This window comes from Micromys minutus, assembly GCF_963924665.1.
Source record: "Micromys minutus genome assembly, chromosome: X".
Taxonomy (NCBI): domain Eukaryota; kingdom Metazoa; phylum Chordata; class Mammalia; order Rodentia; family Muridae; genus Micromys; species Micromys minutus.
Genome location: NC_137970.1, coordinates 81,659,468 through 81,731,556, shown reverse-complemented (window position 1 = coordinate 81,731,556; position 72,089 = coordinate 81,659,468). Strand labels below are relative to the sequence as shown.

The 72,089-nt window shown below is 41.8% G+C and overlaps 1 protein-coding gene and 1 pseudogene across 2 annotated transcripts; one reads left to right on the top strand and one right to left on the bottom strand.

Moving 5' to 3' along the window:
- Nucleotides 1–21,861: 21,861 nt before the first annotated feature.
- Nucleotides 21,862–22,643, top strand: LOC308415064 (14-3-3 protein zeta/delta-like; annotated as a pseudogene). The gene has a single exon. The product of its transcript is annotated as a 14-3-3 protein zeta/delta-like (transcript).
- Nucleotides 22,644–29,288: 6,645 nt separating this feature from the next.
- On the bottom strand, nucleotides 29,289–29,754 carry LOC308415925 (high mobility group protein HMG-I/HMG-Y-like). Its single transcript, XM_080910944.1, has one exon. The coding sequence runs from the start codon at nucleotides 29,723–29,725 to the stop codon at nucleotides 29,429–29,431; it is 297 nt and encodes a 98-aa protein (XP_080767070.1). The 5' UTR covers nucleotides 29,726–29,754; the 3' UTR covers nucleotides 29,289–29,428.
- Between the last annotated feature and the right edge of the window lie 42,335 nt (nucleotides 29,755–72,089).

The window sequence follows — 72,089 nt, the reverse complement described above, 5'->3', positions numbered from 1 at the left end:
CACATTGACTGTAATCCTCACGACAACAGATATGTATGTACCTTGTAATACATAGGTCTCCGGCTCTGTTTCTCAATGGAAAAGTGGCCAGGCTTAAGAGGAAGATTTAAATCTGTCATCCCATACTCTGCTTCCTTCCTGTTTTCCCTGTTAGTATGTGATTCTCTTGAGCAGTGTGTGTGTATGTGTGTGTGTGTTTATATATGTGTGTGTGTGTGCCTGTCTGTGTTTATATATGTGTGTGTCTGGCTGGCTGTGTGTTCATGTGTGTGTGTGTGTGTGTGTGTGTGTGTGTTTGTTTACCTGTCTGCCTCTGTGTCAGTAAAAGGGAGACAACGATGAAGAAAGATGAAACATCTATTCCATTGTGAGACAAACTACCAGAGTTGCCTGACTTTAGGGCATGCTCTAGTAGTTCTGGTTTGAAGCACAAATTTGAGTAAGAGCTTGATTCTTTCTCTTTTTCTTATACTTCCTCAAACTCTATGGCAGTTTTGTTAGGATAGGCAAGTGCAAGAAATAAAGATGGAGTGGTGTCCAATGACTTAAGGCTTCTGCTGGGTTGATTTTCTGTTTACTGAGAGCTGTCTGCTTCTGTTAGCAGCAGAGCAAGCTATCATTAATTAGAGCTTGACTTTACTGATGACTTGCTCATCAGTGCCCAATGCTCCTAGATGGTGTGATCATATGCACAATATACAAGCTGGGAATCCCCTTCTCTGTCTAGGATTCCAAACAAGTTTTACTTTGGGTACCGATCCTAGGTAGTTAGCTGCTGTCTTAAGGGAATTTGTATGCATGATCACTGAGGCCCATCATGGATTGGCAAGGAGGGAAGGTACGCATGAAAGTATCAATTATCATCTAAGCCTGGGGAATCTGAAAGGGACAGCTCAAAAATGCAGAGCATGTGCTGAATCTGCTAAGGGCTGGCTGCTTAGGGACATTCTTTCAGACATCTGAGGGAATGAAGTAATTCACCAGGAAGGTTGCCCAGTGAAGTTCTTTATTGTGACATCTAGAACCCATTCCTGCCCTGTGTTCATAGTAGGGTTGGCTGTATTGCTTTTCATCCATCTTTCTAGGCCAGCTCCCATCTGCTGGGTGCTACACGAAGACTGATGGGGCCCAGCAAAAATGAATGAAGGAGTGCCCTAGCAACATTTTTCTTCTTCTGGTCTACTGGGACTGAATGGTAAACAAATTAATACCCAAACCCTGGGCTGAAAATATGGCTCAGTAGAGTCTCAACACTCATCTTGGTCAGATAATAGCCACCTGTCATTCCAGCTGCAGGAAATTTGATGCCCTCTTCTGGCCTCTATCGGCACTGAATGCAATTGGTATAAACACATAGATTGTATGTGTAACCGGTATATACATAAAATAAAAAAAAAACCCAAAACCCAAAAATACCTAAACAATTTTATACATTAGAGTACATGCTGTGAGAACACATTAGGAAAAAATTGTAGGAGCAAAAAAAAAAAAAAAAAAAATGACATGAGCTGTAACCAATAGAGTTCAAGTTGAGGCCTTGGAGAGGGAGCTTGGGAGTTCCATTGGATTTGCCCTATGAACTAGGCTTCTGTACAAAAACTAAATAATAATGTACAGAGAGAAACTGTTTTGTTAAAGGTCTTAATGACTGTGGTCTAAGGGTTATCAACATATTCATCATCACAGCTGAAGAAGATGATATAGTTGTCAAATGGTTTGGAGTGACCAGTGTGCCTGGTTGTAAGCCAGAAGCTGAACCACAGTGGCATCAGTATGGTCTAGTTTTTCCCATAGTGAGCCATGCTGTTGAGATGAGACTGTCTATTCCAGTTTCATATTGTACCAAATCATGTTTTCCAACCAACCAGAGCCTGTTTGCTTCCCTTTAGTTTTTTTTAAAGTATTTATTTATTTCCAATGGGTAATACATACAAATGACAAAGAAGATTCCAGAGTATGAATTAAAAACTAAACTTTCCTTCTGGATACTATAATTTCTGATTCTGTGCATTGCCAGGTGTATGTACATGTTTATGTACATTTTGTCAAGTTGTCTTCCATAGAGATGTTCTAACGTACAAACCTAACATCAGAGTACGTTACCAACATTTTAATATTCAAGTTGATGTGTGAAAAGTAAGGTTGTTGAGTCTGAGTATAGCTCAGTGAGAGGGTATGACACCTTGTGTTAAAAGAAAGGAAAAAGAAAGAAATCACATCTCGAGATCTCATTGGGATGTGTTTAACTTTTTTTATAATGAGCAAAATTAACCACTTTCACGTATATTTAAGATTCCTTTAAGTTTCCCTTTTTGAGATCTGTTTCTTCAATCCTACCCCCTTTTCTTCTTGCCTTGGTGTTTGGTAGATCCCCTGAACCTTATTGTTACTTAGTAGCTCTTTAAACATGAAAGAATAAATGTCTTTGTTGTTTTGGTTGGCTTTTTGAGATGGGATTTAATATAGTCCAAGTTGGCCTTGAATTCAATATGCAGTTGAGGACAATAGCATCCCTTTTGACTCGCTTGCCTAGACCTAGGGAGGATTGAGATTAGAGATGTGTTCAGTTTTCATACAGTATTGGGGATTGACTGTATGTGCTTCATGTATGCTATGTGAACACTCCACCAATAGAGATATGTCTCCAACATAAGAAACTAGCTGTTTTGTGATATAATTACCCTAACATAAATATTTCTCCTAACTGAAAGGTCTTGCAGTTCAATTATGGAGCTTTGGGTGACTTATTTTCATTTCTCATCTGGCACATACAAACACTGGTTCTAAGGATCCTTTCCTGCCTCTGTATTACTAGGGACGTATTTTGCTTGCCCACCCCTTGTACTCTGAATTCTATTTTGCTGTTCCCTGCTGCAATATAATGTGGTAAATGATTGTGTTCCTTTTCCAAGTCAGCGAGTCTTCTAGAATCTGATTAAAACTAAGATTCAATGACTGAAAATGGATTCACATGTAACATACCTACAGGTTTTCATCTACTTTTAAGAGGTTCATAGTCCATCTGAAGAGTAATAGGGTTTTGTGGGAGCTTAATGACTTGTAGTGTGTGTGTGTGTGTGTGTGTTGTGCACCTCAAGAATTGAAAGCAAGATTTCATATATATTAAGCTATTTCTCTAATGCTAAGAGTACAGTGTCTTGAAGTATAGCCTAAGGACAACCTCTGGGGATTTTGTTTAAGATACAGATTTCCTAAACTGAAGGAGACGTTGCAAACAGACAGAACTATGGGCATGTGCTTAAACACAGTCAGGTAATCTGAAGACATACTAAAGCAATTCCCACAATTTAGGGATATTTGTGGGTCCATGTTAAAAGTCCAATTTTTCATATGTTTTGTTTAAAAGTTTTGGGCTCAAAGCCAGGGCATCTCACACGCTAGGTAAGATGAGCACTAGTGAGTTTACATTCCTAGCCCATAGCATATGTGAATTCTGACAGGAACATTTAAAGATGAAAAGTTCCAGAGCTTAAGCAGTGAAGCTATAAACATGGAATGTTTAATGAGGAAAATGATGATTTTCACAGACTTCAAATTATACCATGTGGTTAGTTAGTCCATTTTAACATCACTTATATATGTGTGTGTGTGTGTGTGTGTGTGTGTGTGAAAGAGAGAGAGAGAGTGAGAGAGAGAGATAGAGATAGATGATCACACATCTTTACTTTTTTCTATATGTAAACCAGTCAACTTTTCCGTTTCTTCTCTTTTCTTTCCTCCCTCCTTTTTTATTAAAATATAAGCAAAGCACATCTTAGCTTGAAGAGAAGTGTCTTTGAATAGCAAAGTGGTTCATTTATTAGAGCCCCGAATCCCACATGAATAGGCAGCTGATAAAAGTGATTTGACTGGCATTGAATTTTTTTTTTATACTGGAGTGTGCTGCAGGGAAACTGTCATTTGCTTGTCAAGATCTCCTCCCTTGCTTTCTGGGGGCCATAGGTTCATTCTTTCAGGTTGGTAACAACTTCAACTCTTATAGGCAGCTTCCCCCAGGAGACCCACTGGCCTTTGGATGATCAATGTCTGCTTGCTCTTCTCACGAAATACACAGTGTTCTCTGGCTACTCTATTAGAGAAGAGCCTCTTCATTGTGAGTGTCTACGAAGACACAAATACCGATACAATTTGCTAAGAATGTCAGAGACCTGTGAAATTCCTGAGGCCTACTCATGAGCCTACTGGGTTAGAGTTTACCAAATTAGCCATAGATGGAGGAACGTCTGAATGACTGTGCTAGAAATTCAAGTGTTTTGGTGTCTAAATTAGGGTTACAATTGCTGAGATGAAATGCCCTGACCATTGCAACTCGAGGAAGTCAGTACAGGAACTCAAGCAGGGTAGGATCCTAGAGAAAGGAGCTGATATAGAGGCTTCTTCGTGGCTCACTCAGCCTTCTTCCTTATAGAATACAGGACCACCAGCCCAGGGATGGCACCACCCATACATGTGAGGGTTAATTTATCAGTTTGACTACATCTGGAACCACCGAGAAGACAATACTATGAGGTAGTTTCTAAATTAGGTTAACTAAATTGGAAAGAAATTACCCCAAAATGTGGACAGCACAGTCAGTCCATGGGCTGGGATCTCTGGCTGAATTCAAATTAGAAGACCAAAAACTATTTTTTTTCTTCAATTGTTTTGCCAGATAATTTTATTGTAGAAAAGAGAAAAGTGACTGCTACACTGTTAGGGTGTAATTAACCCTTGCACATACCCACAGTGTCATACACTCTCCTGAAATTGCTGGACAAGTGCTCTCTTGAAAAGGATTCCAGTGGGAACTGCAGGATCTTTCAGCAGACCTTCTACACACCTTTAAGAGTTGAGGTCAGTGTTGTTTGTTTTCTTGTCAGGCGCCAGTTCATCGTCTCGTGATCATGATCATGAAGAATGACGAGGAAAAACAGCATAGGAAGGGCTAGCAGACAAACTTCATTGGGAAGTGACAGCACCCTGTTGCAAAAAGGGAACTTGAAAATGAGTTGCCAAATAACATCCTGTATCTGAGATTTTCCTTCTTAAGATCCTGGCAACAGGCCATTTTGGTTCTAGCCATATGTAAATTAGGCATTGTGCTGGTATGAATCTGGTTGGTTAATTTGAATGTGCTCAGGAGTTCTGATTGGTTGATGAGTTACGTAAGAGTGTGCAGCCTCATGGAAGCCCACCGGCAGAAAACAAGGTTCACCAACCATTCCAAGGGGAAGAGCTAGGGTGTAAAAACCAAAGGTTGTTGGTTAGTTGCTGTTTTGATGAGCCAGTCTTTTTGGATTGCAATTTACAAGATGAACTGATGGGCGGGTTTTATGATAAAACCTCGGTGCTCTCAGAGTAAGTAGTCCTGCTAGGACATGGCAGTCATTCTTGAAGTTTTGGGGGGTTCTGTAACCCCGACTAATAGGGAATATTGTCTCTGATTCCTAGCAGTAAGACAATGATTTGTTTCATTCCAGATCAGACATGGCTCATGCGAGAAGGTCAAGGAGACCCCGGAGGTGAGAGTAGTTAATAGTCCTGCAAGAAAGCTGTTTACTGGATTGTCTTTCAGCACGGAGCCTTCCTGAGCCCTCTAAAAAATTGAAACTTAGGCTTATGAACTGACAGCGGACAGCCTGCTGCGGCTCAGCAGGAAAAAGAGGCTCAGGTGAACCAAAGCCTGGTGAAAAATAGGCCATCTGGCCATGGAAGTCTGCCTAGGTTTTGGCAAGCTTGTGAGTATTTGAGATTTAAAAAAAAAAAAAACAAAAAAAAAACAAAAAAAAAAACACCCTTTTTCTCAGCTCTGTCCTGCAGCCAGTTTCCAAGTTTCCTCAAAGCTCAGTTAGACAGTTAGAGGCCACCCTCTGGGGAGGCGCCTGACTCTGCCGTCCAGGTGCTCTCCATTATGCTGCTTTTCACAAAGAGCTGGCAAGCCATTCCTTCTGCAAGGATGTGCAGCGGAGAGGGGGGAGGAGTTGGGGGGGGAGGCGTAGGGATGAATAGCTTCCTATGTGCACACAGATGACTAGAGGCCCCACCCGAGATCCGCTGCTGAAGCCTTTTGGCAGGAGGTACATGCTACAGTTTGATTCATGGAACTGAAGCAGGAAAGAAAAACAGAAAATTCGAGGATGTGAGAAAGGACAGAGAACATTTTCCCAGGGTCTGCTGAAGGCTCTTGGCAGCTGAGACAATACGAATTCCAGCATAATTAACAACATTTGCTGCAGAAGAGTTACTACTCCTTTGATAGATAGCTATTGTACGTTAAAAGTACTAATGAATGTATAGGAGCCTCATTCCTTTCCCCATAGGGAACCTCAAAGAAAACTTAACTTGGTTTACAGTAAAGATGTGGCATCCCACCTTCCTAGATCTCTTTGGGTTAGGCTTTTATCTTACCAATTGTGATCCTGTCGAGCCCCAGCCCCAAGCATCTAATGATAAGATTGTAACTTCAAACCCTACTGAAACCCTATATATGACTATTGTAAGAGTGATCTGACTCTCCTTTGGAGGTTTGTCGAACTTAATGACACTCATCTTTGAGACGTGCCCTCCCATGCTCACCTACGTTCACTCTTCTGCCCCCCCCTTCTCCTCAGCTTCATGCTTAAGCCTATATTAAAATATCTTCAATAAATCTCCAACTCTGCTTTGTAAACTGGCTATTCCTGAAATTAATTTCAAAATGAATTTTGGTGCAGAAGCCAGAATTCCTGCTTTGGTCTGTGTTGAAGTCCCTACAACTCTTGTGGAATTCTTCAAGCTGCTGAAGGTGACAAGAGGGAGCTGAAAGAATGACCAAAATACCCTTGGAGGGAACCACCTTTGATAAGGGGTCTGCTTTGCTCCTCAAGATGGCTCACCTGTCAGTTCTCCAAGGAGCCACTGGGCTGCACACAGCTAAATAAAAACACATAGAAATCTTCCCATAAGGTACTTCTTTTTTTTTTTTTTTTTTTTTTTTTTTTTTTTTTTTTTTTTTTGAGATAGGATTTCATTCTATACCCCTGGTCAACCTCAAACTCAAAGCAATTCTCCTGCCTCAGCCTTCCAAGTGCTGGGATTATATGTACAAGTTCTCTTTAAAACTGTAGCAGTACACATTTCTCTCTTGGCGTGGTTTGAGGCTGAATTCAGTCCATTTTGGCCTTCTGTTTCTCTGGCCATTGCTGGAGTAAAGAAAACAACAACAACAACAACACCGTTTTCCTAGGCAAACTGCCTTACTGAGTCATTTCAAGAGAAGCAGTAGGTTGAAGGATGAAAAGCAGTTAAGGATTTGTGAAGGGTGGCTGGCTTATAACCCAATTAGAATTTCAAAGGCAGAAGCCTAGAGCCTAAATTAATTTAGAACGGCAGCTTATCTTGCCAACACTCACCTCGGAATTTATAGTGTCTCTTTCTATCTCAAATTACATGAGGGTATTCTAAATCAGGGAAAGCTTCTGAATGATCTTTGCTATGGGCTGCTGATGCCTGATAACAAAAGGACCTCCCACCACCCAGTTTGGGCATTGATCTCTTCCATGACAGGTCTTCACTCACAGCCACTTGCCTCCGTGAGCAAACCTCACTGTGGGAGTTAGTGCATTGTGCACCCCGACCCCCAGCCCCCTATTCTGGAGATGGGCTGTGTCCTTGCATTTCCTCCTTCTCTGGGCACAATGAAAACACTACTCTGTAAAATTATTTTTCCGTCTTAGTTAGGGTTTTGCTGCTGTGAACAGACACCACGACCAAGGCAACTCTTACATGGACATTTAATTGGGGCTGGCTTTACAGATTTAGAGGTTCAGTCCATTATCATCAAGGTGGGAGCATGGTGGTGTTTAGGTAGGCATGGTGCAGGCAGATCTGAGAGTTCTACATCTGAAATCTGCTAGTAGAATACTGACTTCCAGGCAGCTAGGGCTAGGGTATTAAAGCCAAGATCCACAGTGACACACCTATTCCAACAGGGCCACATCCACTCCAACAGGGTCACACCCTTCCTAATGGTGCCACTCCCTGGACCGAGCATATACTAACCATCACACTCCCCTTGGCCATTATGATCTCTTACTAGCATACCCTCATTCCATGAACTTGCTTCTCTGTCTTCCAGTGCGTGCGTGTGTGTGCGTGTGTGTGTGTGTGTGTGTGTGTGTGTGTGTGTGTGTGTGTGTGTGTGTGTTTGAGGCAGATTTTCAGATTGACCTTAAACTTTCTCAGTACCCAAGGATGGTTTTGATTCTCTTACTTGTACCTTCCGAGTTCTGCGCTTCTAGGCATGTACCACCATGTCCACTTTATGTGGTTCTGAGGCTCTCAGCCAAGGCTTTGTGCATGCTAAACAAGGACTCTAGTTACTGAATCAAACCACAAGCCCATTTGTATGTACATACACATACATATTTGCCTACTTTTAAAGATAGGTTCCATGCAATCCAGGGTGACCTGGAAGTTTTAAGGTTGCCTAATGTTGACCTCAAGTACAGGATCCTACTTTGCTTAACAGAATCCTGGGATTACTGGCCGGTGCCATCTTTTTTCTTCTGTAAAGTGATTTTTCTATTAAATTTTTTTCATACAATATATCTTACTGTGTTTTCCCTCCTCTAATTCCTTCCATATCCTCTCCTGCTAATCCAGCTTACCTTCATGTTCTTTACACACACACACACACACACACACACACATGCACACACTGAGACAAACAAAAAATCAAAACAATCAAAAAACAACACCAACAAAAAACCCAGTAAGACACAAAATAAAAATAAAAATAAATGAAAACTAAAACCATGCCACCAGAACAAAAAAATATATATATAAAACAAACAAAAAGCACCATGGAATCATTTTGTGTTAGTCAGCTACTCCTAAGAATGGAGCCTGGCTTGGAGGAAGGCTGATATACCTTGTCACACTCACTGGGAAATATTGATTTCACCTTTCCCAGAAGGTATAAACTATGCAAGAGGAACTTAAACAGAATCAGCATATAATGGGGGAGAGGGGGAGACAATCAACTAGACAACTAGACATCTAATGTCACCAAGCAAACCCTCTAGTGCCAGAAAAAGTTTATATCTTTTGGGTACTTGGCCAAAGGGGTTCCATAGACACCATCCTCAAACATTACAGGCTTCTTTCAAGGCTGTTACTTTTCACTATGTGATGGTAAGGCCCTATTGCTGAATATTTTTAAAATGCATGAATCGTGTTACCCCAGTTCTTTTCAAGCCTTCCAATAGTTTCTTGTCATTCTTGTGATAAATTCACATAATCCCCAGTGTCTGTATAAGATACCACACTGCATGAACTGGGTTGCACGTCAACTCAGTTGCTTCTCTAGGGTTTGGGGGTCTTGTCTCTCTCCTCTGGCCATATTGGCAACTTTTGAGTTTCTGAACTCAAAAACCCAATCCCTTCCACCAGGAAACTTTTACTCCATATTTTATTTTTCATTTGGGGGTGGGGGAGGGTGGTTCAAGACTGAGTTTCTCTGGGTAGCCCTGTCTGGAATTTGCTTTGTAAATTAACCTGTCAGGTTTTTATTCTCTCCTTCTCCTTCTTCTGTGGCTATGCCAAGGGAGAAAAAAACCTTTCTGTCTATTTTATTGATTTCTAGGTCTCTCAAATAGGGTCCTGCACATAACAATCATGATTGGCAGTGCAACAGCTCACAGTGGTCCCTGACATCTTTTATGTATATAGTGATCAAAAGTCTTTTGAGTATGGACCACTCTGACTCACTTTTTAAGTATTTATTTATTTATATATTTATTTGGAGGCAGGATTTCTCTGTGTAGCCCTGGCTGTCCTGGAACTCACTCTGTAGACCAGGCTGGCCCTGAATTCGGAGATGCATCTGCCTCTGCCTCCTGGTATGCTGGGGATAAAAGGCCTGTGCCACCACTGCCTGACTTTTTTTTTCTTGTAGCATTTTTATACATATTTAGTTTTGGTTAATTGTCCTCCTGTATTTCTCTGCCCTCTCTCCTCACTGAACCTTTCTGCCCCCAGTATTTCCTCTTCTCCTTTCATGAGTGTTTTATTGCCTTCTCCATTCCTCCCTTAAAGCATCATTTCTCTTCTCTGCTGAGCCCCTTTCAAATTTCATGATGTCTACCCATCATCCTCAACCTCTGTTGTCACTAGTTTTTCTGATAATCCAACTAACTAGGATACAATAGACTCTCACAGTCATCTTCACTTGTGTTTCAATTGTCTAAGTATGATGAGCATTTAAAAGAATATTGGCTACCTGTGTTTCTTCTTTTGAGATTTGCCTGCTCAGTACATTGAGCCCTGTGTTGATTGGCAGGTTCACTTGTTTGGTGTTTATTATTTGTAGTTATTTATATAGTCTTGGTACTGATTCGTTGTCAGAAATATAGCTGGAAAAAACATTCTGCCATTCAGTAGGCTGTCTATTCTCTCTGTTGACAGTTTCCTTTGAGGCTCATGAGCCCTTTCACATCATGCAATCTTATTTGCCTAACTCACTTTCAATGAATTTATTTCTTTTCAGAAATATAAATATTGTGCTGGACATGGTGGTGCGTATCTTTAATCTCAGCACACAGGAGGCAGAAAAAGGTAAAAGAAAATCTCTGTAAGTTCAAGGCCAACCTGGTTTGTAGAGCAAGTTCTAGGCTAGCCAGGGCTGCACGGTGAGACTCTATTTTCAACAGCCAAATAGATAATTAAATAAATTAAATATCTAAAGTATATTTTTAAATGATCTTCTGTTCACTTGTTCATTTTTTGCTACTTTGATCGTGACTTCCTTCCAGGGTCTTTTGTTTGCTTGTTTGTTTTGAGATAGGGTGTTTCCATGCAGCTTTGGCTGTCCAGGAACTCACTATCTTAACCAGTTTAGCCTTGAACTCAGAGATCCTTCAACTTCTACCCCTCAAGTGCTAAATTTACAGACCATCAGTCACAGCCCTAGGTTCAAATAATCATCATTTACCCTACATATTTGCCAACACCTAATATTATACATATTTAAATTATACGCAGGTGCTTTTAAAAGCTTCATAGATATTTGCTCACAGAATTAAGAGTTTCACCGTGACAGTGTTACACATATCTGGTCTCATTTGCCTCTTACTCCTTGACACTCTTAGGCTGAGCTTGCTGCTTTCTTTCCTCCCCTGAACAGTGTCCCTTCTGCTTTCATTGGAATTTGCTTTTGGCAAAAGAAAGAAGAAGAATATGACAGGTGTCACTTTAAGGCTGTGGCATCCACATTCAGTATCCTGAGTTTGCTGCTTTGCTCTGGGGGCAGACAACTGCACTGCTATGCCATGAGATGCCCAGTGTAAAGAAACTTCTGTCAGAGAGGCTCTAAGGCCAGCCAGGGGCCATGTGAGCGAGCATAGGGTGGACTGCAAGAACAACTGGCTCTTACTCTAGCATTGAGATGTCACTCTGGCCTGTAACTCCATTCTATCCTTATGGGTGATTCTCAGATGGGCGTAACCAACTGAACTACACTCAGCTTCCTGAGCCACAAATCCTCTGAGATAATAAAGACTGGCTATTCACTAAAACTGATTCACAGACATAAAAAAGTCTGAGGGATGATGGAGCTGTTATTGATCTCAATATCCATGTGACTTCCCCATTCTCTGTGGTCCTGCCACCTTGTCTCTTGGCCTCATCCTTATTGTCATCTGGAATTCCTCCACCTCTGAGATTACACCATGAGACATCTTATCTATGGCCACATCCTCCTAACCTTCTTGTTCACTTAGTTATTAAGAAGTGGCATCGTGCCTGGCGTGGTAATGTATGCTTTTAATCCCCACACTCAGGGAAGCAGAGACAGGTGGGTCTCTGTAAGTTGAAAGCCAGCCTGGTCTACAGAGTGAGTTCTAGGACAGCCAGGACTGTTACACAGAGAAACACTGTCTCAAAAAAGAGGCAAACAAACAAAAATCTAAACCAAAAACCAAATCAAAGCACAAGACAACAAGAAGTGACATCATTACTAATGCTTTAGAAAGGAAACAATCCAGAGACATTTGGGGCACAATACAGAGCCTGGAAAACCTGAGGGCAGTTTGAGTTCTGATGCTGCAATGCTCTTTCAGCATTGTTCTGAGTTGGACCACCTATCTTGGTCAGTAGAAGTGGGCTCCTAGGAGAGTGCTGAAATGCTGTAGGCAGATCCTGCACATCTGAGGACATCTTAGGAAGACTTGGCAGTCCAGTTGATGATACCCTGTGATGCCATGCTTAGAAAATGGGGAAATAAATAATAATAATTGTTTAGGACAGCACATGGCAGTGCTCACCCTGCCTCAGTCTACTGGCCTTTTGATTACACTCCTTTCTTTCCCTACTCGGTACCACTGCTCAGGACTCCAACTATATTTACATTTCTTCCAATCCTTGCATCTTTGTTTTCCTATATTACCTGCCCAGGCAAAAACTCAAAACCATCAGTGTCTTCAAGTACCTGTCTTTATATGTATACCTTGGCTGCTGAACATAGAAAGAGTAAAATAACTAACATTGTTTTCATTAGTTCGTGGTCTATAAATCTGAAAATACTTCCCTCCACAGTATTTCCTCACTCAGTAGTTCAGTAATTTCAAAACAACATATTGTTTGAAGCATTCGAGAAAGTCACTATTAGAAAATATTTTATGGAATTTCTTGCAAACTAATGTTCCAGCAGGCAAAATTTATTAATAATACCTTCCAAATAATTATCAAATTCATTTGCTTTTTAATTTTTTTTTACATTTTATTTTGGGGGAGGTGCAATGCTCCACGATGAAGAGAATTAGAAGACAACTTGTGAGATTCATTTCCCTCCTACCATGTGGTTCCCAGGAATGAAACTCAGATAGTCAGGCTGGATTGTAAGTGCCCTTATCCACAATGCAATCTTGATGATACCCTATTACTCTCATTTCTTACTACTTCCCCATTTTAATTCATAATCTTTGTATTTTTGAGCCCACACAATTGTCTTCTACTTGGTCTCCTAGATTCTAGGTTTTATTTATTTATTTATTTATTTATTTATTTATTTATTTATTGCTTCTACAGGAATGAAATAGTTTCCTCTGTCTCTAGGGACCTTGCTTTGACCAAGAATAATTTTCTTTTTCCAGTAATTCTAACACCATGCCTAATTCTCATGCTCTAGTATGGTCATACCATAAGCCATGGTCATATCATACCCTCAATAAGAAATTGTTTCATTCTCCAAACTAGAAAAATACCCTGTGCTATATATTTTTTTCATAGCATACAAAGATTTCCCTTTTATAGCACTATGGTGATTTGTATGGGAATGGCCCCCATAGGCTCTTATATTTAAATGCATGGTCATTAGGAAGTGGTGCTGCTTCAGAGGGATTAGGAGGTGTGGCCTGGTTGGAGTAGGTGCAGCCTTGTTGGAGGAAGTGTCACTGGGGGTAGGCTTTAGGGTTTCAAATGTTCTGATACAGGCCTGCCTAGTCTCTCTATTCCTGTTGCACCCTGGGGAACTGAATGTAGAACTCTCAAGCTACTACTTCTCCAGCAGCGTGTCTGCCTTCACACCCTGCTTCCTGCCAGGATGACAATGGACTAAACCTTTGAAACTGTACATAAGCTCTAATTAAATGTTTTCTTTTATAAGGATTGCTGTGGTCATGGTGTCTCTCCATAGCAACAGGACACTAAAACAAGCATCTTTGCCATAATACTTTGTATTAGTTACCTCTTGCTGTGTAACAAATACCTTAAGACTAGGTGACTTAAAAATAGAAAAAAAAACCATTTATTATTCATTTCTGTTGGTGAAATGTCTTAGCTGGGTACTTCTTTTTTATTTCAAATAAATCTACTTTAAAGATGCACGTTTACAATTTAAGTATGTGCATGTATCTGTGTAGAGTTTTGTGAATGTTGAGTCAAGGTGTCCCTGGAGGCTAGAGGCATGGGATCCCCCTGGATCTGGACTTAGTAGTGTTTGTGTGCCTTAAGACACAACTGAATTTGTGTCTTCTGGGAGAACAGTATGTGTTCTTATCTGCTAAGCTAGCTTTCCAGACCCTATGAATTGCTTTTAAAACATGTATTTATATAGTATTTGCTACATGTGACTGTGTATGTGCATGTGTATGACTGTGTGCACACACGTGCACACAGAGCTATATCCCAAGCCCATTTCATGCATTTTATTTCATATCCAATGCAGTCTTAATGGGTCTCCAGTAATTGCAGCACGGCTTCCAGCCATCTACTTGGAGGGAGGTGGACAAACCCCAGGAATGCAGCCCTGACCTTTACTGTCTGAAGCTGTTGTTGGTACTGTTGGCAGTGACTTCCTTAAAGGATCAGTTCAGTGATGTATTTTTGAATACTGTTGTTGGCTTCCTTGCCTCAAATTTTGTTCTTTACCCATCTCAATTATTCTGCAAAGTACCTGAATAAATCCATTATCATCTTAAATTAATTACAGTTAGTCTCTTGCAGCTGAGAACCTTGACTAATACAGAGAGCTACAATTATCTGCTCAAAGTCACTAAAGCAGCAAATCGTGAAAATTTGCTTTAAATGTGTTTCTGTCTAATTCCAGGGCTGAGATTCATCATCCTTCCCCTCCTTTTTACCTGTGGAAGACTTTCCTTCTTATCGAGTGTGGAATCCCACCCCTCCTCCCCTGCCACAGCACTGTATCCTCGATTCATGCTAACAGGTCAAAGAAGAATCATAGAGTTGCTCATTTGAAAAATCAATTTTCGATTCTTGGGGTGGAGATAGGCATCCCCAGGAGTGAAGCCAGAGCTTCACCTAGAAGCTTTTCGTGGTGAGCTATCACACTACCTTAACAACTGTCGAGGTGAGAAACAGCACCATTAGAAAGGGCTACAAAGTAGAGATGTCATTCATTGGGAAAATCAGAAAAAGCTCAGGAAGGTGGTACTAGGCCAGACTATGATAAACTACAGGAAACTGTTTTTTTTTTTTTTTTTTTTTTTTTTTTTTTAAGATAAATGGCAAACTGTAGAAGAAGAGCAGGGTAGAGGTTTGCAAATGCCATGAGACCTTGTTGACACTTGCAACATGTGACATTCTTCTTTCCAGTTGCAGAAAACTTATAAAAAGCGTTACTTAACAATGCATATGTTGGATGCTTAATAAGATTAAGGAATTTATGTCAGTGTCTTCTGTGGGATGAACTTTCCGTTTTTGTTGTTTTATTTTTGTCTTTTGATTTTTGAGACAGAGTTTCTCTGTGTAGCCCTGCCTGTCCCAGACCTTGCCCTTTAGACCAGATTAGCTTTGACCCGAACTCAGAGATGCGCCTGCCTCCAGGGTGCCGAGGTTAAAGGTGCGTGCCACTATGCCAAGCTTGCTCCCCTTTAAATAAATGGAACAAGGGTTTTCTTTGTCTTGGTTTTGTTTTCCTTAAAAATAAAGTCTTGCTATATAATCCAGACCGGCCTTGAATTTGCCATCTTCCTGCCTCAGACTCTGGAGTGCTGAGATTGCAAGCGTGCACCACCATACTGGAACGATCTGTTTTGTTTAAAATGGCTTTTATCTTATAGGCACATGGTGAAATGCTAAGATAAGTAATGTAATGATAGAGGAAAGGTCTGTAGATGCAGCACTGGAGATTACACACACACATAAAGCTTCAAGTTGGATGATGGGTAAATGGTGAGGAGCTTACTATATTTTAATTTCTGAAAATATTTCATGAAAAACACAACAAAAAGGAGGAGGAAGAGGCATTATATAGCCTAGAATCGTGGTTCTTAACCTCCCCAATGCTGTGACCCATGCTGTGGTGACCCATCAACAATAAAATTATCTTTGCTGCTATTTTGTAACTAATTTTGTTACCGTTGTAATCTCAATGTAAATGCCTGTGTTTCCCAATGGTCTTAGGTGATGCCTGTGGAAGAGTCATTTGGTGCCTTCCCCAAATGTGCCCCAATTCAGTTTGTGAATTGCTGGCCCAGACAATTAGAATTGGATTCTAGAACATCATGCCCTGAGTTCATAATCTGTCTCTGTTTTTACTAACATTGCATCTCAGGCAAGTGCACAACCATCTTGTGATACTGCAACACCATCATCTGGCCTTAAAGATGATAGAGGAGTGAGGAAAAGACAGGAGGGATGTGTGGAACTACACCTAGAAATGGCATACAACATGTCTGTTCATATCCTGTTGGCTAGGAGATACCATTCACACTTAGGCATTCTATAAAGGAGAATGGAGACTGTGCTTGGGAAGCGGAAATGGATGTGATGAGCTTATAATACATTTTGTGGAAGTAACTTCACTTCTCTGTTCTCCAGTCTGCCCCTTTGTAGCTCTGGGTTAATAATGAGCATATTTCCCTGGGTTACTGTATTATTAAATGAGTGAAATTGAATGAAACATTCCCCAGGACAGACACGCCACATTTAAAAAGTACATGTCTTCCTCCTCCCTCATTCCCTCCCTCTCTCTTGGCAAGGTTTTACTATATAGAGCAGGCTTGAACTCATGATCCTCTACTTCAGCCTCTTGACTGTTGGGATTACATGTGTGTACTGGAACACCTGGCTAATTACTGTTATCTATGTATTAATTCTATGTAGATATGGATTTTGATACATGAAAGAAGTTAGGGACCATATAGGATTGGTGATGTAGTATGTTTAAAGGTTCATTATTTTTCATACATATTTATGTGTATGCCAACCTGTGCATGTATGTACATGCTTGTGAAGGAGGCCCTGGAGGCCAGAGAAAGCATCAGCTCCCTTAGAGCTGAAGTTGCAGGAAGTTGTAAAGTGCCTGAGGTGGTGCTGGAAACCTAACCCCGGTCCTATTCCAGAGCAGCAAGTGTACTTAACTGCCAAGCCATTCTTCCAGCCCTGAGGCAGTGCATTTAGCAAAAGGCGAGCCACCAGAATAAACAGCAAAAGGGACAAGCATGGTCAGTACAGAAGACTGTGAGTATGGATGATGGGAAGAATATAGGGTAGACATGTCCAGAGTAGTGAGTTCGAGACTCATTGATCATAGGGGGCCTCTAAGAAATAAACTGATCTCCAATATTTCTTATTTTTATCCCTTATATTTAAAGCCCATAATTTTCAGCTGAAAATGACTGCTAAAATAAACCTTTATGCTTTTAACCTTTTTTTAGAGCTGTGAGTGGCTATGTAGGTATATTCTGGCCAACAAAATATTATTTATATGTTCTTGTGATACTTATGGAGCAGCCTTCAAAAGAACAACGAAAGATATTACTTACTATCCTTCCTACTGGCTGGAGCTGGAACAACCACTTAGACTTGTGATGTACTATTGATCCATGTGGGGAAGCTAGGTGTTTAGAAGTGCACAGTGAGGGGATACGGTCATTCGGTCCTTCCAAATTCCAGAGTCTGAGGAGTTAACACACTATCCCTGGACTCCCTATGGCTACATTAGTGTGGAATCAATATTTATCTTGTTTAAGCCACTGACATCCTGACTGTTTGGTTACTGGCAGCTGAACACTCATTAGAACGGATCTAGGAGACAACTAAAGCAGCAGGTGGGACTGAAAGTCTGAACTCAAAACAGTGCAGGTGAAGCTGATCTCAAGGATGGAAGACATACCCTGATGCTCAAGTGACAGCTGCTTTCAGAGACACCTGCACATGGAAGAACCTGACCTTTCTTTCCTCAAACACATCCCCTCTTACTTCTCTGACTCTCCATGGATACATGGATACCCTTGTATGTGTGTGTGTGTCTGTGCACTCGAGTGTGTGTGTGTATTAGTGTTTTGCCTGTATGTCTATGCACCATGTGTGTGTAGTTCCTGAGGAGGCCAGAAGAGGGCGTGGGATATCTTAGAACTGGAGTTACAGACAGTTTTTCGATGCCATGTAAGTACAAGGAATTAACTCCAAGTCTTTTGGAAGAGCAACCATCTCTCTAGCCCTCTATGGACATATTAACAGCATTTTCTTTCTTTTTTTAAATTAATTTTATTCGTGTACTTATTCACTTTACAACCCACTTTCTGTCCTCTCCCAGTCACCCCTTCCCACAATCTTTTCACCATCCCCCTTCCCCTTCTCTTCTGATCCTGTGAGCCCCTGGTTAACACTCCATCCTGGCACATCAAGTCTTTGTGAGGTTAGGTACTTCCTCTCCCGCTGAAGCCAGACAAGACAGCCCAGCTAGAAGAACATATCCCATGTATATGTTCTTGGGATAGCTCCTGTTCCAGTTGCTTAGGACCCACATGAAGAACAAGCTGCACATCGGCTACATACGAAAGAAGCACATTCTTTCATGTACTTCTAGCCCAGCTTTCTTACAAAGCTCATTGCCCCTTCCATCCTTCAGTACCACAAGAACACTAGGCTCATGTGCAGCTGTGTTCTGAATGTCTCTGTTGTCTGTGGCAGAGTGTGAAGTAGAGAGAGGATTGGTGTATATCTACTTTGCCTCTCTCTTTATTGCTTCAGTTACCAAACGTATCATTTATACATACTCACAAGCATGCTAACATCAATAGATTTCCAGCATCTGAATTGAACTGGACTGATAACAAATTTCCCCAAATCACTACAGCACACAGTGAGTGATTATGCTGGACAGATTCTATGATGACACTTTATAATCCTTATTTGATGCTTGGCTGTTGGCTAACTTAGACGCTTGCTTCTAAGCAGGAAAGCACAGCTAAGATGATGGGAAGTCATCTGTGTAACTATGTTGCATAAGATTTTAAAAGGATTTATTTTTTATATTTATGTAGGTATCCATACATCTCTCTGTTAATACATTTATGTGTGCGTGGAGCCTAGGAGAGGTTATTGGTTACCTGGCTGCTGTAGTTTCAGGCAGCTTATGCCATGATGTGGGTACTGGGAGCTGAATTCTTCTGTAAGAGCAGCAAGTGATTTTTTAAAAAAAATAATTTGTTTAGGACTGGAGAGATGGCTCAGAGGTTAAGAGCACTGACTGTTCTGACTGTTCTTCCACAGGTCATGAGTTCAATTCCCAGCAACCACATGGTGGCTCACAACCATCTGAAATGGGATCTGATGCCCTCTTCTGGTGTCTGAAGACAGCTACAGTGCACTCGCATTGCATTTTCCTTTAGTACGGTTATTCGTGCTATGATGCTGTCAGTCGTTCTCATTGGCTTTTTAATATTTTTTTGGGAGAGGGTCTTACTATGTAGCTCTGCCTGGCCTGGAACTCACTACTCAGTTCAGGCTCTTCTCAATTCCATTCATCAGACTGCCTTTGCCTCCCAGCTGCTGACATTAAACACATGAGGAATACACATGAGCTTTGTGTATTAATGGGGTTCTAGTTTATATAACCATATATGCATGTAGCATACACCAATAAAATCCTGAAAATGGCCTTTAAATTTTACTGTTGGCTATAAAGTTCTCTTCTTTGGAAACATTTTATTATGATAATTTTTCTTTTTAAATTACACGTGTGTGTGTGTGTGTGTGTGTGTATGTGTGTGAGAGAGAGAGAGTGAGAGAGAGAGAGAGAGAGAGAGAGAGAGAGAGAGAGAGAGAGCATTTATATGTGTGATATAGGAGTATGTCATGGTGCCAGTGTGTATGTCAGAGGTCACCTTGTGGGAGTTGATTCCCTCCTTCTAACATGTAGATTCCAGGAATCAAACTCATGTCCTCAGACTTGGCAACCTTCACCCAGTGATCAATCTTTTTTTTTTTTAAAGACAGGGTTTCTCTGTGTAGCTGTTGCTGTTCTTAAGAAACATGTTCTGGAGACCAGGTTGTCCTGGAACTTACAGAGATCTGCTTGCCTCTGCCTACAGAGTGCTGGGATTAAAGGTGTGCACCACCATAGCCTGCCAGTGAGCCATTTTTTATCAGCCTTGGGTATGTTAAATTTTTCTATTTATTTTTAATAAGTGTGCCAATGTTGTAGTAGTCATTTTATCTCAATCAAGGAGGGAATATTTGATATTAAATACTTACTAGTGAAAAACAAGATCCCAGGATTTTTATGACATAAGCCATGTTTTCCACAAACATCCATATGATAAACATTGGTTATTCATCTGCTATGGACTAGTTACTAGGAATTATAAGGAAGGCTGGGCATGAAGTTTTCTCTCTACAAACTCTGAAAAGTACAGACACAGATAAATAAATCAACACTAGTAATGGCCTCTGATGACATTCTTAATGAAAATGTATAGAGAGAAAATTGATGGAAGTGAATAAATTCCCTGTACACGTAAGAAAAAATTTGACAGGGTTTCACTACATAGCTCTGCGTGACCTAGAACTTGCTGTGTAGACCACATTAATCTCAAACTCACAAAGCTCCTTCCCTGCTTCTGCCTCACAAAAGAACAAAGAAAGATATTACTTACTACCCTTCCTACCGGGTGAAATGCTGACCCAGTGGCTGGAGCTGGAACAACCATTTGGAATTGTGATGTACCACTGATCCATGTGGGTGTTTAGAAGTGCACAGTGAGGGGATACGGTCATTCTGAATTCCAGAGTGCTGGGATTAAAGATGTGTACCACCCATACCCAGGTAGTAAGAGAAAATTGACCTAGAAGGTAACTGTGGAGATGATCCTTGAAGCCTAAGATTTTTTTTTGTACATGAGAAAAACAGTAGTACATTCTATGTAGAAATAGCATAATATCATACATGTACAAGAAGGTATTTTCTTTAAATAGAACTTACTATGATTTTAAAATTGATTTCAAGTGGTTTTCTTATGTTCTCTTCCAAAGTTTCAGGGATACTTCAAATGATCAAACACACATTACGGTGTAAAGTAGATAGTAAGTACATTTTCTATCCTTCAGATGAGTATGTGTGATCTGAAAAGCAAAACTCTGTAATTTTAAGGATGCTAGAATAAGGGTTTAAATTTGGATTTATCTGACAAAAATCAGGCCATCATATGTTCTGCAAGATATTAGTCTACAGGTGCTACGGAGAAAGAGTTATTCTCACAAACATTGACAATTTGAGAATGAAATAAGGGTGTCTGAAGATATCTTAATGGATTTGCTGGCATGTTTGGAAGCTGTGTCATAGGAATCCAGTCATTCCAGAATGTTTGCACCTTTCAGCTGTAAGTAACAGGAATGACGATTTAGGCAGGAAAATGTATTGAGGGGATTATTTTGGAGGATCCTGGAGGATTTCATGGAACGAAAGGGAAAGTGAAACAAAGCTTTGTGTCTTAGTGCATGTTCTGTAGCTGCAGTAAAAGGCTGGGTACTTCATAAAGAACTGAAGTACAGGTGATGGCGGCACACACCTTTAGTCCCAGCTCTCAGGCATCAGGTACAGATGGATCCTTGAGTTTGAGGCCAATAGACTGATCTCACTATTTTGTTCCATTCTAAATCCACCCCTTCTTGGAGTGAGATGTTTAGTAACCCACCTAACATCATAGTCTAATTCAGCCTTTTCAGCTATTATTGGAAGTCAGTCACTTAACATAGGCCTGAACACTGGGAGTGACTAATTTTATGTGTAACAGAAATCATTTGGGGAGACTAACGATCATGTTAAGCACATGACGTTTACTGTTTCATCTCACAACAACCTAATGAAACACCCATTTCCATTTCACAGATGACGGAAGAAGACTGGAATATTGTTTCTCTTCCTAAAATCCCATGTTGAAATTGAGTTCCCACTGGGAAAGATGAAGAGGCTGAACCTTTAAGAGACTAGAACTTGGTGTCTGCGGAGCGGCTGTAGCCTGTGAGCAGCCAGATCAGGGACAGTCTCTCAGTCTCGCCGCCACAGCCGCCGCCCAGAGAATGCCGAGCCGGGTCGGTGTGCCGCCGCCCACTCCGGACACAGAATATCCAGTTATGGATCAAAATGAGCTAGTGCAGAAGGCCAAGGTGGCCGAGCAGGCAGAGCGGTACGATGACATGAAGTCTGTCACTGAGCAAGGAGCCGAGCTGTCTAATAAGGAGAGGAACCTTCTCTCCGTTGCTTACAAAAACGTTGTAGGAGCCCGTAGGTCATCTTGGAGGGTCGTCTCAAGTATTGAGCAGAAGACGGAAGGTGCTGAGAAAAAGCAGCAGATGGCTGAGAGTGCAGAGAGACGACCGAGACTGAGCTGAGGGACATCTGCAATGAGGTTTTGTCTGTTTTGGAAAAGTTCTTGATCCCCAATGCTTCGAAACCTGAAAGCAATCTTCTATTGGAAAATGAAGGGTGACTACTACCGTTACCTGGCTGAGGCTGCTGCTGGTGGACCAGTCGCAGCAAGCGAACCGAGAAGCATTTGAAAGCAGCAAAAAGGAGATGCAGCTGACACACCCTGTCAGACTGGGTCTGGCCCTCAAGTTCTCTGTGTTCTACTACGAGATCCTGAACTCTCCAGAGAAAGCCTGGTCTCATACAAAAAAAACCAGCTTTCGATGAAGCCTCTGCTGAACTTGATACATTAAGTGAAGAGTGGTACAAAGACAGCACGCTAACAATGCAGTTACTGAGAGAAAACCTGGCATTGTGGACATCGGATACCCAAGGAGACGAAGCAGAAGCAGGAGAAGGAGGGGAAATTAACCCGCATTCCATCCTTTGTCTGCCTCATTCTAAAATTTACACAGACCATTTGTCATCCATGCTGTCCCACAGATAGATTTTTTGTTTCTGATTTATGACAGGCTTATGTTCCTTCTATTTGAATTTCTATATTCCCCATGTGGTTTTTATGTTTTAATATTAGGAGAGTAGAGCCAGTTGATTTTAGGGAGTTACTTGTTTTCATCTTGAGGTGGCCAGTACCGGATGTGGAATTTTTACACGACTTACACGTTTGGCATAGTACTTTTGGTACATTGTGGCTTCAGAAGGGCCAGTGTTAAAACTGCTTTCATGTCTAAACAAAGAGAACTGCTTACATATTGGCATGTGCTGGCGGGAAATAAAGGGGATAATGGGTTCCAGTCCCAAGTGCAGTCTGTGTGGGTACTGTAAGGCTTGGAGCACTTGTGAGGCTGGGACACAAACATCCTACGGATGCACACTAGGATCGTGTGTCTGTGTGCACACCCATGACCACTGGGACACAAACATCCTGTGGATGCACACTAGGATCGTGTGTCTGCGTGCACACCATTGACCACAGCTCCAGAATTCTCTCCAGACCAAGTTGTGACCCAATTTCATTATTTGTAAAGTTCACATTTCATTATTTGTAAAGTTACCTGCTCTTTGCTTTCATTATTTCTGCTACACATTTTATTTGTATTTAAATGTTTTAGGCGATCTAAGAACAAATGTTAACAATGAAGATGCAGCGAAACGAGTTGCCTGGTGTCCCGGCTCCATGTGTATCGAGCACAACGGGAAACAAAATCCCGTGTATTTAACTTTCTTTACACAGTTTTTTGTTCTGTTTTGTTTTGCTTTTGTGATTGTTTTCCTTTTGACACCTGTCTAACATGCATGTACTGTAAATATAGTTAACAGGGGAATAACTCGAGATGATGGCTAGCTTTGTTTTAATATCTTATGAAATTTTCATGAACAATCCAAGCATAATTGTTAAGAACATATGTATTAAAGTTCATGTAAATGGAATAAAAGTTTTATGAATGGAAAAAAGAGACTAGAACTTTGTTCATGTAAATGGATTAATTAATTCCTGTGACTAATCTGTTATTGGGTTCTCTTAAGAGTAAGTTTGCTATAGCCACAAGTTCATTTAGGTCTTTGACTATGTGGCACCCTGACATGCTAACAGAGCCTTCCAGCAAGAAGGTCATGAGCACAATCATCACCTTTGACATGGATTAAATCCTTGCATCAAAATAAACTTCTTTAGAACTGTTTCATTCTGTAGTATTGTTATCTGTAACAGAAGATCTACTAGGACAAAGAGATTAAGGTACATATTTGGGAGCTCAGAACTCAGGCAAAGTGTTCTCTAATCTTGGACTCTTGACTACTTCACACGGCATTCTAAGACAAAGAACATTTTGAACCAAACAGCTACTCCACTTGCTTGACTGAGCAGGCAGGTTCAGGAAACATATGAATGATAAATTTAAGGATGAGGGGCTACTGGCCTTCCAGATTCTGACATCCAGGCAAGTGTCTTAAGCTGGAAAAGTAGCTTGCTTGAGGTCACAGAGCTAAGGTATGGGGCTAGGATCCCTTCATCATCCCTGCTTTTTGAATACCACCTCTGATTCTCAACCAATCAGGTGACCAATATCTGTGCTCCACTATACCCCATTTATAGGTGGTCTGGTACTCATAAGTGTTCAACTCTCTCCTTTCAGTCCAGTCTCTTGGCTGTAATTGTGTGAGATCTACCTTTTTATCCCAGATGTGCCTGTTTATTTGTGAAAGTCAAGGGCAGTCCCAGGATATTTTCCAGAGCAGGAAGCATACCGTTTCCCATCTACGCTGATTTTCCTCTTGTCATTGATCTCCCCACTAGAGAAAAACCAGAAGCTTCCCAACCCTGGTCAGTAGAAAATAAATAGGAACTCAAGTTTAGAGGACAATATTCCCTTCAATTCTCACCATGCCTTGAGTTTATCTTAGGGTTTGAAAGCACATTCCAATTTCAGGAATGGGAGAAGGGGAGTTTAAAAAGAAAATATTTGGTCTAGTCTTTATATTTGCCACTGATGCATGATATTTGAACCTTGCCCAAGAAACTAGCACTGTTAGCAGTGAGCTTTCACGGTGAGTTCTGTGTTCTGAGATGTAGACTATGAATGGGGTTTTGTAAGTTCAAGAATCTTCAGAAGATGTATAAACATGGGTGTGTGTATTGACATAGGAAGAGTGGTCGAAGATCTGATCAGGTAGTTAATGAAAGCCATGTTCTTAAAGAAAAATTACAAATCATTGCCATATAAGCCCTAAGATGAATGGATAATTGTGCCATTTCAGGAACACAGTGAATAGCATGGATTTTCCAAGTCCTTAAAAGCCAACTGGAGGTTGGGAGGGTGGTTCAGACAGTAAAATACTTGTGGGCCAGAAAAATAAGAAACCCTGAGTTCTACCACTAGTTTTTATGGGGGAAACTAAACTCATCAGCCTGTGCCTGCCATCCCAGCACTGGGCAAGCACAGACAAGGGCTCCCTGAGGATTGCTGGCCAGGCAGTGTTGCTAAATTATTGAGCTCCAGCTTCACTGAACCAGGCTTTTCTCAAAAAGCAAGTTGAGCAAGGTGGTGGTGGCTCATACCTTTAATTCCAGCACTTAGGAGGTAGAAGCAGACACATCTCCAAGTTCAAGGCCAGCCTGGTCTACAGACTGAGTTCCAGGACAGCCAAACCTACACAGAGAAAACGTGTCTTGAGAAAAAAGAAAGAAAGAAAGAAAGAAAGAAAGAAGGGAAGTGATTGTAAAAGAGATCCAATATTGATCTCTGTTCTCCAGACGCATGTACGCACATGCTCACAGATTCCCTTTCCACAAACCCACATGAAACATGAAATTCATGAATAAAACCACAGAAAGTTGGCATGGAAGACAAAGGCTATGGCCTGAAGGAGAAATAAGAGAGGTATCAGCATCTGAGGCAGCTAAGATGTCAGGAGGTTTAAAAGAAGTCTGGAATTCAATCAAATCCAGGAACACAGAAATAACTCAAGCAAAGGAGCTGATCTGGGTGCTCAGCAGACATGTGAGTGGCTGACAGCAGACGCTTTCCTGAAGAAGAACTCTGTTTAGCTGTGATGCTTAATATTCCTTTGCAAGGCTATTTAGCAATCAACGTGAAAGGGAGGGAACAGCTGCTGCTTCCCAAATACTATCAGCAAGACAGAAAGTGGGAGAGGCGTGAATAATGGACGCAATCAAACAAGGTTTCCAGGGTTATGATTTTCAAGTCCAATGTCCTTGATAATCTACCTCTGTGTGTACTAGTTCATGTTGGTATTTACACATGTTGCACAAGCATCCAAGTACACAAATGCACAGGGCTAGAAGAAACCAGGGAAAGACTTTGGAGAAGGAATCATCAGGAGGAAGGAAAAAAATGAGAGATAGAGACCCAGTGGTAGGAGAAAATAGAGGAAGAAAAGGGAGATGATGGAGAAGGGTCAAGGGTTAAGCATCCTACCATATCTTACCACCTATATGAAGTAGGTAACTCATTTGTTTTGTTGGATATGTTTGTTTCTTTGAGACAGGGCCTCACTATGTAGCCCTGGCTGGCCTGGAACTCACAGAAATCTGCCTGCCTCTGCCTCCCAAGTGTTGGGATTAGATCTATGCATGAGGTTCATGCCTGTTAATTTCAGTGTTAGGAGACTGAAGCAAAGGGAATCTTGAGTCAGAGGTAAGCCTGGGCCTGAACTACGTCTTGAATTCTACACTAGTTACATCACAGTAAAATAGTGAAGTAGGTCTCATATGCACACACGAGCACGCTAGTAACAACAGAAGGTTTTTTCTTTAATAATTCTTTTGTTCTTCCCTTCTCCTTTTCTCCTATTTTCCATATTTGTACATGTCTTCTTCTATTGAAATGTAAGTTCTATGAGGACAAGTGAGAACACATCTATTTCATTTGCAAAGTGCAGAAGTTAGTTTAGGGTTGGTTAGTAACAGTGTGGTAAACAATTTACACAAAGGTTTATTTCTTGTGTAGGTGACATATTGGCTATGCACTGGTTATGGCTCAGATCTGTTTGTCTTCACTTTGGCACCTAGGTTTGCAGCGAGAAGAAAAAGCTGGGATATTGACGTTCTCGTGGTAGCAAGAAGACCACAGCAATACGACTCTACGGCACTGAAAGCCTCTGCTTGGAAGTGACACCATCACTTCTGCTCATATGTCAGTGACCAGCTAAGTCATATGGCCAGACTTCAATTAAAGAAAGTGAAGTGGTATAATGTGCCCCTAGGGCTGTGTGATGAAAAATTTAGCTGGTAATGCAATCTGCTACACTGCTGCATTCTCAGCACCATGCAGAATAGTTCCTGGAACAATGTACATCCTCCTATTAATGACACCATGTGGCCCTTGGCTGTTGGGAAGCTTCTTTACTAGTGTGTGCTATGAGATTGGAGAGCAGTACCTCCCTACGGTTCATATTGTGCATTGCAGAAAATTTAGATTTTTCTCAATTGTATGTAATTTGTAAGCAAAATACCTTTAGGAAACATTGCTCTTTTTACCACACCGTTTGGATGAAATGGTAGCTGCAGGAAAAGTCTACTAGGCTCCGTCAAAACAAATAGTTTTCTTTAAACCCTTTCAATGTAAAAATCTTGAAACCACCATTAGATGGGGGAAGTGCAGAGCTGGGTGAGCTAAAGGCAAGGGCTTTGGAGCCTTTCTAAAGAACACAGAGAGATGGTGAGATTGTTACTCATTCTGCCTATAGTCCTGAACGGTCAGAGAAACACTGACCTGTAAGGCATGAAATAAATAGTGTAATCTTAACATGGCTCACACTGCATTTCTTTCTTTTTTTTTTTCTTGCAATGCTGGGGTAGCCAGGACTCTGCACATACCAGGCATGCACCCTGAAACCCACCTGGTACCCCTAGTTCCCCCAAGATGAATTTCTGGCACTTTTCTTCTTCTCCTAGGTCTACTCTGTCTTCACCCTTTCCCATTTCGTGACATGACAACTTGCCCTGAGTTGTTCAAGCCAGACGCTCTCATGTTGTCCTTGAATGTTTCCTCTGTCTTTGTCTTCCCCGTATTCCATCTCTAAATATCAGCACACCTGGCAGGTCATCATCAAAATATATCCAAAAGTGGAATTTAAAATAAAAATCACACCCATTGGTCTAAGTACACTATCGTCCTCTCTTGGTTGGATTATTTTGTGATCTATTCTCGCTGTCAGCTCTTGCTGTGATGTTATTTCCAAACAACCCCAAATGTCAATTGCTAACAATAAACATTTATTTTGCTTGCTTAATGGCCTCGGGTTAGCTAGAATAGCCTTTTCTTAAGGCTTGGAGTCAGTATTTGTATCCTCTCCATATATCTCCTCCGTGAAGAACCAGCAGCCAGCTGGGACTTATTCTTTTGGCAGATGGCAGGTGCACAAGAGGCCGTACTAAATCATACAAACATTTATCTGCTAGCATCATATTCACTGGCATTCCATCAAGCACAACAAGTTACACGGCCACGTTCAGCAGCAATGGGGTAGAAAAAAGTGTTCTGCTTGCTCAGTAAGGAATTGTCAGGAAGCCACACCACAAAGGAATGCATATAAGAATTCTTCAGCAGGAAGTGAAAGTATATAATACGTTTCTTAACTATCCTCTTCGTTTCTGTCCTTTTCATTCTTGAATGAAAGTCAATTTTACTTTATCCTGTACTGTTTATCTGTCCTTGTTTTCCTTTTTTTTTTGTCCAGAAAAGGCTATTTTTTTTTATTCAAGTAACTGCAAATAGGAAACCAGAGGGGAAGCCCCAGGCTGGGACAAATACTGGTCACCCCTCCCCCAAGGGGAGGTGGTCCTACAAACTTTTCCCATCACAGTGGGCCCCCCTCACTCTGCTGCAGCATCCATGGGGCGGGCCCCATCTTCCCTAGTGTGGGGTAGTTGGTAACCAGCCTGCTGCACTCCAGCCCCCCTCCCCTAGTGTATTATGTGTGGGGGGAGACAGGCAAAATCGGGAGGATAAACATCTGGCGCTGGTAGCAGCAGCAATGTTGGGTGTCTAAGAATGAACATTGAACAACCCCCCCCCCCCAAAAAAAAACACAACTGTCCAGAGGTAGTTTGTGAACAGAGGAAAAGATGGAACCAGAACCTTGGGGGACAGGGAGGAGCAAAAGGAGGGAGGGGACAAGGCTAGCCCCTTAGTGCCCTGCTGGAGGAAGAGTCTACCTTAGGTGGGAGATGGGTGGTAACGCCCAGGTGAGAGCAGCAAAGTGGGTGGAGCCAACATCATTCTACTTCCTGTTGTCCAAGGGGCTCAGCCAACCTAGTGCAGGATCTCGGTAGGGTGGGACAGAAGGGACTGAGAAACCCACCGGGTGACACTTTGGTGGGGGGCATGCTGGGATCTAAGCATTCCTGCTGCTGCCAGGTCAGCCATTGGGGCTTGTCAGAATGAGATGGGGCGGAGACCCTTATGTCCAGGGAATGCTCCCAGGACACTCTACAGGGAAGCCAGGAATAGCTGGGCAGAGGGACCCGCAAAACAAAGCGCCCAAAGAGCAATGGCTCTGAGGGAGATGCGCAGCAGGCTGGGCTGCGGCTAAATGGAAAGTTAGCCTTGTCAGGAGGGGGGCAGGTGTGTTGGGGAGGAGGGCACAGGGACTGAACCAAATCCTGCTCCCGTGGATGAGGCAGAGCCTGCAGCTGGTGCCTGGTGCGGAAGTGTGCAGTGGGGGCCCGGAGGGACCTGGGAGCAGGGGTTCCAGTCCCAGGAGAAAACTGCTCCTTGGTGGCTAAGGGGCAGGCGGCACTGTGAGTGGTCACTGCTCCTCCTCCGAGGACTCCTGGGAGATGCCCTCCTCTTCCTCTTTCTCCAGTTTCTTGGGTCTGCCCCTTGGTCTCCTCCCCGGAGTTGAAGTGGCTTTCCGTGTCTTGGTGGTGGCGGCGCCCTTATTCTTGCTTCCCTTTGGTCGCCCCCGAGGTCTCTTCGGAGTTGGCACTTCACTGGGCTCCTTCGAAGACTGCTTGCGCGGCCTACTCCGGCCTCGCTTCTCAGTCCCATCCTTTTCCTGCTTGGAGGCCAGGGTCTGGCTGGACTTTGAGCCCGACTCGCTCATTCTCCTTCTCTATGTATGGGGCAGCTAAGAGTGAGTCTGGGCCTTCTTGGAGCCTCGCCAACACCAGAAATAGCACCGACTCGGAGTCCCAATTAGAAGAGCTGTCCTTGTTTTCTTATTATCACTCCTTTCTCTTTCCCTTCCCTCCCTTCCTCTCCCCTACCCTTCCCTCCCCTCTCCTTCCCTTCCATTCCCTCCCCTTCTTTTCCCTTCCCTTTTCCTCCCCTTCCCTTCTCTCCCTTTCACTTCCCTTCCCCCATTCCTTTCCTTTCCATTTTGAAATAGGGGCTCATTATGTCGGTCTAAGCTGGCCTGGAATGTGTTACATAGCACAGGATAGATCCCCATGCCTCAGCCTCCAAAATGCTTAATTTTCAAGTATGTACTACTATGCCTGTACTAAGACATCATTTTCCTGTGTGTACTATTTATTTGTTTGTTTGCTTATTTGCTTGCATGCTTTTGCGACAGAATCTCACTCCATAGTCTTGGCTGGCCTTACCTTCTCTATGTAGACCAGGCTGATTTCTAATTCACCCACATCTGCCTGCCTCTGCCTCCTGAGTGCTGAGATTAAAGGTGTGTGGCACCATGCCTGCTGTTTGTGTACATTTTTTAATGGAATTCTTTAATTATGCAAGGTCCTCTATCCTTTCAAGTGAGGGGAGAAAAACAGTGTCTCTATATTATGGCTATTTGGGTCTTTAGGCATTGAAGTAATGTAAGGACTCAGAGCCAAATGCCTGCACACATTTGCCTTCAGGGAAGTAGAACAAGGCCTACCATTCAAGTTTCCGGAATTGATTTTTATCTATCCTTCTTTGGTAACACATATCTGTAGTTATCAGTGACTAAAGCCAAGAGACTGGCCAAGAGGGCTAGTTTCCCCTGAAAGGGTCTCAGTGGACACCTTGGAAATAAATTGATTAAGGAGCCCCTTCGGAGTCTGCCCTGTAGAGTTTCTAGGGTCTAAGAAACTTAACTGAGCTACTGATTTGGGTCCTGAAAAACTTGGCAGGATACAAGCCTGTGAGTGTGTTTCAGTATTAGCTATATTTGCAAAATGATAACCAGAACAGCGGACAGAAGCTAATTAAGGGAGGGAAGGTTACATATGTCTCACAGTCTCAGAAGATGACCACCATTAATTGTTTCTTTCAGTATATCTGCCCACATGCAACTCCATTCGCCAAATAACCGAATCTATATCTTTTCTTTTGAATTCAGCCTAATCTTACATTTTACTTTGAATGGTAAAATATAACGCCACACCTACTTCTAGGTTTTTGTTTGTTTGTTTGTTTTGTTTGTTTGCTTGTTTTTCTCAAGTCAGGGTTTTTCTATGGAACAACTCTGGCTGTCCTGGAACTTTTTTTAATAGACCAAGCTGTCCTTGAAGTCACAGAGATCTGCCTGCTTCAGCCTTCCCAGTGCTGGAGTTAAAGGCATACCCCTTTTCTCTCCGCCTAGGTCTGAGTTTTATAAGGTCTAAAAGTTTCCTCCTTATGTCTATGATTACCATGCAGAGAAATCTGTTTATGCTGAATGAACCTTGCTGTGAGGAATTTTAATGTAGTAAGACAATATGAAAGAGGATCAAGGAACTATTGACAGGAGACCAGAGAGGCCTCCAAAAGAGCTCCTTCCCTCTGCCCTGGTTAAGCCTTCTCAACTATGTGCAGCCTTTGGAACCATCCCAGCTGAGGATCTAGGAAATATAAAGCCGGTACAAACCCTGGGTGGTACTGTGTTGAGATTCTCAGCCCACAGAAGCATAAACCAGCAGACTGGTTATGGCTCTGAGCCACTAAGTTTGGATGGCGTTCTATATATAACAACAGAAAACATGAGAGGCAGAATTTGTGTAGCATGAAGCAGTTTAGGATGTCGGTATGACTGTGAACCCAGGGTAAAGGCTGTCTGGAAAATAGCCACATGACCTTAGTTAGGTAAGTCCCTGGATCTCTCTCTATGCTTTCATTTGTCTATGTTTTTTGCTTGTCTTTAAAACAGAGTTAATATGTCCAATCAGAGTTGTGATGATTGTGTGCGTGCACGTAAAACCATTGCACGTTAACAAGGTGCATAATAAGAGCTTTGTAAGTAGGTGCAGTTGTGCTGATGACAATAATATGTTATTTCCATTATGTACCAATCACATTTTCATTTCTGTCACATCTACTTTATTCAGTCCCTGGGACCCCTGAAGAACAATACCACCCAAAGTACCCAAGGAGAAAAAAAAAAATTTACCACTCCCCTTGATACTAGTCTTTGTACAGAGAATGCACTCAGGATTTTTGGGTTCAATTAAAGGCCTCAAATCATTTCTGACTGGCAGAGGAAAGAGCTAGATCCCCCCCCCCCATCCAATTTTCCTCTGGATTTTCATTTTGCGTAGGCAAATGTTCAAGTTTGCATTCTTCAAACATATATTCACAGGCTGTCATGGGAGCAGAGGAAAAAGACAACTCAGAAACCCACTGGAAGGCAGTGGAGGTCAATGTAGAGAAGGAGCCTCGTATAATCTATGACATCAATAATTCACTGGAAGAAATGAGGGCTGGTGTTTGTAAATTACTACTTGCCAAGCTTTTCCATGGGACCTGACAAGTTCATGTGGCCTCTCCAAGTTCCTACCTCTGCCAGAGGGCAACAGTGTAGATCCTGGAAGATTGGCTTCCATGCGAAGTAAAGTAGATAATAAGTATTTGCACCCCTCCTTGTCACTCTGAAGGGAATGCAAGCTGCCAAGGCTGAGAGGAGTGGGAGTTGAGTGTTCATCTGACTAATCTGTACATCAGCAGGATGCAGCCTGAGCCCAGGTAGGGGGATGCAATGGAAAGAAAGAGCTGGGCCCTGCCCCTGAACAGTGATATACAAACAGGGCTTGGGGGACTTAGAGGATGTGACCAGAACAGGAAGTCAGAAAGAGGGAAAGGGTCAGAGGGCAAAGTCCTTCCTCTGTCTTCCCTTATCTCTTTTGCCACCTGTTTCCACTTCCTTTACTTTTCCCACTTCCTCCCTCCTACCCCCACTACACTTTCTTCTTGTTTTCCCTCCAAACATCAAAACCATATCCCTTCTCCCTTGTGTGATGTTCTTTTATGTACTCAGGAGTGTCATTTCCTTGAAGAGCTGAGCTCATTCTAATGAAAACCCCTAATGCCCATTCAACTGGAAAAACCAAGAAAGAGCTGCCTGAGGACTGAGAAGATGGTTCAGTTGGTAAAGTGCTTGCCACACAAGTTTGGGGGATCAAGAGTGTAGCTACTCACAGAAAAGGCCAGACTTGGTGGTGAATGACTACAATATCAGAGCTAGGTAGGAAGATTCCTCAGGCTTGCTGGCCAGTTAGTCTAGACCAGCCAATGAATCTCAGGTCAGTGTGAGATTCTGCCTCATAAGAATATGAAGGAATAGTCAGGCATGGTAGCACAAGGCTTAATTCCAGCTCCTGAGAGGCAGAGACAGGAGACTATCTGTGAAGGGGGACCAGTAGAGAGGGCAGTGTTCAGGATGTAAATAAATAAGTAAAGAAAGAATATCTATCCGGGAGTTTGAGACCAGCCAGGGCTCAATAGTGAGACTCAGTCTCAGAAGTAAACTGGCCATGGTGATACACACGGGCAGATCTTCATGAGTTCAAAGCCAGTCTGGGCCATAAAGTGAGATTCTGTCTCAATAAATAAATACATAAATAAATAAATAAATCACACCTAAACACATGTGCTGATGAGTGCACATGAGCACACGAACAGACACATAGAGGGGGAGGGGAAGGAGAGAGAAAAGAAGAGAAAGACAGAGAAGAGAGATATTTGAGTGAGGCCTGTGAAAGACCAGGAAAGCTCTACAATCCAATCGGTGTCTGGAGGGTCAGGGCAGGGCCAAGTGGACAGGCTAGTTTGGGCAGCTTCTTTGTTGCTGGAGAAACCAGGCAGCTTGCTTTCAACACCAAAGGCCTCAGGGTGCTGGGTAGGGTCTGTAGCTAATTAACAACAGAATGTTGAAAGGCCAGTGTGGAGTGTGCTGAGAATGGAAAAAGAAAACCACTCTCTCTCCAGGGAGCTACCGATTGCTGTGTCACTTAGCCCTCTGTGCATTCCAACAGGGCCGCTGTCTGCTGGGCATGTGATGTTTCCAGAAGCAAAAAATAGCCCGTGGTAGCTGCGAGAGGCTCTGTTTATAGAGTTCCGGCCTTCTCACCACCTGTGAGTTACTCAGATCCAAGCAGTCCTTTGGGGGTTAAAAAAAAAAAAAGGAACAGGCTTTCTCTGAAGAGCCTTTCATCTTTCTCCCATCCATAGCACCAGGCATGCTGCTGCCTCTGGGTTCCTCTCCTTCCTGGATGTGCCCTTGGGTCCTGAGCACTTCACCATACCCTCACTGTCTCTAATGGTTTTTAAAGTTCTTACCTAATTTTCTTTCTTCAGGTCTCAGTAGGCAGCCTAATCTAGCCTGGAGCCTACTACAGTGTAGCCTTAGCTGACCATGCAGTCATGATCGACCTACCTCAGATAATGGCGTACTAAGATTATAGATGGCATTTCCTTCTCTTTCACTACAAGCCGGCTGAGGAACCTAAGCTGTTTTCACTAATGCTGACTCCTTCCCGAATGCTGCTCCTATACATCATGGTATTCTTGGAAGCTCTCACAACTGGGTAACGGGTTCACCTCCCCAGCGAGTGTTTTGTTTATGTGGATTGGTTTTATTTGTTTGTTTTGAGACAGAGTCTCCCATAGCACAGGCTGGCCTCAAAGTTGATGTAGCCAAGGATGACTTTGAACTCCTGTCTCCCTCCCCCTTTGGAGCATGGAGGTTATAGGCATGTACCACCACAAGGTTTTTGCAGGGTTCGGGATTGACCCAGAGGGCTCCATGCATATGAGGCAGGCACTTTAGCACCCAGGCGCTATTCACGACCTGATGGACCACCAAATTCTTTAAGCAAGGAAGTGACAAGTAGTGTGATTCTCAGGCAGGCAGGTCATAAGTATACTATTTTTGAAGCCTGTGGGTTTTCGTCTGTCGAATCATCCCAGCAATCTGGGTTAGCAGCTAGAATCCCAGCTCATGTCTCAGACTAGCCTCCTTATGCCCTTGGAGTAGGGGTTAGCCATTCAAAAACAGTCGGAGGGCTCAGGCAGCTCCAAAACTGAAAGAAACTATCTAGTGGGTAGCTAGCCTGATTTCTTTAGCAAACTGGAAAGTGTATGCCTGTCTGTCTTATGAAAGGGTGTGAAGATGGAGATAATAGACTGTCACAGAAAGCTTTGCCTCAGTGCTGGCCAGATAAAGAGTAACGAGGTATATCTGGGAGGGAACATATGCTCTGTTCAAACAGGGCAGATTGCTCTACAGCCGCAGCTCAGTACTGCTATGTGTTAGGCTGTTTAAGGAGAGATGCCGGGGCTTTCACGTTTTCAAGAGAACCCCAAGAGCTGATGCTTGTTAATGCAAAAATCTCCTCACTGTTCAATGTTATCATCAGTTAACTGGAAAATAGGATATAAATATTAAGCATGAAAGCAAAGCTAGGCTGCATTGGGCCTTCAGTACTCTCTGCTGGAGGGCATTGGAATGTGTAATTTAGCATTAAATCAGCCCAGAATTCTTCTTTAATATTTATGGTCAATCTATATGTATAAATATGTATGTGGAGAAAGAGACAGAAATTGTACACATTTACATAGCACAGGGTGATATTTCAATACATATGCAAGATGAATAATGACCATATTGACCATATCAATGCAATTAGCACAGCCATCACCAGAGATATTTATCATTTCTTTGGGTTGGAGCATCAGAAATCCTCTCTAACAGCCATTTTCATGTATTATGTTAATTGCTGTCACTCGTGGTAACAGTACTGTATATGGAACATTAGAAGCTATTTCTCCTATCCAACTGCACGCCTATACTTATTAGCCACTTTCATTCTAATACCATCTCCCTACCATTAAGCTCATGGGGGATACCTTTATCCTCTCAAGTTCAATCAGACCAACAACTTTAGATCCCACATATGAGAGATCATATGGTCCGTGCCCTTCTGCACTAACCTTATAATAGCTTCATGATCTATTCATGTTATCAGAATGACTATGGACCCAAAGTACTTAAGCTTGGGTATTTTTTTCTTCTTCTTCTTAGAGATAGCTTAGTGGTTAGGATCACCAGCTGCTCTTCCAGATGATACAGTTCAGTTCTCAACATCCACATGGTGGTTCCTAACTGTAACCTCAGTTCAAGGGGTCCAACACCCTCTTCTGGCTTCTGCAGGTACTGCACACATGAACATAGCCATGCAGGCAGGAGAAACACTCATACACATAAAGACAAATTAGTTAATCAATTAATTGATTAATAAAAACAAAGTCTAAAGTATAACTTGTTTCAATAAATAGACAATGACAATAATAAAAGCCATCGTGACAAAAATTAAAATCTATGGTTCTTTTCTTTTCTTTTCTTTCTTTTTTTTTTTTTTTTTTTTTTTTTTTTTGGTTTTGAGACAGAGTCTCTCTACCCTTGACTGGCTAAAATTCAGAGATCTGCTTGCCTTTGTCTCCCAAGTACAAGGACTAACAGTGTGCAACATCATGCCCACCAAGCCTATGAACTTTGGTGTTGAATATGTCCTTGAATGCTAAGTGTCATTCACCTGTACTAGAGTAGGTGCATAAAATACTGGTCTCAGAATTTAGCAGCTAGAGCACACCCTGGTTAGGAAAGCAAATCCTCAGTGAAAATAACTCAGTTGTCCATGCCAAATTTAATCGTTTTAGCAATCTCTAGCAGGACAGAAGAAAAGGCATTGACTTTAATCAATAGAAGTTAAAAGGGGGAATTTTCTTGAAGGGTACATAAATAATTTCTCTTTGTCTAAAACCTCCTCAACTGACTTATAAACATAACTAATCCCCATATGTTGAAATTTCTTCTTTTTCTCATCATTGACTTTCTGTTATTCTAGGTTACATAGAAAGACCCCGTGTCAATTCAGTCCTAAAATTTCTACAACTATTTGTTGAATATCTCCTGTGTATTGGATACTGTGCTGGCCATTAAACATAAAACAGCAAGCAAGACATTTGCCACTACTACTACACTCTGGAGCTAAAGAAGGTTAATCAGATTCAGAGAAGGAACCTCATGAAGTACACTCTGTGACTTGGGACGATACGTATACATATGGAGATGCCACCACATTCTGAGACTCTAGCAAAAGATTATGATTTTTTTGTTTGGTTTGAGACAGGGTTTTACTACATAGCTGACTTGAAGCTTACTATGTAGACTTAGCTGGCCTCCAACTTATAGAGAACCACCTGCCTCGGCCTCCCTAGTGCTGGAATTGCAGTTATGTACCTCCACACCCTGTGATAGTTTGCTCTGTAAAAACAACAACAAAATAGTAGCTGGAGAGATGGCTCGGTGTATAAGAGAACATACTTCTCTTGTAGATGACCCAAGTTCAATTCTCAGAACCCATGTCAGGTGGCTCACAACTGCCTGTAACTCTCGCTCCGGGGGGATCTTATGCCTTTGGCCTCTATGGGCACTGGCATTCACATACTCATACACAGGCCAACACAAATAATTTTTTTTAAATAAAATCTTTTAAAACGAGGGGGAAAGTTTGTGAGCCTTGGAATCAAGCAGTCTTCTATTTGACTTACTTTTCTGCCTGCGTGCCTTTTGGCAACTGTATAAAATGTCTTTATGCTTTGGTCATGTGTATGAAATGGAGATAACATTAGTACCTACGATGTACAATCCTTTTCTTAGCAGAGGAATTGGTGCTTCACCCTCAGAAACACCAGATTCTACTCTCTAGAATCCCTGGGTTCATTACCCAGAACCTACATGATGGCCCACAGTGAGCTGTAACTCCAGTTCTGGGGGATCTAATGACTTCCTCTGACTTCCGTTGGCTCCAGGATGCAAGTGGCAGAGATATACACAGTCCGGTGCACACACAGACACAATAAATTTTAAAAAATGCCAGATTCCCTTTCTTGTCGCTCATCTCTCATTGGAAAATGATGCCACTAGCTTTTTCTTGGGGACATACACTTCTGAGATTATTTTTCTTGGTGGAGATGAGCAGTGCCAACGCACCTAGTTTTGTTACTTTCTCTCTGCAGACCTTTATACTGGCTCTGGACGCAGTTAGGGATAACTCATGAGTCCAACTTGCATGGGCTTTCAAGAGTTCATTAGCCACATTTTTTCTAACTTTCTGTTGGAGGTGGCATGTTGTTAACTTGATGGTAGATATGGTAGGGGTATTTACACCACAAAAATTGGCACATGTTACATACAAGTCAGAGATTTTTAACCCCCAAATAGCTAGTTGATAAATATGTGCCAGCATACTACTACCTATATGGATATATGGAGCAGGAAACTTAGTGAGTCTTCTGGCACATGCCCTGCTTTAGGTAAGTGCTAATGTAAACAAGGATTGTCCTGCACTCTAAAACGTAATCACCAATCTTACTTTAAACTTCTTATACATGCAGACTTGATGTGGTAATCTTTTTCTAAACAGTATTTTGAAAGAATGTATACAATATATTTTTAATCAGTTTTCTCTCCTCCAATCCCGCCCAATTCCTCCCCTCTACCCTTCCCACCTAACTTTATATTCTTTTATCTCTCTTTAAAACAAACAACAACAAAAAAACATTATTTTACATATATACACACAAGGAAAAAAAAGAGAAAAACCAACACACAAAAATGAAAATCAATGAACAGCTGGGCAGGACATGGGCCCTTAAAATTTCTGCCAGATAAGCTCTGGAGCTTGATTCCACCCAAGCTGAAGGACTTGCTTTTCTATATCAGCTTCCTGGCCTACCTACTGCTCTGGCTTGGTGGATAACAAGATTTTGTAGAGGCCTGCATTGAAGGCAGGTTTGTATTGCCAATATTATTGATATTGTTTTTAAAATAGTATTTTAAAATGCTATTTATCTGCTGTGAGGGACCCTGACAAATCTTATGCTGAAATTCTTGAGGCATTCCGTCCAATGCATTGGATGCCTTCAAAGGCTTCCTCCTGTTCAACCTGAATATTCTCTGAAATTTATTGAATCTCTTCCGTGACAGTTGAAGTTTAGGTTAATTGATATGTTAGCACCTGCAATTAAAGTAATTATTGTGAGTTAAAAAAAATAAAATGAAAATCAAAACAAACCAATGAGACAAAACAAATACCCAAATCAAAGCAAAATGATACCATTGAACTTGGTTTTTGTTGGTCAACGACTGCTGGGCATGGGACCTGTCATGAGGTATGGTGTTAATATACTCAGTGAGACTGCATTGGAGAAAACTGATTTTTTTTCCTTTGCCAGTGGGTATCGGTTGCCGACACTTCTTGATTGGAGAAGGGGGCTGTCCACTTCCCCCTTGGTACAGTACTGATAGAGTTGACCTCATCCTTGTCCCTGCCCTTCTCAGCCTTTCTTCCACACAAGTGTGTGTTAGCCAATATTCATTCATCATTCAGCATTTACCAGCTTCTTATCTCAAAATATACAAAATTCCTGGCTTTCTGGAGCTGACATTTCAGTGGAGTGACACAGGTGGAAACATAATAAATATTAAACATAATGTACACTAAGGCAAAAAAAATAAAGCAGGGAAAGGGATCTAGGAAATATTTAGAGGTAGCAAGCAAGGTTAGGAAAGCTTATTGAAAGTGATTTTGCTTAAACACTCAAGTGGGTAAACAACTTAATACTAATGGCTCATGCGCAGATATCTAAGCAAAGAGAATCCACAAGCTTCCACACTAAGCCTATGCATTGGTTCTTCTATACATTCAGTCACAACCTATTGATTCGATGTCTCGAGCCAGACATTGTATTCACCGGAAGCTGAATAATTGTCAGTGCTTACTGTGTGCTCACCATGCACAGAGCATTGTTGCAAGCATTTTCCATGCTGGCATTCATTTACTCAAGATAACCTGAGAGGCAAGTTTCATCTTATAGTTCCATTTGACAGATAAGGAAATTGAGGCACTGGTATAGAAATGTTCAAGACGTGTTACAGATCCTCAAAACTCTCTCAATCTAGTGAAAAAAAATAGACATGTGATAATGCCATCCTCAAAAGAAGTTCCCAGTCTGATGACAATCTAGATACATAGGCAATTATAATATAGCCCAGAAGAAGGAAGAACACTTTTGTGTTCCAGTCTCAGAGGTTGTCCACAGCAGCCAGTGGTTTCTCCTTGGAAGCCATTGCTTTGTAATAAGCAGAGAGAAGTAAAAAGTTTGCTATCCAACTCATTGTAAGACATGTAAGTGATGTCATCCACAACATCTTATGGTAGCCTCTTTTTATTAAAAAAAAAAAGGCCTCAGGGAATATTTATCTTAAATTCCAGAAAGAGAGAACCCCAAATCTTCACTTACAAGGGACAGAAATAATTTTAATGCTATTGGCATTATTACTTCTGTGATTAATCAGATTTCTACCCTTGCCTTAGCTACTACACAGCTTGGAAATCAACTGTGGTCTGTCTCTGTCTCTCTAGGAATGGAATCTCTTGTCAGGTATTTTTCTAGGTGAAACTTAAGGTGATGTTTTGTTTCTTTTCTTATCTCTGGTTTCCTTTCTTCCATTCTCTTTCTCTTTCTTTCTTTTTATCTTTCCTCCCTCTTAGTTCCTTCCTCCTTTCCTTTTCTCTCTCATTTTAATAGTACTGGGGATGGAACTCAGGACCCCGAGTATATGTGTGTATGCTGAGCAAACCCTCTACCACTGAGCTACACCCACAGCTCTTAACACTGATTGTCTTTGGTCATGATTTTATAACATCTTTGCATTTAAAAGGCTGCCTCAAATATTTATAAGAATAAAGAATAAATAGATTGTTGTGGTCTCCACTAATGCGTGATTTCACTTCTAACACTTTCTTTTTTATATTGTTATTGCACATTTTATTACTGTGTAAATTACACATATATAACAATAGATTCTTTTGCTTCAAACAACCAGTTTCCTCTTAAATAACATTGAGAACATAATGGGGAAGGCTATGTGCACAGTGCCCATTCTTGTGTTTGTTGTTTTTTTCTTGTTTTGTTTGTTTGTTTGTTTGTTTGTTTTTATTGGATAGTATATGTATTTACATTTTAAATGTTATCCCCTTTCCAGGTCCCCCTCTTTCTCATCCCTACCTGCTCCTATAAGGAAGCTCCTCCTCCCACCCACTCACCTCCATCTTACCACTCAGACATTCCCCTACACTAGGGAAAGGAGTCTACACAGGAACAAGGGCCTCTCCTTCCATTGATGCTCCCTGACAAGGCCATCCTCTGCTACATATGCAGCTGGAGCCATGGGTCCCTTCATGTGTTGGTGGTTTAGTCCCTGGGAGTTCTGGGATGTCTGGTTGGTTGATATTGTTGTTCTTTCTGTGGTGTTGCAGTCCCCTTCAGTTCCTTCAGTCCTTTCTCTAACTCCTCCATTGGGATCCCTGTACTCAGTCTGATGGTTAGCTACAAGCATCTTAATCTGTATCAGTAAGGTTCTGGCAGAGCCTCTCAGGAGGCATCCATATTAGGTTCCTGTCAGCAAGCAGTTCTTGGCATCAGCAACAGTGTCTGAGTTTGGTGGCTGCATATGAGATGGATCTCCAGGTAGGGCAGTCTCTGGATGGCCTTTCCTTCAGCCTCTGCTCCTCTATTTGTCCCTGTATTTTCTCAGATTTGTTCTCCATCTGCCATTCTTTCCCTTCTGGTGAAGGGCTTCCTTTAACATTTCTTGAAAGACAGATCTGGCAGGGGAAGGTGGCACACCTATAATCCAAGCAATCAGGAGGCAGAGATGGGTGGATCTCTGAGCTCCGGGCCAGCCAGGGTTACACAGTAGGACCAAATCTCAAACAACAAAGCCGAACAAACAAAACCATCAAAAAAAAAAAAAAAGAAAGAAAGAAAGAAAGAAAGAAAGAAAACAACACTAAATGTATTGGTGCCTTATTAATTAATTTATTCCTTCATGCATGCATGCATGCAATTTATTTTATTTATTTGTTATTTTTAGAGACAGGATCTCACTATGTAACTCTAGCCATTCCTTCCAGCACTTTCAATAGCCTGAAAATACAGGGCAGCATAGTCAAATACTGAAATGAAGGAAGATTGAATATTCAATGCAGGGAGGAGGCAGATGACATTTTTATGTGACTGTATACAAAATTAACTCCGAACAATCCTTACCATTCCTATATACAAATGGCAAATGGACTGATAAAGAAATCAGCGAAACAACACCCTCCACAATAACCACAAACAATATCAAATATCTTGGGGTAATCCTAACCGAGAAAGTGAAAGATTTGTATGTCAAAATCTTCAAGTCTTTAAAAGAAAGAAATTGACGATATCATAAGATGGAAAGATCTCCCCTGCTCATAGACTAGTAGCATTATCATAGAAAAATGGCCATCTTACCAAAAGCAACCTACAGATTCAACACAATCTGCATCAAATTTCCAACACAATTCTACACAGACCTAGAAAGAACAATTCTCAACTTCCTATGGGAAAAATTTCAGGATAGCCGAAACAATTCTGAACATAAAAGAACTTCCTGAGGTATCACCATCCATGACCTCAAGTTGTACTACAGAGTTATAGAAATAAAAACCACATGTTGTTGTGTTATTGGCAATAAAACAGATATGTTGATTAATAGAATCTTATCAAAGACTGAGATATAAATCCACACACCTATGCACACCTGGAGTTATATATGTCCTGAACTACACAAAAGAAAAAAAAAAGCATCTTCACTAAATGGTGTTTGTCTAACAGGATGTCTACATGTAGAAGAATTCAAATAGACCCATATCTATCATCCTGCACAAAACTCAGGTCCACGTCGATCAAAGACCTCAACAGATGTACTGAACCTGACAGATGAAAAAGTAGAGAATATCCTTAAATACATTAGCACAGAAGATACTTCATTTTTTAAAAAATGAAACAGTCCCTAAGTTCTGTGTCTAAGTGAAATCTCTCTTCCTGTGGTTTTGGGGTACATGCTTGTCGTCCTATTTTTCTTCTTCCCCCTCCTTCTTTATTTATCATTTCTTCTATTATTAGAAGATTTCACTTATTTAAAAATTTTTATTTTAAATTATGTGCATATGTACCTGTGTGAGAAGGTGGCCATGAAGTCCAGAAGAAGGTATTGAATCTACTGGAGCTGTAGTTACAGGGGTGAGCTACCAACATGGGTGCTGGGAATTGAACTCTGCTTTTTGTCAAGAGTACCATGGGCTCTTAACCACTGAGCCATTTTAACCAACCTCTAGCTCTCAGTATATTACTACAATGCTTGGCATTGTGTTGAGATTTTAACTTTACTTAAAGGTGCTTACCTCATAAACTTGCGAAGACTATTGCTTCCATTTTATAGGCAGAAAATGAACTCCTAAGAGGTTAGGTAAGTGCCAAGGTCACATGATTAGTAAGTTCAGGAGTTAACTCTGAACCCAGGGTATCTACAATAATAATACTATTTATGGTGACCACGCATTCACTGTGCCTCTCTAATTACAACATCTACAACAACCTTGTTAGACAAATATTACTCCTACTTCATAAATATATTAAAGTCCTGAAAGGTTTATAACTTTTCCAAATTTATGTAGCTTACAGGTAGTGTAGTTTTCCATTTAAATTTTGGCTAGTGTTACCATTTTAATGGGAAGATTTTTTTTTAAAGAATTTGTTTTATGTGTATGAGTACACTGTAGCTGTCTTCATACACACCAGAAGAGGGTATCGGATCCCATTACAGATGGTTGTGAGCCACCATGTGGTTGCTGGGATTTGAACTCAGGACCTCTGGAAGAGCAGAGTGCTCTTAACTACTGAGCCATTTCTACAGCCCTGATGGGAAGATTTACAAAGGTAATTTTTAAATCTTGGGTAATATTGTTTAAATGCTGCAGGCCAATAGATAAGCCAGATATACAGTCGTCAATTTTAGCAGGTCACATTTTCCTAATGACTCTTGTGAAAGAAATATAAACAATTCTCAATGTTGGCATCCACACCTGGTACAGCTGTTTCTGAAGCATTAGCCTTTTGAGAGATAAGAAGCTAAAGCCCTTCGTTCCAGAGCCTTCTTACCATTCTACTAATCCTGTCCCTCCTTGACAACCTCTCCCATACTCTCGTGCCACAAAACAAACTGGGCCTGTGTGAGAGAGCACACACAGGGACATTCAGCCTGACCTCCCACCAAAGAAGCCCACGGAGCCAGAAATAAATGAATCTGGGCTTGACAGGTCCGTTTCCACAAAGCATCATTCTAAACTGTCATTGTCTTTTGAAGCCTCTCAGCCTGGCTCCTGATTCATGGGAGATATGCTCTGACTTGCAGTCTTGTCACCCTAGTGCACACAAAGCATTAATCTTGCGAGGTTTCCCACCTCCAATGACAGCACAGGGTAATCAGACAGAATTATAGCTCTGAGTTGGTTGTGATCATGGGATTCACACCATCTGAACTGCTCAGTCTCCTGTGTCCGTGTTCATAGTTTGTCTTTTCTTGGAAACCGAGGGCACATTTCTGCTTTTTTTTTTTTTTTTTTTTTCTGTTCTGCATACATTTCTCCAAGAAGCTCTGAGTCTGTTAAGGAAAATCATTCATTTGGATCACTCACAAGTAGCACCATCTGATAAAAGGGTGCTACCTATGGCAAAAGGGACCAGAACAGAGGCTGTGATTGGGAGATGCAGTGTGTGTATACCTGTAGTGCAGACATCACTGCAAGGGCTTTGGTGGGGGCAGGGACACTTCCTCTTAGACTTATTTAGTTATAGGTTCCAGTCTCTGAATGGAGACATCCTCTGAAGCACACTAATGTGTTTCAAAGAATGAATTTGACAATCCACATGTATAACTAAACATAATGAAGTTTCTCTGTTGACAATGTTTTCAATTAATCATTCAATTAATCACTCACACGTTCAGGACTGTTAAGCCAGGCATAATACTAATCCCAGCACTAGAGAGGCAGAAGCAGGCAGATCTCTGAGTTCAAGGCCAGCTTGGTCGACAGATGGAGTTCCAGGGCAGCTCGGACTACAAAGAGAGACCCAGTCTTGAAAAACAGAAGTTAAAGCTACTTAAAGAACTACACCAGGAACTTTCTCTTAGCCTGCCTTGATCACCCTATTATTTGTCTAACTTCCGAATAATTAGCCAGCTTCATTAATTCTCATTTTGAGAAATGATCACTTTGCAAATGCAAACCTGGCTGGAATTGAACTCATGACCCGCCTGTTTACTCACTTTTTTTTTTTTTTAAGAGATGGGCTTTTGCTATGTAACTCAGGCTGGCCTTGAACTCACAACCCTCCTTCCAAAAGTTTCAGTTCAGTGTCTAACATATAACACTGTACACAGCTATAAATGTCCAATTTTGGGAGAGGGAAAAAGTGTGTGTGCTTAGTTCAAGGAGAAAAATAGTTTTAACACCAGCAAAATGACTAGTACCTAATTACTATTCCTTCCATATTGGTTGAGTGGAAGAATAAATGAATGTATGAATAAAGTTTTAATTTGCACAGTGCAATGATAAATTACTTAGCTGCTGCTGTATAACAAGTTTCTCCCACGATTTGTTTTTTGTTTGTTTGCTTGGTTGGTTGGTTTTGTTTTTGAGATAGGATCTCACTATCTAGACCAGAGTGGCCTCAAACTCACAACGATCACCACCACCACCACCATCACCACCACCTCTGTCTTCTGAGTTTTACGATTAAAAGTGTGCAATACCTCACCCAGCAACTTTTTTGTTAATCTTTATTTATTTGTGTGGATCTGTGCATTCTATTGCAAGGCTGTGGGAATTGGTTCTATCTTTCCACTAAATGGGTCCTGAGGATTGTACTCAGGTCGACAGGCTTGGCAGAGAATGCCTGTACTCACTGAACCATCTTGCCTGGCCTCCAGCTGATATTGTGAAATAACAATTTATTATCTCCTTCAGTATCTAAAGGTCAGAAATCCAGAAGTGGTTTATCTGAGTAGTTCTTGCTCAGATTACAAAAAAGCTGCAGGCTGGGGCAGCACTGTCAACATTCTGCTAAGGCTGGGTGATGTAGTCACACACACACACACACACACACACACACACACACACACACACGTTACTGGGCCTTTGAATGTTGTGTAAACATAAGATGCAATCATTTTTCTTACAAACTGAGGTATCATCAAAATGTGTGTGTGTTGTGTTTTCTTAGGGATTGAGTCCAAAGTGTTGTGTATGCTAGGCAACCTTTGCACTACTGAGCTACATATCAGCTCATTGTCAAAATGGTATTACCAATGGAGTGAGTTCTATTTGTTTTGTTTTGTTTTGTTTTCAGAGAGGGAGAGGCCAGGTGTTGAGTCAGACTCTTATGAAACTGGTGTCCAACTTGCTATCTGTAGCCAAGGCTGACCTTGGATCCCTGATTCTTCTGCCTTTGCCTCCCCAGTGCTGGAATTACAGATGTAGGCCCCTATGCCGATCTTAAACTGATTATTTTTACCTTTTCTGAAAACTCTGGCTTTACTGTAAAAAAAATGGATAGGAGAAAGAAAAGCAGGAAGAAATGAGATCTGTTGAAAAGCTGTTACAAAGAGGCAGACATATACCACTTATCTCTTAGGAGACCAAGGCTGGTACATTTCCAGTTCAGTGTCAGTTGTGAGTGTACAGTGAGTGTATACACACACACACACACACACACACACACACACACTTGACTTTACTAGTGAGAGATGACAGTACTCTAGATTGGGGTGATATTAGTAGCAACAGCTTGTATTATAGGAGTAGAACTAATTCCATATTGACTTGGATGTGAAGTGGGTGAGGCAGAGAGTGAACACAGATAGGAAAGGGAATAAGGGCCTTTGTTTGTACAGGCAGAGTAGCGGGCACTTTAAATTGGAACAATGAAGAATTCAAGAAGCTTATAAAACATCTACGTGGAAATGTCTAGCTGCTCTCTAGTTCTCTGGGCAGTGCAGTTCAGAAGAGAGCTCCGGGATAGAGATTTTACAGTCATTGGCTTATGGTTCAATGAGACAAGGGTGTGAAAAAGATTGCCCAGGGGAGAGTGTGTTGTAGGAAAATGAAAATCCTAGAGGGGGAAATCCCAAGGATCAGCCACACTTAATAGACAGATGCAGGATAAAGTACTCACTATGAAGTGGCCAGAGGGGACAGGAAACCTGTCAAAGGTGGAAAGCTAATGTGTCTTGAAAGGAGGGAAAAGAAGCCTTGATAACACCAGTGGCAACTGCTAAGAAGGTCACAGGGCATGAGGATTGAAAGACCCCATTGAATTTACCAACAAGGTGCTCACTGGTAATCTTCCTGAATGTAATGGCTGGGAACTAAGGGGGCATTCCTGGCTCAGTCTCCTTCTCTAAACTGGGGTAGCTCTGGGAGAATCACAGGCCTCCATATGGACTTCCTTCTCAGCTACAACCTCAGCCCTTTGAGCAGTAAAGTTCATTCTCCTTGGCCAGGAGACGATCATAAGTTATAGCTGCCAACACTGAGTGAATGCTCTTTTGCTTTGAATGTGACCTGTCTGCTCCCAAAGTCAAACTGAAATTTGGTCACCAGTATAGCAGGGTGAAAGGCTGTGGGACCAAGAAGAGATGTTTGGATCATAGGTGCTCTACCCTCTTGAGAGATTATTGATTCCCTGAACTGGGTACTATCCCATGGAAATAAAGGGGTTTTTTATTGGATATTTTACATATTTACATTTCAAATGTCATCCCTTTTCCCGGTTTCCCTCTCTCCCATCCACCTCTGCTTCTATAAGGATGCTCCCCCACCCACTCACCCACCCTGGTATTCCCGTACACTGAGGAAATGAGCCTTTATAGGACCGAGGGCCTCTCTTCCTATTGATGCCAGACAATGCCATCCTCTGCTACATATGAGGCCAGAGCCATGGGTCTCTCCATGTGTGCTCTTTGGTTGGTGTTTTTGTCCATGGGAGTTGTAGAGGGTCTTGCTGGTTGATGATGTTGCTCTTTCCATGAGGTTGCAACCCCTTTCAGCTCCTTCAGTCCTTTCTTTAGAACCTTCATTGGGGACCTTTTGCTCAGTCTGATGGTAGGCTGGAAGTGAAGTCTTAATCCCATGGGACTGAATTAACGTTCATAAAATCAGCTTGTTGTAAAGCAACACGTACACTTCTGAGTTTTCCTGCAGGATGAAGCAGGCCCAGGCTCTCACTAGATTCCACCACAGCCTCCAGGACTAGGAGCTATACACTTCCCATTTCTGCCACTCTGCTGTGACAGCCTTCTGCTAAGACTCGTGCTTTTGCATTTAAAAACTGTCACATTCTGGGGGCAGGAGAGATGGTTTAACACTTAAAACTGAGTACTGCTCTAGTAGAAGACCCCATATGGATTCCAGAAACCTATATCCCATGGCTCCAGGACTCATGAATACATACACACAGATAGAGACACAGACGTGTACACGCAATTAAAAAGAATAACAGCAAACCTTTAAAACAGAAAAAAAAAGTTGCTACATTTTACTTTACATAATGCCAAGTTATTTGTTATCCTTATAGATAAGTGACATAATGGCTTCCATCACAGGAAGAAGTAAGATCCTCCGGTCACTGAGAAACTTGATTTTAAAAGCATGATTTTAGACAAGGCCCTTCTCTTTGATGAAGAAGTTATTGCGGGCAGGATAGTCAGCATCAAGGGCTCACACTGATGTGTTAAAATATCCTGCAGGATGTCAAGACTCTTTGCTCCACTGGGCCATGCGAGATGATGATCATTAAGCACTGGAAGACACCCGATAGAGCCTCATGTTGTTCTCTTTGTGAGCGGCGGAAGATCTCAGTATTCCAGGACAGTAACTTTGAGAAGCTCTAAGCATTCTAGGCTAGGAATCAGTTGGACCTGATTGCCACTTGAGATGGTAAAGCAGTGACAGGGCTTGCTTTGGCCTAGCTTTTCTGTTAAGAACCCCATGGCAATGTGACACAGAGAGCACATGTCCTTAGAGTTCCTGCTGTCTTCAATGTCCCTCCTCTAGCACAGACTTACTTCATCTAAAGATATATGTGAGCAACTGCTCTCTTCCATCACACTAGGAATCTCCTCCCTCTCTCCCTCTCTCCCTTTCTCCCTCTCTCCCTCTCTCCCTCTCTCCCTCTCTCCCTTTCTCCCTCCCTCTCTCACTCATTCCCTCCCTCTCTCTCTCTGTCTCTCTGTGAGTGTCTCTCCCCCTTTCTGTCTCTGTCTCTCTCTCTCTCTCTCTCGTGTTGACAGTTGAACTTAGTAGAGCCTCACACATAATAAGTATCCTACCATTAAGTCATATTCTTTTGTTTGTTGGCTTGTTTGTTTTTTCAAGACAGGATTTCTTTGTGCAGCTCTGACTGTCCTAGAACTTTCTCTATAGACCAGGCTGACCTTAAACTCAGAGATCTGCCTCCCTTTGCCCCTTGACTGCCTGCCTTTGCCACCACACCCAGCTTTTGTGTAAATGGAATGTTTGTTTGTTATTTGTAAAGGGTTTCCCTGTGTAGCCCTGGCTGTCCTGGAACTTGCTCCCTAGACCAGGCTGGCTTCAAACTCAGAGATCCGCCTGTCTCAGTCTCCCAAATGCTGTGATTAAAGGTGCGCACTACCACCACCCACTGAGATACACTTCTAACTCAGTCCCAGACTACAGACCTCTCAATGGCAAACAGAGAATGTTATTTGTGATGCTAGAAACCTCTAAAAATATTTGTTAAACTGATGGATAAAGGAAGGAATGGCTTCTCCCTATGTATGACTGGTATTCTAGCCTAAGTATTCTTTTTATTCATAGCTGGATTAACTTCCCCAGCCAGAGGAGCATCTGTTGCATTTTTGAAGGCAAGATTAACAAATAATGAGTGTGGGAGGACTAGATCAAGTTGATTTGGTTCAGCAGGTGTTTGGAAGCCTGCCACAAACCTAGTCCTGTGCCATGTGTCCTCCCAGAAAGGACACAGGCCTAAGCAATGTGAATGCTTCTAAAATGCATATTTCAAACATACATACAAAAATGTATCAACAGTCAAAAGACAGAAACCATGGTCCCATGACTTTACTTTAAAAGTAAGACAAAGTCGTGGGCATAGTTTCTAGAAGCCAAGAGCTTTATAAGGAACTGGTATTAACTTTTTTCTTTTTGAGATATAGTTGAGGTAGCTCTTGTTGGCTTGGAATTAGAGAGAGAGAGAGAGAGAGAGAGAGAGAGAGAGAGAGAGAGAGAGAGAGAGAGAGAGAGAGAGAGAGAGAGAGAGAGAGAGAGGATGGCCTCAAACTCACAGAGATTTGCCTGCCTTTACCTCCTGAGTACTGAGAGATTAAAGATGTACACCACCATGCTCAGCTAACATAAAAAAAAAAATGTTTGGAGATCATGCCAAACTTAACCAGAATTTCCGTAAGGCTACACATCCTGTTCATATATCCCATACAATAAATCATTCATTTCACAGGAAAATATTAATATCTGATGTTAATGTATTGGCCCATATCTGACTTGGTATGTTTGGTACAGGTTTTGTACTCCATCTCTGAAATCCAAACAGTTTTGAAATTCTAAGACACTTATCGTAACAAAGGACATAAACATAACATTGAATGCCTGCTCTATGGATTACAGTTTGGGACTTGGTTATTAAGCAATAATTTTTCTTTTGATTATTATAGACATGTGAATGAAGGTAGTATACACGCTGTGGAGGTCAGGAGACCGACAACTCATGAAAAGTCCATTCTTTCCTTTGTCTTGTGGATCTCGGGCTTTAAGGCTCAGTGGTTAAGAGCACTGACTGCTCTTCCAGAGTCCTGAGTTCAAATCTCAGCAACCATATGGTGGCTTACAACCATCTGTAGTGGGATCCAATGTCCTCTTCTGGTGTGTCTGAAGACAGCTATAGTGTACTCATACACATAAAATAAACAAATATCTTTATAAAAGGAATGTCAGGCTTGATACTGAGCCCCCTCACAAGTCTATGCTTGCTCTTTCCCTCTCTCTCTTTTTCTCCCTCCCTCCCTCTCTTCTTTTTTTCCTTCTATGTTTTTTATTTTGTTTACTTATGCATATGAGTACTCTGTCTGCATGTACTTTTGCACATCAAAAGAGGGCTTCGACTCCTATTACAGATGGTTGTGAACCACCATGTCATTGCTAAAGAATTGAACTCAGGACCTCTGGAAGAATAGTCAGTGCTCTTAACTGCTGAGCCATCTCTCTGGCCCTCTTTCTATATTTTTAAAGGGCAAAAAGAAAGTGAAGAGGATTGATCCAAGTGAGACAACCAAGGGTATCTGATCACAAATCTTTACCCTCTTCCTTCTCCTTTCAGCTCCCACTTCTACCCACCTTCCTTAGCCTCTGCCTGCTTTTCTGTCTTGGGTTTCCATGACTCATTTGCATCTTTCATCTAACATAATTTTGTTGCAGCAAAATTTCTATAACACACCTCACATTTATTCTCCATCCTTGAGACTTCACGTCTTCCTCTCCCTGTATCTGGTTTAGCTTTCCCCTCTCTGTTTTGAGGTCCTTACACTTTCACCTGTACCTTTCTTCTTTCTGCCATCTATCTATCTGTCTATCTATCTATCTATTTATCTATCTATCTATCATCTATCTATCTATTCATCCACAAAAAGCCACTGTCCCATGACTTCTGGTCATCAGCTCCAGACTTATCTTTTTTTTCCCGTTTCTCCTTAGGAAAGCTCCTTTTTTCTGGGGCTATTTTTATCTTTTTCATCTATGTACATCTTTTTTCCCTTCCCTTATCTTCCTACTTACTTCTGAAAAAGGTGTATTTTATGTGTGTGTGGTAGTACCTATAATGCATGTAGTCTGAATGCTGAGGCAGGAGGATCATGAGTTTTACAACAGCTATGGCTATATATTGATACTCTATGAACATATAATAAAAAACAAAACAAGAAAACAGGACATATTTAAGTTAAAAGGCAAGCAATTTTTTTTCTTCAACAGCAAATTTACTATAATGTAATTACAAATTTAAAGTATGCAATTTGATAACACATATATTTACCAGTTACGTAATCTCCACAACTTAAACACTAAATATATCCTTTACTCCTCTAAAATTTCTATAGGCTCCTTATCAGTCTCTCTTCCCTTGTTATAGGTTGAATGTGCAGTGCCTCTCATGGACTCGTGTGTTAGAATATTTTTACCCTAGCTGGTAGTGCTGTTTTGGAAACTTGTAGAATCTTTAAAGTGGTGCCTAGTTGCCAGAAGAGAGTTACTGAGTGGGGTGAGCCTTGAAATTTAGAGTCTGACCCCGTCTCCCTCTCTCTGATTTCTGTTTTAGCAAGATGTGAACACCTAAGTGTGACAGATACCCTCTGCCACAGAGCAACTGCTAACATTCTTTGTGAGCCATGATGGACTGGAGCCTCTCAAACCACGGCTCAGAACAAGCTTCCCTTCTCAGCAGGCATGCGGTCACGGCTAAGAAAAGGAACAAATACACCATTCTTTCCCCCTTCCCTCATGATCTCAAGAAACCTCTGGCTTATTTATGTTGCTATAAATTAGAAGTAGGACAATTCAAAGAAAACTATTCAGAACATACAATGGTGTACTGTGATGTGTCTAAGAATCATGATGGCAATATGTACATGACAAGGTTAGCCTTGTTTTGTAAGCCATTTGGAGAGCTATGAAATAATTTTGAATTATAGGCCCTCTAGTGGTACATGGAGGATAGCAAGCCTTCCATACTAAGAAAATATAGTGGATTGTTAGAAGAAAGTTGGGTTGAACCTTCAACCTCTGCACCCTAATAAACCTAAAGTACTAGTCGCTAAAGTGCATAAGCAAACCTCCATTTACCACCTTGGAACACAGCCAGGTGACATATATGAATCGGCCTGGCACTGCTCTGGGTTGAAGCCGACTTATGGACATGTACACTTCATATATGACATCTCAGATTTGCATGGGCAAATTTGGAAACTCTGCAAATCCTTTTGACAGATATCCCAAGAGACTTTACACCATGACAGTGTAAGGGACTACTCATGTAAGTGACTACCTGGAATCAGACATTGTTTTCTGAAAATTCATACTAGGAGACTAGGAATGTTGTACAATTGTGAGTGAAGAAATTGCTGTCTAAGAACAGATGGATTTTGAATCATCCCCTTCTCAGTTTTCCAAGTCACAGCTTCAAAGCACCCAAGTCAGTACATTTTAAATGATAGTCATTGTGGTCGTTTGAACAGGTATGGCTCCCATAGGCTCATATATTTGAGTGATGGGTTCCCAATTTGTAGAACTGTTTGAGAAGGATTTGGAAGTGTGGTCTTATTGGAAGGAGGTGTGTCACTGGGGTATCAGCTTTGAGGTTCTAAAAGTTCATACTAGGCCCAGTCTTGCTTTCTGTTTCTCTGTCTACAGATCACGCTGTAAACTCTGTTCAAGCCACCCTTCACACTATTGCTCCAGCTCCATGACTTCCTGCCTGCTGCCATACTCTCTACCACATTGGTCATGTACTAAGCCTCTGAAACTGTGAGCAATTAAGTACACACATTTATAAGTTGTCTTGGTTATAACATCCCTTCACAGCAATGGCAACTAATATAGTCACTTACTCATGCACCCAATATTTTGAAATACAAAATAACATCCAAAGACACTACAGTGTTGTATTTTACAAAATAAAATGTATTACCTAATTAAGATGTATATGTTGTAGAAACCAGTATAGTTGTGCATAGCTGTAGTATAAACACGCAGACAATAGTGGAAAGAAGATTATATGTCTTTTATACATTTTGTAGATTCATGGTTTGGATTATTAGGGTATATGTCTGAGGGTGTACTTTCCTTTCTTTGTGTATATATTTGTGGGTACACAGGCCTGTATGAGTACATGCTTATGTGAGTGGAGACCAGAGGTCAACTTTCAGAGCCATATACCTTCTTGGTTTTGTTTGTTTGTTTGGGCTTTTGAGACAGAATCTCTCTATGTGTTAATGTTACTTCTTACCCTTTCATGATTCCTTTTCAAGTTTAATGGCCTATTCACCCTCACATATAAAGTATACAGGTACTGATATTTCATTTTAAATCTAGGTTTTATATATGTAAGGGGAAAATGGATTATTTGTCTTTCTAGGTCTGACTTATCTCTCTCAGTTTCCAGTCAATTTCACCTTTCTTTACTGAAGAATCAGGCAAAACACTTCTTGTCAAACTCCACACAGGACCAAAGATCTATAATCTTTCAACAGGGAGAACTGGAATTATCAAACACTTGGATATTTTCCTTAAAATAGTTTGGCAACCAACCTCAGGATTCTGGAAAATTAGACAAGTGGTTTTCATTATGTAATCTTTTATGTATTTGGCTGGGAACTGCCCAGGGGACCTACTTAAAAATATTGCACAAAGTTTAGCCCTCACTCAACCCTACTAAATCAGGATGTTTGGAATTCTCATTATTTCCAGGTTGCTGAACGGGTCTGGCTGCATAGATAATAACTTGAGAATTGCTGAGTTGGCATGTTCTGAGGAGATTGGGCTAAGATCCAAATGTTTCACTTCATCCACGTTGGCTGCTCACAATAACTTTCTTTCTCTCATTCCTGCACGATGGGCGTATCCAAGCTTAGTTCTTTGTCTTCCTTCTTTTTACTTTAACTTTACACTTTTGATTCTTTGGGAGTTTCTTCCCCTTGTGCATCCCAGTCCCACTCATCTTCCTTCCTCATATCTGCCCTTGCAACCTCCTCCCAAAATAAAACATACACATAAACAAACAACAACTACGAAAACAAAGCATAGAAAACATCTCATCGTCGAAGCTGTAGCGTGTCACAGTGTGTCCCACAGTATATCGCTCTGTCCATGCATCTTCACTTGCAAATGTTCGTTACAATGAGTCGTTCGTCTGGCTTGAGATCTCTGCCTTCTATGACACTACTAATATTGGATCCTCATTGCGACTCCTTCCAGTTATCCTTTTGTTGCCTTGTGTCATGGAGATCCTGTGGCTTTGGGACAGCAGGACTAGCAGATTATATAGATGATGGGGTGGACCAGCCCTGAATCTGGGCCTAGGAGTAGGTGAGCTTTCGGCTCACCTGCTTTCCCTTATCCACCACTCTGTAAGTTCTCCAGCACTGCTCCAGCTAGGCCACCCAATGCCACCATCAGCAAGAGGCAGAGTCAACTCTCTTATTCCCATGCACTCACTGCTGGCTCATCTATAGCCACGCCTCCAGAGCCAGTTCTACTGTGCTGCCCAGTCAAGTTGGGAGACCCACTCTCCCAAGTGTTGTAGCTTGGGAGGGGCTGGGCCAGCTCTCCCAGTTTCACAACCTCGGGGTTGCCTCACAAGTGCCTTCAACATCAGAGATAGTGATAGGCAGGACTCGTTCTCTTGGGCTCATGATCCTCTGGGCAGCTTCCCTGGATGCGGAAGGCACAGGGCAGGTGGAGCCTGTGCCACCCCACAGATGAGTGACAGGGTCAGGTCTCCTACACTCATGACCTCTAAGCCAGCTCACCCACATTCCTGCCACCATGACCACCAGTTCCAGTGTACTGCCTGACTGAGGTGCAGGGCCCACTCTGCTGAGTGCTGCTGCAGCGGGGTGATGGGGCCAGCTCTCGAGAGCACTGTATCCAAGGATGGGCACAGCCAGTTGTGCATGGCCCCTGGACATCCACATGATCTCCAGTGGCCACCCTGATCAGGGACATCCCTGTGTTCTTTAATGGTAATATGAGCCACAACATCCACACAAACCCCTGTCACTACATAGCCAAGGACTCAAACTTGGCCCTCGGTGGCTGCTCAGGCTGGGACCTCTTGATGACCCCAGATGGCTGGACACTCGCCACAGGCCCCTCCTCACCACCCTGAGTCTCCAGTTCCCTCTCTCTTCATAATCCTCAAGCTGGTTCTCTTCTCTTTCTCTCCTACCTGACCACCATATACCCACATTGTCGTGGCTTCTGCTGCAGGACGATCATGTGGCTGGTGACATTTCCATTCACGCTGCATGTTGCCACAGCAAGAAGGCATCTATGGCAGCTTGTGCTGTGTGCTGGAGGACAGGTCTGTGCGGCATGACAGTCTGCAGGTCCCTATCTTGCCTTCCTCTTATGTTGCTCTGCCTGGATTTGATCTGATTTAATTTGATTTGATTTTTATGAGTCTGAGGCATAAGACAGTTTTAGCCACCAAGCCAGGGATCGATCAAGGTAGGATGAACAAAGGACACTCCATCTCCTCCGTCCCTGACTAATACAAGCACAACACCAACAACAAGCACACTGCCAGGGAGGATTTCTTAATCTTCTATACAGCCATCTCTCTTTCGCTCCTTTCTTTCTCAGTCTAGTGCTTTAGATCCATCAGCAACTATTGCTAGTGAGTTATGTGACAAGCTGGGTGACCTACATCCTAGTGACAATTCTGGTCTTCATTTTGTGATGTTGGGCAGGCTTGTTCCCTTCTTTTTACCTTGGATTTCTCATTTATAAAATGGACTATGGTACCAAAAGGTCGTGTAAAAGCACTTCAACTTTCAAAATCCGTGGTCTTTCTAATTATCCAAAGAGTAGCCGCATACGCACAGTGGCTTACACTTGGAATCCCAGCACTTGGAATCTAAGGCTAGAGGAGTGTCGTGAATGAAGGGTTCATGGGTTCATGGCAGCTGAGTTCCGGGCAGCCTAAACTGAGAGTGAGTGAGAGAGAATTAAATTAAAAAGTATTCTGCAAGGATGGCATGAGACCAAAAGTAGCAAAGGCCCAGAGTGTTTGTTGGACAAGCTCATCCGGGCTGGAGGTGTCACCGTGGTTAGGCCACTTGCTTATTGCAAGGCTGTGGGTTCAATTCCCTGGCCTAGAAAGAGTGAGCAAAACAGAAAAGACATGGAAAGCACTTCATCATCTATTGATGGATGAATGAAAAAAAAAAAAAAAAAACAAAAGAGGAGGCTGGGCAAGGCAGTGCACATGATAATCACAGCACTCCAGGAGGCTGAGGCGTAAACACTACAAGTGTGATACCAGCCTAGGCTACGTAGAGGTTTTGGGGATTTTTGTTGTTGTTGTTTTGGTTTGGTTTGGTTTAGTTTTTTGTTTGTTGTTTGTTTGGATATAGGGTCTCATGGAGCCTAGGATAGCCCTGAACTGTCTACATAACTAAAGAGGATCTAGAATGTCAGCACTCCCTGCCACTGTTTCACAGGTACTAGGACTCCAGGAGTGTAGTCGTGTAGGCAGTGATGGAGATCAGTCACACATCTTCATGAATGCCAGGCAAGCACTGGACCACTGGAGCTCCGTCTGCATCAGCACCTCCTGGTGTTTTTAAGACAACATCTATTTAAACTTCCTTTTTTTCTGCCTTGGCCCCTCAGAGAACTGGGATTACCAGTGTGCTCAGCCATGCCCACCTTCCGCTGCCCCACTTAAAAAGGAGGGAATCATGTCCCCTTCTAGAACAGGGACAATACTCTGAGGGTATGATGCTTAGTGCAATTAAGCAATCACTAAGGGATCCAGTCTGTATATTTCCACTCATCTGAAGTATCTAGTCAAGAATAAAGTAGAAAGACTGCTGGGAAGGACTGAGGAAAGGAGACAAAAAATAATGAGTCTCGAGTTTCACTTTTCCAAGACAAAAATCGTCACGAGATCCATTGCCTACATGATTATCCTAATATCAATGATCTGTGTGCATAAAAACTGCTAAGATGGTGCTTTTTGTAGGTGCTTTTTGTAGGTGCTCAGGTTCAAACTTAGAGCTCTATATACCCTACCCCTGCCTACATTCCAAGCCCCTAGTGTTAGACAGTGTGTGTGTGTGTGTGTGTGTGTGTGTGTGTGTGGGTGTGTGTGGGTGGGTGTGGGTGTGTGTGTATGTGTGTGTGCTATGCTAGCACATGCATGTGTGTGCAAAGCATGCATGAAGAGGGCAGAGAACAAATTTCAGGAGTCAGGTTTTTCCTTCCACTGTGGTTTTCTGGAGATCAAAGTAAGGTTATCAGGTTTGACTGATAAGTACTTTTACCTGTTCAGCCATCTTGTCTGCCTTGTACTTTTTTTTTAACAAAGATTTATTTATTTATTTTATGCATACGAGCACACTGTCGCTGTGTTCAGACACACCAGAAGAAGGCATCACATCCTATTACAGATGGTTGTGAGCCACATGTGGTTGCTGGGATTTGAACTCAGGACCTCTGGAAGAGCAGTCAGTGCTCTTAACCCTGTACTTTGTTTTTTAAAACACAACAAAAAACTGTTGTTCTGAAGTTCATGCCAGAGTCTCTGGAGCAGAATTTTAAGGCTGATGTCTGTGAATGAACAATTTAACAAGTTTTCCACATTTTTTTAAAAAACAGCTCTGCTTTCAATTTTGAAAGTCACCTGCAAAACTGTACCCTAAATCCTGTCTTAATTTGCAATAAAGTCGATGTCATGATCTTTGATTCCCCTGCCCCAGGACTATTTCTGTGTATGTGTTCTTCCTGTGTTTAGAGAACAGAAACTAAATTCAGGATTCGCTGAAGCAGGAAGGGATGCAGAAGGTAAATGAGCTACAAATGAAAATTATTCGGACCATTGCTAAGCCAAACAGATGCCTCTGGGTTCTGAACAGTTTCGGATTACCCAGGACTCTGATACTCTCCATTAGAGTGAGGAACTGGAATCTGGCTCTGTTTATGCTTACAGAAATTACATTAAATTGTTCACATTAGATACATCTCAATGGCTGATGCTGTCAGTAGGAAGCAGCGGTAAGAATATTAATGAGCACTTTCTCTTGAATAAGAATGTGTAACTTATAAACAACCACAAACGGCTGCTGTTTCCATTGTCACAAATTAGGGAGCTACTGAGGAGCTTGTGTTATTTAAATGCAGTGTCAGATGAGGCAGCAGAATTCTACATTACACGAACAGAGCAATTACCATGCACTGATCATAGGGCTCACGATTTTTCACATATGATCTCATTCAGTTGGGAACCTGGGCCTGTGGACAGGTGCGGTTCTAACCCTATCCTTGCCTATGGTAAATGAGGCTCAAAGGAGCTAAAGAACTTGCCTGAGAAACTAGTGCTGGTTCTGAAAACCTAGTCTTTGACTTTTTAAAAATACCGACAAATACAATCGCATGTATTTATAGTGGACAATTTGAGAAGACAATGTTAAGCAAATTCATATGTTCATTACCTCAACTATATTTCAGCATTTTGTGGTGAAAATAATTTAGTTACTCTCAGCAATGTTGAAATCTTGAGTACCAATTTATGAACTACACATATCATTATGAGGTCCTATGTTTGAGTCTTGTTTCCATGAGAAACCAACCCATCATGGGGTGCCAACTTTGTCTCCCTCTGTCATCTTGATACCTAGTTTTCTGACATTACAGCCTACCCTCTGCCACAACTCCGAAGGCTAGGAGTCTGCCCGTCTCTCTGCTGATCTCAGCCCCTGCTGTCCTGTCTCCTTCCTCTTTTGGATGCTCCTACTTACGTTTTTTATGGAATAAATGTTCTGTTACTTGTACAGACTCCTCTCACAGAGATGGCCTGCCGGGACCATGGATGGTGTACACCTCTCCTCCCTCCACACCACGCTTTTCTCTTTGGCCCGGGCTTCTTACTGATTTTACCTCTGTTGTTATCACATCTTTGTCTGTTGGGATTCCTTACATTTTCATGTTCAAATGTTAGCTAAGTTCCAGCCTTTATATTATATTTTGTTTGCTTGTTTGTTTAGACAAGGTCTCACTATGCAGTCTTGGCTGGCCTGGACCAGGCCGGCTTCAAAAACTCACAGAGATCTGTCTCTCTGTTTCCCAAGTGCTGGGGTTCAAGGTGTGAATCACTATGCCAAGAATGCTTAATGACAGCAGAAAAATCTTCCTTAATAGAATCTCCTGGCTCCAAAGATGTTTGATACACATATGTAATATTAATGTTAGAATAAACCTTTAGGATTGTTTTAGTCCAAGCTCTCTTATTTTATATATGGGAAAACCAAAGTGCAGAATGAACAGGTAGTATGCCCAAGGTCAAAAGAAGATTAATAGCAGAACATATTCAAGAATATAAGGTCACTATCTTCCAATCTAACCACAGATTTAGAGAATCCTGGCAATCACAGGTCTTGGGAGTATAGAGAAATTGTGAGGATGATACATCTTTCTGAAAGAAAGTACTGTGGTCTAGAAACAGGAGGACAGACATTAGACTGGCCTCAACACCATCTGGATGTCAACACCTAAGAGTCCAGAAGAGAATATCATGGGCCATAAAGATAGCATTGAAAGGGATTTAGAATCAAGAAACCCCAAATCCAGAAAAGGCCCAAGGAATGTTGTTTCGATTTCTTTGAAAACCAGATGCTAAGCAAGGTAGGAACAGGAGATTCTAATGAGACTTAAAACCAAGAAAAATTAAGAGTGGGTGACAGGGGAAGCAGGCACAAGGAGACTCCTTTGTCTTTACTTGTGTCTGGAAAGGAGGAGGGAGAGGCAGAGAGATTAAGCAGGAAAGGCCTCAAACTCTGATACAGCCGCGAGAAACCTGAGCCGGTCTATCGAGAAGCTTCAGCACGATAGCTCACAGGAGTCAATAATAACCATGTTTTTACATTTTAAATGAATCCAGCCTCATCTTGAGATGGACTAGGGTGTAAATAGTCTCAGGACAAGGCAGATGTAAAAAGTTATAGCTCAAGGCTGTCGTCTAATTGAAGTCTTTGTGACAAGTGTTCTCTGCACCCCCACCCCACCCCAAAACACCACTCGGCCTTTGTTTTGGTTTTGTTTGTCTTATGAGAAAGGGTTTCCCTGAATAGCCATGGCTGTCTCAAAACTTGGTCAGTAGTTCAGACTAGTGTAGGCATACTTTCTTCTCAACCTACTTTAATAAATGTTCAACCTCTTCTCTCTCTAGCCCACCAGAGGTAGTGGAAAAGAAAAGTTATTAGGACACAGGGGAAGTAGACCTGTTTAGATAGTTACTTGAGGGGAATCCCATCTGTATTGACAGGATATCAGCAGTTAAGTTCACACAAATCAGCAGTGGCAGCTCCATCCACTTGCAAACAGCATTCCCAAATCAGTGAGGACAGGTCAATCTAGAAGAAGCCGTGAGGCTCTGCTGTATGCTGTTAAGAAGTAGTTCCTTGGGGGTGATTTCAATCTCCAACTGTCAGGACACCAGCCATCCAGTTCAGTAGTGTGAGGATAGCAAACTTGAATCAGCAGTGGTGACACAACCCAGCAGAAAAAGCCAGGCCTTCCCCTGAATCTGAACAAGTCAATGGGAGCAAGCAGGACCAGCAAGGATGGCAGGAAAAGTTCTCTCAAGGAACTGAAGATCAGCAAAGAGACAAGACCAGGCTAGCTAAGCAAGCCTCCTCTCCACCACTGTCCACTGAGTCCTGTTTATACTCCCTGCTGCTCATGATCCTATATCAGCTGACATATCCAGAAACTTCCATTTCACTCTGCCAATCGGCCCAACTCTGTGGAAGTGGCAGGAAGCTGCCAGAACACCATCAGATTTTTTTGGTGTGTTTCTTTCTATGAAGTCTTAACAAATGATGACCAGCAAGCATGGCAAAGTGTGCCAAGACCATCCAGTGTCACCCACTGTCTTTTGGGTTATATTTATATTCCTTCTTAACATCATGCATTTTTTCATGCGTCTGCTCCAGCCAAACATCCTTTCACCTGAATCTGCTTCAGGAAAACATTCCCTCACATGTCTGCGTTAGCAGAACATCTTACCTATGTGCCCCAGGAAACCATCATTCGATATAACCGACTTTCCAAAGAAACCAGAAGTTTCCACTTCAGGGTAGCCTTGAACTAACAGAGATCTGCCTGTCCCTGCTTCCTTAGTGTTAGGATGAAAGGCTGCCCTGCCACCACCACCTGGTTTGACAAGTATTCTTTGAAAGGGACTGAGGATCCCATTGCTATTGATGCCACTTACAAGTCCCTAAAATATATTTAAAACAACTCTAAAACTTCAGTGGGTTATAATGAAACAGAGAGCTTACTCCAAATCACCCTTTATAAGTGTGCTGAAGTCTGAGTTCCGGGTTGGAGGAGAAAGATGGGCATGAATGAAAGAGTGATACAAAATAAAGTGGACCATTTTTTCTGCTTGTCCGTTTTCACCAGGCAAAGATGATGCAGCTGGCAAAGTGGACAAGGTACTGTGTGGTGAATATTCTGAGCGTTATTAAAGGTTTAATATGTGTTGAGACAGATACTAAATCCCTGTGCTGTCCCTTAAAAACTCGCTACATTCTCTAAAGGCACTGGCTGATACTTCACAAATGCAAAGGTTAGGACAGTGAGACATTTCTTTCTGGCCGTAACCTAGGCACACGTGTTTCAGAGACTGGCAGTTGTGAGCAAATGTGAACCTGCCAGATATCCCTACAGACAGTGTTTGCAGCCAATTGTGTCTTGCAGTAGAGCAGGTCTCCTCTGTACTCTTAGTGCGGACTTACAAACTGCAAATAGCTAAAACAAACTTGACAATGGCAGAGTGGGAGGGTATGAACTACTTGAAGCTTGACTACATAATTTTTTTATATTTACTATATAATTTCTTTAGTATGTGATTATAGTAATTAGGAGAATATATTGGTGAAAGGGATAGAACATGGATCACTGGATCAGAGTTATAATGCAAAAGAACAGAAGAGAAAACCCAGAAATAGACTCACACAAATACCCCCAACTAATTTTTATGAAGATGCTAAAGCAAAATAACCATTCTTACATTCAAACAACCACAGGCTGGATCATAGATTTCCCTGGACATTGTCAAACTATAAAGAATTTAGAAGAGGGAGGGAGGGGAGAACCAAAACGAAAAATCTTTTGATTCTAGGGCTCAGTAAAACTCATTAGATTTGACCCCATAAGTATAAGTATATTTGGCCCCATAAGTATAGACCACAGAAAGAAAAAATAGACAGTTTGGACCTCATCAAACATTGGAAAACTTTCATTCCATGAAAGTTCAAATGGATAAAATGAGAATATATGGTCTGAATGTATAAAGCACATAGCCAACAAACAACTCAAAATTAAGTAATTCAGCTGGGGGACCAGTGAGATGGGTAATGGCCCTTGCCAGCAAGACCAACAACTTGAGTTCAATCTCAGGGAACCACATGATTGAAGGAGAGAACCAACTCCCACAAGTTGGTCTCTGATGTCCACATGCATGTTACAGCATGCAAACACTAAAATTTTCTCTCTCTCCCCCCCCCACACACACAGAGAGAGGGGGGGGGAGAGATTGGTTAGAAAATGGGTTTCATGTATTTATTCTGACTATACATTTTCTTTGGCAGAATTTCTACAATCCCAGAACTCAGGAAGTAAGAGGAGCATGGGTTCAAGGTTATCCTCAGCTACATAGTCAGCATAGTGAGTTTGCGGCCATCCTGGGATACATAAAACGCTGTATTGGTGACATTTACTAGATGTTTAGGAGTGGTGAGGAATAGGAAATTGTGCTAACAGAAGCTAGATTATCCCATACAAGGAGTTTGAGATTTGGTGTAAGCCTGTTGGGAAGCTATTTGAGAAGAGTCACATATACTGGCTTATTTTTCAGTAATTCATCATAGCCAATGAAGCCAAGAGTGAGAAGAGAGATCAGTATAGAGATCACTATAGTAAACTAATGCTTCTCTCACTGCTGATGTCAATAAAATAAGAAATTCTAGAATTTGGATAGGAAGTGAGTGAAATATTAAAATGTGGGTGGACAGAGGACATATTTTGGAAGTAAACCTAACAGAAACTCATAGGTGGACATATGACTGTGAAATTCTTAGTTCAGAGACTATTCTAAAATTAAAACCATTCTCCAACACACACACACACACACACACACACACACACACACACACACACACACTGAGCTATTTTTATAGGCTCTTAGGAGTACACATTAGAAGTAGAGATGGGTTGGGTGTTTAGTTTGATGGTAGAATACTTGCCTAACACATGTGAGGTCCTGGGTTCAGTTTTTAGCACCAAAAACCAAAACCAAACAAACAAATCCCAGAAGTAAAGACAGTGTCCTTACAGACTGGTACGGTCTATCATGTAAGTCTGGCAGTAAGTAGTCTGTTATCCTTTAGAAATAGAAATCTCCTTTAGAAGTAGAAATAGAGGAGAAGGGAATGGAAGACAGGAAACCTGAGTACAAGAGGATGTAGTAGGGGAGGGTGGGAAAGAGGAGGAGTATTAACAAAGACAAATTATATTTGAAAACACTAAAATGAAACCTAATGTTTTACATGCTAATTTAAAAAAAATTAAAACTAAGAAAATAGAAATCTCAGGCCATGCAAAATTTAAAAATAAAATTAGTATGAAGTCCAAGAAATAAAGAAAACAAAACAAAACAAAAAAAATATTTACACAACAAGAAAACTTTGACTATTTCCATGTTACATTTTGTTTTGCATGTACTTTACTCTCATTGTAACTATTAAGTTTTCAATGCATACTATCAAACCTTTAAAAAATCAAGTACTGACTAAAAAATATATTAATATAGTTTTATGTAAAAATTATTTTAAAATCTGAAAAAAAGTACTGACAAAAATGTATAATTTTAAGCAAAAAATGTTTAAAATCTGTACATTTATCTTTGTTTTGTAAAATAAAGTTGTTTAAAAAATAATAAAATAAAATTAGAAACCTGTGGAAAAATAAATTAGAAAAGAATAAGTTAACTTCTAGGTGGTGAGATTCTGGCGAGCAGAGCATGGGCTGAATGTAAATCAAACCCAACCAAGCGTCTTTGAGTGGCATAAACTCTGGGCTGCTACAGCCATGCTAAATGGCTATGGTCCTGCCTGTCATTGCTGCTCTGCAAACACTAGGGGGCAGCCAACTCCAGAAATTCTGCCTTCCCTTGGTTTTTCTGGGAGTGGCTGATATTGTGGCCAGAAGAGGCTTAGAGGACCCGAGACTCAGCTGCTCGTGGATTTCACGGATACTTTGAAGGCAGTTGTTAGGCCATTCCACTGGCAAAAATAACTTACATTTGAACAAGCATCCAGGCTTGATTATTCTGTATCTTATTACTTCCCCCTTTGAGAAAGATTTGTTATTATTATTTTTAAAGTGTGTGGAGGAGACATGTGAGCGTAGGTGCCCGCAGAGGCCAGGACAAGACTGTGTGTGAGTGTAGGTGTCCTTGGAGGCCCGAGAAAGGCATTAGATCCCCTAGAGCTGAAGTTTCCAGGTGGTTGTGAGCTGCTTGACCTGGAAGCTTGGAATTGAATTCAGTTTCTTTGCAAAGGCAGTGAGCACTCTCCGCTGCTGAGCCATCTAATCATTCCCGGTGGAATATTTTCAGAGCATTTTAGGGAGAACAGCGACCACAACCACCACTATCACCACCACCCTCCGGCACAGGCCAGGTCACTCCAGGATAACTGCATCACGGTCTTGATGGCTGTTGTGGCAGCACAAGAACAGAGTGTAATTCACACTCTGTTCCCTTAGAGCCCCCGGAACTCGGTGTTTCCAGTTTCAATTATATCTGAGCAAGTTCAATTTAGTGAGGTCTCTTATTAATCTCACTGGCGGCAGCACGGATGGAGGTGAGGATACAGGTCAAGTTGGTGACGGTGAGAGTATTAGTGCAGCTTCCATGCTGGGCTGCAGTGCACTGGGTATGGTTTTGGGATGGTTAACAGGTAGCCGCTGGGGTTTGTCGCTTTATGGAGCAGGTCCGCCCAATCCAAGAAGGGTAAACAGTGTGTGGGAATACTTGAAACTAACAGAGTGGCCCGCTAATTTCCAGATGGAGGAGCGTAGCTGTAATAGGGCAGGGCAGGAGAGAGAGACTGAGGGGCTAGGCAGTGGTGGTGCATGCCTTTAACCCCAGCTCTCAGGGGTCAGAAGCAAGAGAATCTGTGGTCTATAGAGCAATGTCCAGGAGAGCCAGGGCTCCACAGAGAAATCCTGTCTCAAAAGAAACAAAGAAGCAACAACAAAACAAAACCAAAAACCCCAAAGGAGGAGGAGGAAGAGGACACTGAGGATTGGCATCGTGAGTTCATGTGTGGAGACTAAAATCAAAGAACATAAAGAAAATGCTAATATGATCCTTAAGCAATGCTGAAGGAGGACAACCAAGGACACGGGAATCCAGGACCTCAGCTGGGTTATTTTTGCTTGTGGTTCTCTGGAGAATCTGAGCCCCGTTTGTAGAGCCAGGATGAAGACCAGTCCCCCCCCCCCCCCCCCCGTACTCTAGGCTCAAAGGCTGTTTCAGTTCCGACTGTAGCGCTGCTCTGCAAACCTTTATAGAATAAATGTGCAGGGAAGGGTAGCTTGGTATTCTGCATCTTTTTCTTAGGAGCATGTGTTCCACTCCTCCAACACTGGCTTTATGTCCAGTAGAAATCAAGTATGGCTGTACACTTCTTGCGAGGTCTGATTTTCCAAAAGTGGGCAGCGACTGAGAAGTGGAAGAAGACAATTTGAGGGAACAGGAGAGCGCTATGGGCTGGAGAACGGGAGTGTGACCTGGTTAGAAGTACTCTATGCATATAATGACATTTATTAATGTTAATTACTAATGGTAATCAATTTGCTAATTGATTGATGTGTTAGATTTTGTGTTGCTCCTAGTTCATTTTTTTTTCCCTCATGGTGGCAAGGACTATCTGGGGACTTTTCTTTTACTGAATACTCTTCTCCATGAGAATACTCTTCTCATGAGAAGTCTGAGAGAAAAGTGGCTGGTGAGAACTTCCTGCCCCTCCTCCCCAGACTCATAGGACCTTGGCTAGAGAGTGAATGTTTTTGCAATCAAGTTCATCTTGGTAGACTTTACTTTTCTGGGATGTTGAAAGCACTGGCTAATCTTCTTTAAATGGTTTATCTCAGTATGAGTTCATCTTCCTTCCCCTTTCCACAGGGGGCTCCCCAAGTTCCCCTAAGTGTATCTGACTCACTTCCTCTTAGAAGTCCTCGCCCAGCAGCAACCATATTTACTTCAATAAGAGGCTCAACTAGGAATCAGGAAACTACCCAGTATTCACTGACTCTGCTAATCAAAGATAGACTCAAAGCAGCAACCTATGCTTCTCAATCCAAGGTCAGAGGCCCTATGTCCATAACTGAGGTGCTTCCTTAGGTGAATCTGTCTGAAACTAGGTTCCCCCTTTAGCCTAAGAAAAGCCAGACAAGTAGTCCTGGATACTCACCGATAACACAGTTAGTGAGAAACAGATATGGGATCCAAACAGTCTTTTGACTACAAACTTATGAGCAAAAATCATCTGATTCATGGTCATTGATGTCACAATGGTAGAAATTCCAGACTCTGTCATTTCAGGCTGTGTGTGCTGAGGAGGTGAGAGATGAGATGTAAAATATACATAATATATAAAACTGATCATTTGAGCCATCTGAAGTATATAGTCCATTGGAATGAAGTGTATCCACAACAGCATTTAATTGTCACCACTTCCTGTCCTTCAGATTTTGTTATCTTCCCAAATAGAAACCAAGGACAGCTAATTGGTTTTGAATTCACATAGAAGCTCTGTAAGTTTGTATACATTCCTTAGTCTTTCACGGCCTCAATTTCATTTTTAAGATGAAGATGATAATATGACCTGTCTGGTATGACTATATGTGTATAATAACATTGATTAAAATTAATTACTAATTTCAATCATTTGGCCATTCTATTAACATGTTAGTTTTTGTGTTTCTGTGACCAAACTACCTGGAAGAAACTACTTAAGGGAGAAAAAGTTTCTTTTCCTTTCTTTGAGGATTTCTATGCTTAGACCTTGACTACTTTGATTCCAGATGCATAGTGAAACAGAGCATCCTGGTGGTGTAATAGACAGGAAGCACAGTGAACAAGGGACTGGGACCAGGTATAATCTTTAAATTGATGTCCTCGGTGACCTATATCCTCTAGCATTTCACATTCAACCCACAACACACGAAGTTTAGTGCACACGTATTGAGCTCCTACTCTGTCTAGACAGTTGCCAAGACTCAAGGGATAGTAGGCTTGGCCTTGGAGTTTGCATTTGTAAGGCTGTGAAAAGTCAGAAAGATGAGACTGTCCAGTGCCTGCCATACACCATTCCCCCAACAAACATGGGCAACCACATCCTTAACATTGCTGCTGTCTAAGGGAATCATAAAGTCAGGCCTCCTAAGTCTCTCTGGTAACACTAGATTATTCTTTCTCCACCAACACAGTGAATGTTACAACTAATGATAAAAATTCTACTCCTGGCCTCTAAGTAGAAGAAAGCCAAATAACCTCACTGATCTATACACGATGAAGCATATCTGCCCACTTAGAAAAAAAACGTCAGCCTATTTACATGTCTACAATATATCCACTTTCTTTCATTTGTTTCTTATGGTAGGTCCAGGGCTGAACAGTGCCAGAAATAACTAAGTCAACTTCCTGTTTCTGAGAGAGGAGCAGGAAAACCTCCTTCCGCTACTTTCCAAGGCTACTATTTCCTCCTTGGTGCTTTTCACCACTGCCAGCATCCTTCCTAGTGATGGTGGTCCTGCCAAGAAGAAGAGAGAAGAAAAAGGATGCCATTATACTTGGCCTGTCCTGCTGCTGCTGCTGGAGTCCCCCAACTTTACTTCTTCCCTCTTACAGTGCTAGCTTCTAGCTTTAAGTTACCAAGGGCAGAGAAGGGAAGAGGGGAGTGGGGCACAATAGGAGAGAGTGGAAGATGATTATGGTCCCAATTTCTTGCTGATTTCTCAGTCTCCAGTGGGGCTTCTCCTGCAAATCCACAGACAAATCTAGAACCCATCAACCTCTCACTAATAATTCATAGCCTTAATTCACAGGGCTCCCTATCTTTATGTGTCACTCTGCCCTGTTTGAATTAGAAGAATCGTGGTTCGGTTCCAAGTACTTCTAACAAGTTGCTTCTGCTTCTGACCTCAAGGAGGGACAGGGTGCTTGTACAAGCTTTTGGTACTCTGGTCCAGCGTTGTTAGCTGACAACACACACTTTCTGACATCTCTGTTTTCTTCAGTAGTTGCTGGTCCTCAAACCACTCTGCCCCATTTCCGGCTACTGTCTGTCTCACATTCTTTGGTTTTCTTGGTTTTGCTAAAGCTCTCCACAGCAAGGCTAACTTCCTTCTTGTGGTCCTCAGTCTTTCCAGTGTGGCCCCGTGCAGATGTCATCTCAAACAGCCTTTCATAGTGATTCACAATAGCATCTAATCTCCTCAAAGTTGATTTCTGACTCTCGTTGCTAGTCCTTGCTGTGCCTTCACATAGGAGACACTTCTCAAGCTCTCAGTCCAAATTGATATTTTCTATTAATAACCATGGGTAGACATAGAAACAGAAGAACCTGAGAAACGGTGGGTCTGCTTATGGGAAAAATGCAGGCAAGCTTGAGTACTGGATTGCTTAGCTTCCATATATATATAGGCTTTTTGTTGTCTTTGTTGTTATTAAAGACCAGCCTTAGTCCATGGTGATCTGATAGGATGCATGGGAGCATTTCAATCTTCTTATATCTATTGAGGTTTGTTTTGTGACCGATTTTGTGGTCAGTTTTGGAGAAGGTGCTGTGACGTGTATTCTTTTGTTTTAGGATGAAATGTTCTGTAGATGTCTATTGATTTCAATTGGTTCATAACATCCGCTAATTTCACTGCGTGCTTATTCAGTTTCTGCTTCCATGATCTGTCTATTAATGAGAGTGGGGTATTGAGGTCTCCTACTATTATTGTGTGGGGTGCAATGTATTTTTTGAGCTTTAGTAGGGTTTCTTTTATCAATATGGGGTGCTCTTGTATTTGGAGCATATATGTTAAGGGTTGAGAGTTCCTCCTGATAAATTTCCCTGTAATGAGTAAAAAGTGTCTTTCCTCATCTTTTTTGATAAATTTTGGTTGAAAATCTACTTTATTCGATATTAGAATGGCCATCCCAGCCTGATTCTTGGGGCCGTTTGCTTGGAAGGTTTTTTTCCCAACCTTTTACTCTGAGATAGTGTCTGTCTTTGTCTCTGACATGAGTTTCCTGTATGCAGCAAAATCCTGGATTCTGTTTTTATATCCAGTCTGATAGAGTATGTCTTTTTATTGGGGAATTGAGTCCATTTATATTAACAGATATTAAGGAATAGTGGTTGATGTTTCCTACTATATTTGCCTTTAGAGGTTGAATTGTGCTTGTGTGTCTTTCTTCTTTTGGTTTTCTCGCTTAGTTATTTTCTTGTTTTTACTAGGATATAGTTTCCCTCCTTGTATTGGGTTTTCCACCTATAATTCATTGTAGTGCTGGATTTGTGGTTAGATATTGTGTAAATTTAGTTTTGTCCTGGAATATCTTGATCTCTCCATCTGTGGTGATTGAGAGTTTTGCTGGGTATAGCAGCTTGGGCTGGCACTTGTGCTCTCTTCGGGTCTACATGATGTCTGTCCAGGCTCTTCTAGCTTTCATAGTCTCTGTTGAGAAATCGGGTGTGAATCTGATTGGTCTGCCTTTATATGTTACCTGACCTTTTTCCCTTACTGCTTTTAGTACTCTTTCTTTGCTTTGGGCACTTGGTGTTTTGACTATTATGTGTCGGGAGGAATTTCTTTTCTGGTCCACTCTATTTGGAGTTCTGTATGCTTCTTTTATGTTCATGGTCATCTCATTCTTAAGGGTAGGGAAGTTTTCTTCTACGATTTTGTTGAAAATATTTACTGTGCCTCTTAGTTGATATTCTTCTCCCTCTTTTATTCCTATTATCCTCAGGTTTGGTCTTCTCATTGTGTCCTGGATCTCCTGGACATTTTGGGTTAGGAGCTATTTGGCTTTTGTGTCTTCTCTGTTTTGTCTGTTTTCAATGTTGTGTTCGGCCCCTGAGATTCTTTTTTTCATCTCTTGTAGTCTGTTGGAGATGCTTGCATCTGTGACTCCTGATTTCTTTTTTTTTGCTTTTCCACCTCCAGGGTTGTCTCTTTTAGTGTTTTCTTTATTGTTTCCATTTACATTTTCATTTCCTTCTTAAATTTCTTAATCTCTTTGGTTCTGTCTTTCTCTAGTTCTTTGATTTCTTTGAGTGTTTTTCGTGTTTCCTCTTTAAAAGCTTCTATTTGTTTATGGTTTTCCTTCCATTCTTGTTTAAGTGAGTTATTCACATTCTTCTCAAAGATCTCCACCATCATCTTGAGGTATGATTTTAGGTCTGAGTCTTCTTTTTCTGGAGTTTTTGGCATTCCTCTGCTTGCTGTGATGGGAGAGCTGGGTTCTGATGTTGCCATTTTGTCTTTGTTTCCCTGGGGTATGTTCTTTTACTTTCTTCTTGCCATCTTGTTGTCTGTGATTATATGTGGTCTTGTTGTCAGTTATTGGTTCCCATCTCACTTGTGTACCTGGCCTGTGTCCCTGGATCTCCGCTGTTCCCTTTGGCAAATGGCCTGAGTGTTTGGTCCACACGCAAGGGCCTTCCGGGTGGAAACTGAGTCCCTAAGTCAGAGTTCCTGCTCCCCTGAACCAATGGGGGGGGGGGGGTGGGTGCCTTCCGTGTACTCAGCCCAGACCTCTCTGCGCCCTGGCTACTCGCAGTGCAGTCTCACCAGGCTTGCGTCCCTGGATCTCCACTGTTCTAGGTGGCAAATGGCTTGAGCATTTTGTCCGCACACAAGGGTCTTCCAGGGGGACAACGAGTCCCTATAGCAGAGTTCCTGCTCCCCTGGACCAACCGGAGGGCCATGCCTACCACGAGATAGGCCTAGCCCTCTCCGCACCCTGGCTACTCACAGCGCAGTCTCGTCAGGCCTGTGTCCCTGGATCTCTGTTGTTCCCGGTGGCAAATGGCCTGAGCGTTTGGTCCACACACGATGGCTTTCCAGGCAGATCTAAAAATGTAATAATTTTAAATGACATGAAATACCAAATAGCATATTGTAACTTGAAACTTATTTTATGCAAAAATCTTATTTTGGTAAGAATTTCAGAGGCCTTTATATCTACAAGAGAATTGAAAAGATTAGCAATTTAGCATTTTTAATGAAATATAATAGACATCTAAAAAGTATAGATAATATAACAAACACACTCAACTCCCCCCCTGGCTTTTTGAAACAGGGTTTCTTTGTGTAGCCCTGGGTGCCCTGGAACTCGCTCTGTAGATGAGGCTGGTTTCAAACTCTGAGATCTGCCTTTGCGTCCCG

Bases quoted from the DNA above. Each gene is read 5' to 3' on its own strand.
- LOC308415925 (XM_080910944.1), bottom strand. From the start codon at position 29,725: ATGAGCGAGTCGGGCTCAAAGTCCAGCCAGACCCTGGCCTCCAAGCAG.